We start from the raw sequence: 72,089 nt of genomic DNA, 5'->3' as shown, positions 1-72,089 counted from the left end.
AGTGTAAGCATTCTCACACACTTTAAGGCACCTTTATGCTGCCAGAGTGGTGAGTGAGAATCCGGTCTATTATATTTCACATCATATGTGGCTGCATTTTCAGGGATTCCCGTGCATGTTTGTGTAGTTTTGAAGCAGCTTGAAGTGTGCTCTGAGATCACACTGGGTGAAAAACATGATACAAAATGTCAGGTGAAACTTGCTTTTACAGGTTTGTTTTTGTTTTTGTTTTTTGTTGTTCTTTTACAGCGCAAGGCCCTTATATGCTTTCATCTGCTGTCAAACTCCGACTGATTTCATAAGTATTTGCATGCATGTATTGAGGGCAGTGTCTGGATCCTAAGTATTCAGTGGCTTCAAAATATTCCACTTCTTTAAAAAGGGAACTATTGTAAACCTTTCCAGTGTCCTCTTTTAGTTTTGAGTAACAGTTTTTAATCACATACTCAGGGATGGAAATGAAAATTGCAAAGAAATGTTTTGTTAATTATTCAAGATTCGCTATGTGCTACATTCATTGTGTCCAAGTTTGTCACATGCCTGTGATTCATGATGTGTGCCTGTACCCAGTATAAAATTAGTAGGTGTGTCTTATAAACAAAAATAATCACCATGTGAGTCACAGTAAAATTCCCCCCTTTCTGTGGAGGTGCTTATTAATCTGGAATTTTAAATAAGGGGAAGGGCTGAGTGTAGATGGGTTATACTCACTTGCTGAATCTTGAAGCAGTTAAGATTTTTGGCTTGTAATGGCTCTTCCAAAGCATGAAGTGTGAGTGTGTGGTCTAGTAAAACCATCAGTTTGCCTGAGCTTTGGCCTCGGATGGCCGTTAATGGCAGTTCAGTCTCCACGGCCCATTCAGCATTTGGCCTCTGTTGGGACTCCGAACAAGGTTGCCTACAAAATATTCCTTGTTTTGTTCCTTAAATGTTGGGGTTTTTTTTGTTTTTTTTAAAGTGACAGTTTATCTAACATCTGGACTGTGTTTCCTTTTGTTGTACTCCTTTATGTAACTTGTCCATTTTGTTTTGATTTGAAATGATTCTCTAAGGTATGTCTACACTGCAGCTTGCAGTGTGCTTCCCAGCACAGGTCAACAGACACATGCTAGCTCTGTTTGAGCTGGCACACTAAAAGTAGCAGTGTAGATGGGGTGGCACAGGGAGCAGCTGGGGCCAGCTGCCTGAGTACAAATCTGCCTGGATCCCTGGGTATGTACCCCCGGCTACCCTGCTATTTTTAGACTCCTAAACTTTCAGGCCAGAAGGAACCATCATGATCATCTAGTCTGACCTCCTGCACACTGCAGGCCACAGAACCTCACCCACCCACTCCTGTAATAGACCCCTAACCTCTGGCTGAGTTACTTAAGGGGGCAAATCTTGATTTAAAGACTTCGAGTTACAGAGAATCCACCATTTACTCTAGTTCAAACAAGCAATTAACCTGTGCCCCATGCTGCAGAAGAAGGTGAAAACCCCCAGGGTCTCTGCCAATCTGACCTGGGGGAAAATTCCTTCCCAACCCCAAGTATGGCAGTTAGTTGGACCCTGAGCATGTGGGCAAGACCCACCAGCCAGGCACCCGAGAAAAGAATTCTCTATAGTAACTCAGAGCCCTCCCCCTCTAGTGTCCCATAACCAGTCATTGGGGATATTTGCTGCTAGCAGTGGCAAATGGGCCACATGCCATTGGAGACCATCTCAGCTAGGGTTACCATATTTCAGCAAGCAAAAAAGAGGATGGGAGGAGCCCCGCCCCTGTCCTGCCCTAGCTCCGCCCCTCCCCCTCCCACTCCCCCCTCAGAACCACCAACCCTCCCCCGCTCCTTGTCCCCTGACTGCCCCCTCCTGGGACCCCTGCCCCTAACTGCCCCCCAGGACTCCACCCCCTACCTAAGCCTCCCTGCCTCTTGTCCCCTGACTGCCCTCCCTGAGACCCTCCCCCCATCCTAACTGGCCCCCTAGGACTCTACCCCCTACCTGTATCCTGACTGCCCCAACCCTTATCTACACCACCACCCCCAGACAGACGCCTGGGACTCCCACGCCCCATCCAACCACTCTCTGCCCCCCCCCAAGAACTCCCGACCCATCTAAACCCCTCTGCTCCCTGTCCCCTGACTGCTCTGATCCCTCTCCCCACGCCTGCCACCTGACAGCCCCCCCCAGAACTCCCAAACCCCCCCCCCCCAGCTCCTTGTCCCCTGACCACCCCTCCTGGGACCCCTGCTCTTAACTGCCCTCCAGAACCCCACCCTCTACCTAAGCCTCCCTGTTCCTTGTCCCCTGACTGCCCTCTCCTGGGACCCCTGCTCCTAACTGCCCCCCCAGAACACCACCCCCTACCTAAGCCTCCCTGTTCCTTGTCCCCTGACTGCCCCCTCCTGGGACCCCTGCTCCTAACTGCCCCCCAGAACCCCACCCCCTACCTGTACCCTGACTGCCCAAAACCTTATCCACACCCCCACCCCCAGAAAGCCCCCCCCGAACTCCCGACCCCCCCCCCCCCCGTTTCTTGACTGCCCCATCCAAAACCTCCCTGTCCCTTCTCCGACCCCCTGGCTCCCTTGTTGTTGGCCTTCGCCTAATGTCTCTGTGAGCTTGCTCAGGAACGGCGGAGCTGTTGGTCCCGGCACGCTGGGCAGCGGGGGAGGAGCTCCAGACTGCCAGAGGCGATCTGCGAATGCAGGGAGGGAGGGAGTGCTCTCAGCTGCAGGGCGGAGGACGGGCTCTCTCTGGCTGTCGGAGCCCCATGTAAGTGGCAGCATCCGGCCGGCTGCCCTGTTAGCCGCGTGCGCTCTGCATGCGGGGGGGGGAAGTCCGGACATTTACAAATTCCCCCCGGACGCTATTTTTAGCTCAAAAAGCCGGACATGTCTGGGGGAATCCAGACGAATGGTAACCCTAATCTCAGCATACCATCCCCCTCCATAAGTGTGCACTCTTAAGCAGAGCTAGTGCATATCTGTCTATCTGGGAAGCATGTCCCAGTTGCAGTGTCTTCATGCTCCACACATCCAGACTTTAATGTGTTAAGCACATTTACCAAAAGATGTAAATATTGGAGATGGGTCCAAATCAAATGCCCAGATTCAAACATCTCTCAAATTTGGGGATGGTCAGACCTAATCCAAAATTTGCAGCTGGACAAACCATTTAGTAGTGATTGTATACAAATTTGACCTTTACAGCTCTGTTTTATCTTTAGTAATGGTCTAAGAGGATCAAATAAATACCTATAATAGACAAATAGATCTTTTACTCCAAATAAGAGACATCACATTATGTACCATGTACACTTTTTTTCTGGAGGACCAATAAAACTAAAAACAATTTTTCCATTATACGTATAAGACGTTTGAGAGGCATCATTTACATTAAAAAGTATCCTGCAAATTCAAAACTCCATTTATATAAATAAATTACGAGTCTCTCATTCTAGTCAGATAAATGTGGTTTTACTTTATTGCTCAACATGTTTATGACATTTAATGAATACTGGCCTTTATTTATAAAATATTATGTATTGGAATGACATCCAAAGATTTAATAGCCATTTTAATTGCTGTTGTTGACTTCATAAAGAGCAATCTTGAAGAAACACTGGATTTTTACAGGGCAATGATCCAATGTGCTGAGTATACTGCACCAAAGTATTCCTATTGTTTATTTCACGATTTTTGCTTCTCTCTACTCTTGCTTATGCAAAGACTCCAGGGAAAATATTCCTAAATTATTCTCGAGTGAGCATGGGCTTTTGTGAAAGGGCACTGTATAAGAAACACACACTTTTAGTTCAAACCTCATTAAGAAATGCGCAGCACAGATATTGTCAATTTTGGAACAGGGAGTTGTAAAAGAAAGGAAACATTTCTATTTTTCCCATTACCAGAATGAAATCCAGCGGGTCCAGATATGAAAAGATTCAAAGCCCTTCACACTAAAGATTTGGCAGAAACTTACTGTTTAACGTTATCTTAAAAGGTAGTAAATGCAGTTTCTAGCATTTCTAACCTATCCTGGTAGCAGTTGTATTATGAGGGTAGGGATAGGGTCCAGAGGGACCTAGACAAATTAGAAGATTGGGCCAAAAGAAATCTGATGAGGTTCAATAAGGACAAGTGTAGAGTCCTGAATTTAGGACGGAAAAATCCCATGTATTGCTACAGGCTGGGGACTGACGGGCTAAGCAGCAGTTCAGCGGAAAAGGACCTGGGGATTACAGTGGATGAGAAGCTGGATATGAGTCAGCAGTGTGCCCCTATTGCCAAGAAGGCTAATGACATACTGGGCTGTATAAGTAGGGGCATTGCCAGCAGATCGAGGGAAGTGATTATTCCCCTCTATTCGGCACCGGTGAGGCCACATCTGGAGTATTGCATCCAGTTTTGGGCCCCCACTACAGAAAGGATGTGGACAAATTGGAGAGTCCAGCGGAGGGCAACGAAAATGATTAGGGGGCTGGGGCACATGACTTATGAGGCAAGGCCGAGGGAACTGGGCTTATTTAGTCTGCAGAAGAGAAGAGTGAGGGGGAACTTGATAGCAGCCTTCAACTACCTGAAGGGGGGGTCCAAAGGGGATGGAGCCAGGCTGTTCTCAGTGGTGGCAGATGACAGAACAAGGAGTAATGGTCTCAAGTTGCAGTGGGGGAGGTCTAGGTTGGATATTAGGAAAGACTATTTCACTAGGAGGGTGGTGAAGCACTGGACTGGGTTACCTAGGGAGGTGGTGGAATCTCCTTGCTTAGAGGTTTTTAAGGCCCAGCTCAACAAAGCCCTAGCTGGGATGATTTAGTTGGGGTTGGTCCTGCTTTGAGCAGGGGATTGGACTAGATGACCGCCTGAGGTCTCTTCCAACCCTAGTCTTCTATGATTCTACCTGTGATAAACTGGCAGTCGTCCTGTACTAATAGTTGTTTCTGGGAAAATCTGCAGCAGTTAAAACAGAATCACATAATGTAAAAGGAAAGACATTTGAGAAAAGCTGCAGGAGAAAATTGCAATAGTAAAGAAGTTCGAGATGACAGTGCCCACATATTTGAACCCCAGCACTGATCTTCCTCAAAGAAGTCCCACACTCTGACCCCTGTACCTACTTATACTCCTATTCACCCTGCCCCAGCACTGGGAGCCCCAGGGTGTAACTGCTTTTTGTGCTAGGGTGGGGAGAAATGTGGCACCGCTCCTCTTCACTGCACGCTGACATTGGGGAGCTAGAGTGCAGCCTCTGACAGACTGACTGCACCAGAACCACACCAGCAAGCAGTGGTGCTTTCTAATATATTTACAGTTGTCTCCTAGCCTGACTCTTCCGGCTTTGGATATACTCTGAGTATCCCAGGAGCTCGAGAGAGTAGAGGCCCCAAGTTCACAGCCCCCCCGACACGGAGCAGGAGAGCTCATGTTGAGAAGGAAAGCTAACAAAGAGGGGCCCCACAAAGGGAAGGCCCTGTGCAGCTAGACCAGGGGTTCCCAAAGGGGGGGTCGTGACCCCTAAGGGGGTCGCAAGGTTATTACATGGGGGGGTCACGAGCTGTCAGCCTCCACCCCAAACCCGCTTCACCTCCAGCATTTATTATAGTGTTAAATATAAAAAAAAGTTTTTAATTTAAAAGGGGGGTCGCACTCAGAGGCTTACTGTGTGAATTGGGTCACCAGGACAAAGGTTTGAGAGCCACTGAGCCTGGCGCTTGGCACATTCATAGGGCTGTCTGTGTCAGAGATGGTATGTTGTTGTACTTGATGTCTGGCTTGCACCTGTCTGTTTAATTAATCATGAGACCAAGTTGTGCCAGGAGGGAAGGTGCTTTTAAAGATTAAACTGTAATTGTCCAACACACGAGACAGCCATAATAAAGCTACCAGTGCTCTCCAATGGTTAGGGATGCTGAAAGTATCCAGTGCTCCAGAGCGGGCTTGCCTGGCTGGGTGGCATTGCCATGGTCCCTGCCACGCTCTCATGTGCAAAGATCACCAAGCTTGTGAGAGATCAAGCTGTACTTTGGGGGGGGGGGGCTATAGAAAGGGCAACCCGCAGTCGTGCTCCCTGCAGCACATTTGCAGGCATTAAACCCATACCTGGCCTTTGTAGCCATAATGTCTCCAGTCGCCACTGCTTTTGGGGGATAGTCCTTCCCGCTCTCCAAAGGCTTGGCTGGCAGAGCTACCAGTGAGTGCTGGGCTGACTGGGCTGTTGTGGTGCTCACTGCCGTCTGTCAGCGTTTGTTTGTACTTACACCTCAGCTGGTGTAAGTCCTCATAGCTCCTTTGACTTCAGTGGCTTCACTGACCTCCATGGAGCTGTGCCAGTTGACACCCACTGCAGATTTGCTCCATTGCACTGCCTGCACCCGTCGACTTTGATGGTGTTATGTTGCTGTCAGGCTGAAATGGAGTAGAGAGAATCAGGCCTGTTCTGGTTAAGGAAATCCAAATGGGCGATCTGTGATTCTTCAATTTGCAACCCGTCAGTCATGTTAACTTACCCATACCTTGATATTCTGGATCTGATGAAACTCTGGTGTGGGATTCATCAAGTAATGAAATGTGGCCATGTGTTAGTGACAGACACCAATCCTGACACGCACCACTGGTATGGAAAGCAGGTGCGGAAGGGGGCCAGGTAGCGCTGGGATCTCTGGGGGAGGGATAGGGCTGCAGGGTGGAAGTTGCTGTATGGCGCGGAGGGATGGGTCAAAGAAGTCTGGTACTAACGATGGGGTGGAGGGAGACAGCCAGTCAGCAGGTTGGATCAGTGGAAGGACTCTGAGGTGGGAGAAATAGGTGGAGAACCAATGCTGGGGTTGAAGAGAGGAGGCAGCTGGCCGAGACAGCAGTAAGGAATGTGAAAGGAGCTAGATGATGCTAAGAGTGCTGATGCCATATGGCAGTGGACACTTCATGCATTTGATCTATCTGAGTGGATGGATATCCAAACTCACCAAATTGAATCTGAGCTACAGACTCATTCTCTCCCTACATTGTCCAAGGTCAGAAATAAATGTTTTTAGATTCCTGTGAGACTGCTTTTTTCATTTGGTTTGCTACTGGTGTGCATGGATATTGCATAGCAATACCAAATTGCAGAGACCATTAAGGGCCACGTTTCTGAAAACAAAGGCTCACTTGTGTGCAGAAAAAGTGCACAACTGTACACTTGCTTACAACTGTGCACACAGTTCCTGCAAGATACGTGCTGCTTAGGTAACCTGCATGCAAATATCTACCCAGTGGTGGATTAATAATTTTGCCGCCCCAGGCCAGGAAATAATTGCCGCCCTGGCCCCGCCCCAACTCTGCCCTTTCCCGCCCCCATTCCAACCCCCTCCCCAAAGTCCCCACCCCAACTCCGCCCCCCCTTCCCCTAGTGGATCCCTTCCCCAAATCCCCACCCCCAGCCCCGCCTCTTCCCCCAGCACGCGGCGTTCCCCCTCCTCCCCCTCCGTCCCTGCCCCACAAAACAGCTGTTTCGCGGTGCAAGCGCTGGGAGGGGAGAGAAACAGGACGCGGCGGCGCACTTGCAGAGGAGGCGGAGGTGAGCTGGAGCAGGGGGGCGGGGCGCAGAGGGGAGCTTCCGCCCCTGCAAATTTGACGGCCTAGGCCTCGTCGGCCTAGGCAATAATACAGTGCTGTATCTACCTACACTGTTAACTTTGCATGTGCAAGTAAGCACAGATAGAAGGCCAGATCCTGGAGTGCAGGTAAACTACACAGAGTACAAACTAGGTTGTGTGTTTCTAAAGCGCCTCTTTCCACTCCCCTGGTCCTGTTACTGCTCTATGCGTGCCAGTCCTCTTGCCCTGTGTAAGGAGCAGTGTGAGGGCTGCTCTAACTTATGCCTGGTTGCGACGGCCACAGGGATCCAAACTTATAGCTGAGGATCAGCATAGCTCAGGGCATCCTGGCCTGGTCCATTTTCTTCTGGCTATGTTCCCTTTCCACTGCCATGCTTGTGGCGGAGAGATTGAGGGGTGTAAGAGCCTCTTTGTCCGGTCTATGCCACTCACTAACGGATTCCCCTTGCACTGTGGTGATCCACCTTGGGCAGGTTAAGATGGCTTTTGGCCGGAATATGTCCGGGATGTCACACAATGGATGTATGGCACCAGAGGATCTGCCCTTCATGGTTTTTACATGGTAAAAAACATTCTTATGGGCACTTAATGGGCCAGATTCTGCTCTGGCTTTGAAGCTGTGTAGGCCCCTAGGCATCAGTGGGAGGCTGCACGGATTTAAGTGGGGAAAAAATTGCCCTGATTACCAAAGTGTTGATGACAGGCCTTCTTTTATTACAAAAGGGTTTATCGTGATCTATCCAGTCTCTTCGTCTATCTATTGTGCAGAATGCCATTCACCACAGTATCTAGGCAACAGCTACATGCTGGAAGTGAGTGACCTGGTCCCAATTCCAAGTGGTGGTTAAATCTTTATTACAGCGTAATTCTCCTGTTGTAGACTGCCAGTGACAATGCTCAGCTATTATAACTGCTGTGTAGGTGACGTCTGTTTTTGCATTCAGCAGTGGCCCGTCTCAACCCCACCCTCCTCTTAACCCATTTATGGACAAAACTTCCTGCTTGGAAGTGATCCAGTCCTACTAAACTCCTAAAGTGAGGTGACAGATATTGGATAAACTAGATTGTTTGGGAACCATTCCCAGTGAATAGAATTATGTGTGATTCCAGAGGACACCTCCTGTGAACTGCTTGCCTGAGATTTAACGATTTGCTAACTAGAAATTAAAAAAGTGAAGGAAAATCTAGTCCTGATGGGACACTAGATGGGGAGGGCTCTGAGTTCCTACAGGTGTCTGGCTGGTGGATCTTGCCCACATGCTCTGGGTCTAACTGATTGCCATATTTGGGAAGGAATTTTTTCCCAGGTCAGATTGACAGAGACACTGGGATTTTTGTTTTTTGCCTTCCTCTGCAACATGGGGCACAGGTCAATTGCTTGTTTGAACTAGAGTAACTGGTGGATTCTCTGTAACTTAATGTCTTTTAAATCAAGATTTGTCCTCTTTAGTAACTAAGCCAGAGGTTATGGGTCTATTATAGGAGTGGGTAGGTGAGGTTCTGTGGCCTGCAATGTGCAGGTGGTCAGACTAGATGATCATGATGGTCCCTTCTGGCCTTAAAGTCTGAGTCTATGATTTTAGCTGCAAACATTATTGTAACCTGTTGTGACCCTATAAACATTGTATTGTACTGCTAGTCCAAGAGCACTGTCAGGAATGGAGAATAAATGGCAGGAGTGAGCAGCCTTTGCATTCAATGCGTGGTTAATACCGAGAGGAGGAGCCTAGAACATGGACTCTTCTGCATGAGGGAACAGTGATAGGGTGACTTCAAAGCACAAAGGTTGTCACATCGCAAAGCTCAAGTCTGTGGAACTCCAGCCTGTAATCTCCTGATTTAGCTCAGCATGGTCAAGACAGGCCTCGTTCAGAGAAAAATACAATCCCACCTGAACTTTTCCTCAGCTGCAATTCAATCCTCCAATCATGTAAGCTTCGTTCAGTCATTAAATTTACTCAGAAGGTCCAAGAAAACCAAAGAACTGCCACGTCACCAGAGTTCATAACAAATAAGCCTGCCCCACTCACAATAGGTCTGCTGCAACTTTATCTGCAATTCATAATGTGACTGCATGAGTGTGGTTGAGTTGGAATCAAGAGTTGCGGGTCAGCAAGAGTGATGGAGGAAGAAAAGAGAAGCCAAAAAAGCAAAGAGCACTTTTTTAAGGTGCCCCCCCCAACACCCCACTCTGGAGTCTTCAGTGGAAGATAAAAGAGAAGGGTGAAATGGAATGAATCCCACAGAGAATTTTTAATAGCTTTTTGATCTTGTGTATTTTACATTTAATTATGGTACTTGTGACCAATTAGACAGAAGTAGTAGTCACCCAAAGAAGATGTTAGGTTACAGGACAATGTGATCACACATTTAAGGCATTTTTCCTGACTAGCTAGTCTGTTATAATATGACACTAGTGAAGGGGAGAAAAATACAGTATGATCTGGGAATGATGACCACACAGCTATTTTGTGTCACATTTTATTGAAATTGATAATAAGGGAAGTAGTAAACTTATGTCCAAATGAAAGGATGGGATGGGCTGTCTCTAGAAGATGGGCAAATATGTGATAAGCCTTTCTGAGCTTATTTTTTTATTGTTATTTTTTAAGAGTTATGATCCTCTACTGAACATGTATATGCATTCCCTAGCTATCTGTGTGCACATACATTTTTTTCACTACCAAGTTAAATCTGTCTGTCCATTTATCTATGTACCCATCCTCACCTTGAGGGTCCTATACAGATTAACCGTTGCCTGTCTCCTTGTCTCCGTCACTATGTTCAAGCTGTACACTCATCCTAAAGGCTTCATAGATACACTGACCAGGAAGGCTGACAGTTGAATTATGTTGTACCCTACTTAAAAAGCCGAAGAGCATTAGCCTCTGAGTTGTCTTTGTGGGTGGAAAGTCTGAAGCCATCACAAATCCATCCACTCCCCCAAGTTCAGTAGAGGGAGCGGAGGGGGAACTCTCCTCCTGCTATTAGCTGGGAGAGTGAACTGTGCTTACACATGCTCCTCACACAGACCCCTGCGCAGCACCCCTAGCTCGGTGGTGTGATGCCCAGGGACAGGGCTCTGGGATGTCGCTGATTCAGCACCTCTAGCTTCGTTGGGTGTTATCCAAACACAGGCCACTGTGAGTGCTCTGGCTCTGCACCTTTAGTTTCCTGAGCTGATGCCACGGCACAGGGGTTGTGAGCTCACTCACTGAACGCCTCTAGCATTCTGGGCTGACAGGAAAACACAGATCTGCTGAGGTGACTGCTCAGCCATTGGCAATGTTGCAGAGGAGGAGTGCAGAGGCCTGGGTGCTTCCTCTTTATCTGGGTCAGTAGTTGCCCGGATATTGTGGCAGGTCAGCTGAACTGCTTGTCTCTGTGGCCTGAGTCTCCACTCACTGACATCAGTTTTATACCAGACTTCAGTGGATGTACTCCTGATTTATACCAGTCTACATTAGAGGTGAATCAGGCCCGCAGATCTGACTCTGTGAGAGGGAGGGATTCCTTACTGCAAGCTTTCATGGGGGTAGGGTAGCAACATTAGTGTATGACAGATCTGTAGTGCATGCTAGGGTTGCCCACTTTCTAATTGCACAAAACTGAACACTCTGCCCTGCCCCCTACCCTGCCCCTTCCCTGAGGTCCTGCCCCTGCCCCACCCCTTCTCTGAGGCCCCTCCGCACACTCACTCCAGCCCCCCTCCCTCTGTCACTTGCTCGCCCCTACCCTCGCTCACTTTCCCTGGGCTGGGGCAGGGGGTTAGGGTGCAGGAGGGGGGTGAGGGCTCTGGGGTGTGGCTGGGGATGAGGGGCTTGGGGTGGACGAGGGGGCTCTGGGCTGGGGCCAAGGAGTTTGGGGTGAGGGAGCAGGCTCAGGGCTGGGGCAGGGGGTTGAAGTGCGGGAGGGGATTCAGGTTCCGGCTGGGGATGTGGGGTCTGGGGTGGGGCCGGGGATGAGGGGGTTTGGGATGCTGGAGGAGGCTCAGGGCTGGGGCAGGGTGTTGGGGTGCAGGTTCTGGGAGGGAGTTTGGGTGCAGGAGGGGGTTCCCACCAGGGCAGGGGGTGGGGTGCAGGTGGGGGTTTGCACTCCAGCTTGGCAGCGCTTACCTCAGCGATTCCCGGTCGAAGGCACAGCAGGGCTAAGGCAGGCTCTCTGCGTGCCCTGGCTCCGTGCTGCTCCCAGAAGTAGCCAGCATGTCCGGCCCCTGGGTGCAGGGGTGGCCAAGTGGCTCTGCATGGTGTGTGCCAGGGGCGGCTCCAGGCACCAGCGCAGCAAGTGCGTGCCTGAGGCGGCAAGCAGCGGGGTGGCCTGCCAGTTGCTGTGAGGGCGGCAGTCAGGCTGCCCTTGGCGGGTGGCATGCCTGCGGGAGGTCTGCTGGTGCCGCGGTTTCGGTGGTAATTTGGCGGCGGGGACGCTGAAAGCGCGGCACCAGCAGACCTCCCACAGGCATGCCACCGAATCTGCGTGACCAGTGGACCACGCCGCCGAAAGCCGCCTGACTGCTGTGCTTGGGGCGGCAAAAAGCATAGAGCCACCCCTGGTGTGTGTGCTGCCTGCGCCCACAGGCACCGCCCCCATAGCCCCCATTGGCTGTGGTTCCTGGCCAATGGGAGCTGTGGAGCCAGTGCTAGAGGTGGGGGCAGCACATGGAGCTTCCCTGATTGCCCCTGCACATAAGGGCTGGACATGCCAGCTGCTTCCAGGGAGCTGTGCATAGCCAGAGCGGGCAGGGAGTGAGCCTGAGCCCTGCTGTGCTGCCGACTGGACTTTTGACGGCCCAGTCAACAATGTTGACCAGAGCCACGAGGGTCCCTTTTCGACCAGGTGTTCCAGTTGAAAACTGGATGTCTGGCAACCCTAGGGTGTGCATGCTCACCCAGCATGGTATCAGTTTTGCCAGCTCTGCTGGCCTCTGGCTCTTTCAGATGGCCAGTCAGGTGAGATTGGCAAAAGCCAAACTAAACTCTTTCCTTGGTAAGACCAACAGGGGACAGGCCCTGAAAACAGGACCATTCCAGTTTTCAGAGACACATCGTCATCCTATTTAATTATCAAATCTGAAATTGTGTGGATCATTCACATGAACCAGTTACTTTATCTTTGGAATGGAAGTGGGCAGAGAGGAAAAGAGGGTCACCAGGAGTCAGTAATTTATTTTGAATTTGTATGGAGGGAAACTAGTAGCAAATATTTTGCAGGCCTGGCCTGTTTGTAATATACATAACAATTATTACTGCACCTGATACAGAACAGGGAACCTTTCCATGTAGGTGCATAGTTTTGTATTCTTGTTTTTTTTTTTCTCTCTCTCTCTCTCTCTCTCTCCATTAATTGTTTCTAGCTTGTCTAACTTTTGGTGAGCATTTGACTTTTTTCCAAGAAAAGCAAGTTGTGGCAGCAGGGCAAGTGGGATTTCCCAAGTCCTTTCAACTTTTATCCTGAGGGCTGGGGTGAAAGACTGCCACCCAAAGAGACTCCATCCTTGATGTAAGGAAGATGATGTCATTGTTTCCAAGGACACCCTGAATAGTGGACAAAGTGATATTTTATGTTCAAACTTCTCTAGGCAGCTTTTCTTAAAACTACCTAGGTGTTCAGGCACAAATTCCATTGCTCATACCCCTTTAGGGGGTATAATTAACCTTTGACCTCTTCCTTCTGTGTACAGGGTTCTTTTAGTTGTCTGTTTCCAGCTAGTAGCCACTCCTTAGTAAAATAAACAAGGCTAGAATGGTCACCTTGTTGCCCTCACCTGTAGTGAAATCCTGCTTACAGACTGATGAAAAAAGACCATTGACACATGATTATGGCCAATAAACTCTGACTATGAAGCCACTTCTTATCATTTTTCCCACATTCACCTCAGTTTGTCATCTGTTGTCTTGCCCAAACTCTGTTCTTACTCATCAAGGGTTAACGGAATTCATAGAGAAATGAAAGATCACCCCCTCCATGCCACAGCAGGTAAGGGTGACATATTTTATTTGAAAGACTTTCAGTAACACAATGAACAATTTCCCTGCTTCAGATTGCTGTCTTAGCTCTTTGTCAATGGAGACCACAGAGTCCACGAATGAGAAACTTTAGGATATGGCTAATTGTACTAATAAATGGCAAGCTTAAATATGTAGAGGCATTACTGCTAGTTGGCATTGTTCATCTTCTTAACTGCCTGTTTTTCTTACTCCTTCTAGGATTAAGTTATCTTTAATTCACAGACTTCCATGATTTTGGGAATGTTTGTGTCTGTGTTCGGTTCGGTTGAGGCTGGCCTGCAAATCTGGGCTTCTATGTCTGTTTTCTCATAGCTGGTCCTGTACTGGCTATACAACAAATGTAAGGCAATTTATCTTGTACAGCTTGATACAAATGCATTTAATAATCAGTCTTGCCTTAAGTGATGATAATTTTCTTGAACATGGCAGTGTGTTGAGAATGAATAATGTGTTTCAGCCTTATCTACCTTCGTCCACAGCAAAGTCACACAGAATAAATATTGTCTCACTGCCTTTTTAATATAGATGGAAAATAAAAAGGAATGGTGTCTAATACTCGGATTTCCTATTAGAGCCTGAGTGTGTTCCATGGCAAATCCACACACAGATGAAGTACATCAATGACCTTTTCTTTTGTGTAACTGTTGGTTACTGACACTCATGCAGGAGCCCTTTCAATGAAACTTGTGCTGCTTACCTTGTAAATTGACTGGCAAATAGTGGGTACAAATGAGTGCCATGGGTTGTAATGAAGCTCACAGCTAGCTTAACTACCAGCTTTTGCCTTTTAGAAGCAAGAAAGGGAGTATTCTAGAGCCACTAGGCTTTGACCTGTTTTCTCCTATGACTTAATGTCATGTGATGCATTTCCAGCTAGTAGTCTCAGTTGCCTAGCAGCTGTGGCTTAATTGTTCAAGATGATGTTTTCTCACTCGTTTACCAGACAGATGTTGGGTAAGGATGGTTCCCTTGTAAAACATCTGCTCTATTGTGTGTCAGTCATGAAATCTGCCTAACTTATGCAAGGATGTGGTAAGCCCTTGTGGCAGACTTGCTACATATAGATTATTGCCAAGCGTTTCAGCAAGAAAGGGAACACTGTGCTTTGACAAACTGTTCTGTATTGCTCCTACATATGATTACAAAACTACCTGTATGGAGTGTTTTTCCTTCTTGAACAGATCCAGTAAGGATACCTCTGTACTAATTGTCTCTGGCTCTGTACATTATCACAAAAAGTTTTCTTTTTTAAATGATCTGGATGCTCTTCATTCACCAATATATTCTGAAGCGATGACAATCTTTTTAGAATAATGTTAATCCTTAACAGGAAACTGCAAGCTGTTTTCTCTAGTTTTATTTAGCTACAATTTGTTGTACAGCACAGTAGCAATGAGAAGAAATATTATTATAAAAAATGTGTTTATTGGTAAACCCAGTGACCTGCATTGGCTAAGCACCAGCTTCCAAATTCCACCCTGTTACTCAGCAGTAGGTGAAACCAGCTAGTGACGTAGGTATTGCAGCCTGAGGCTTTTTAAAAAAAAAAACCAACACACAATAATTTGCAGATGTTGGCAATTAGCAGTGGTGCCTGAGCCGAAGCTCTCAATGGGAGCCAAACCACAAAGATACATCATTTTTATAGTCTGCGATTGCTGGAACTGAAAGATGGTTAAAACAATCAATATGTAACTACAAATATGCAGAATTCCCTTCTGGGAAGCTTGTCCATCAGCATTGCCGCTGCTGCTACGATAAGCTTGTTTGATTCAGAGTCTTCTCCTTGTGTAGTAAGTGGTTCTCTCTCCTACTAGAGCCCCTATTTCTTTATTTGTCCATATTGTACTATTCAGACCTAGAGGTGCCACGTGGCTTATATAATTCAACCAAGAGTTGGATGCTAGCTAAATAGCAGTATTTTCACAGGTTTATAAATCGTCAATGCAAATTGTTCTGGGCTGAAACTAGGAATGTGATTGGTGTCAAACTTTTCTTTTTTTAAGTGTGAATTTTGTGCTTGAAAGTGCCATAGTTAATAGCACTGAGAACTGAAAGCCTCTATTAATCCAACGAGCAGTCAGTGACCGGGCAGGCTTTCCTATACTATCCCACCAACTTATTTTATCCTGGATTTGGGGGGACCATCTAGGAGCGAGAGGGTAACTCGTTCTCCAGGTACCTTCGGCAACTGGCATCTCTGCTGAAGCTGAACGTGAGCTAGAGCCAATTGTGGTGGTGGGTTTTGGTGATACTCATTTGTCTACCGAGAACTGAACAGATGCCACCAGTTCATTACACATAGGCCACCAAACAGCTATCTGACAGGAACCACTTTTGGTCACTCCCTGCCTAGATTAAAATGCTGGCTGTGAGCCTAATAAGTTCACTAGCAACACAGTAGGTCAGTAGTGACCTCGTAGACCATTACTTGCCTACATTAATCATCATCATCATTTATTATTTTTTATTATGTATTTGTATTACCATAGTGCCTAGAAGCCCTAGTTGTGGCACCAGGATGCCATTGAACTAGGCACTGTACAAACACAGAGCAAGACTGTTCCTGCCCTAGAGAGCTTGCAATCTAAGTATAAGACAAGAGACAACAGGTAGACAGACAAATGTGGGAGCACGAGCAACAATGAGACAATGTTGGTCAGCATGATGGACACTGATATCCGCATGCCATTGCCTAACCCTTTCCGAGATATTTGTAGGCTTTCTGGAAAGGGAGAGTGTTGAAGAAGGAGGATAGTGAGGTAGCTTTGCTGATGTTTACAGGGGAGCATAACACGCAGGTTCTTGTTTGAAAATTTGACCAATGCAGGCTGGGATCATTGGACAAACAGAGGCAGAAGTCAACATCTTGACAGTGAAGGGCCTTGAAAGTGAAGACATCAGCTTATATTTGATATGGTAGAGGAGGGGAAACCAATAGAGGGATCCAAAGAGAGGGAGTACATGGTCAAAATGATGGGTAAGGAAAATGTATGCCTTAGCATTCTGCATGGGTATGAATGGGGCAATATGGCACTTATCAAGCCAGAGAAAATGATATTGCAGCAATTGAGGTGTGAGAAGATGATGGCCTGGACAAGCTGTATGGACGGATAAGGAAGGCTACATCTCCAAAATGTTATGAGGAAAGAATGTGCAAGATTTAGAGAGACCCTGGCTATGAGGATGCAGTGAGAGATCTGAATTGAAGATGATGCCCAGGTTACAGGCAGGATGTTGGTGTTGTCCACAGTGATCAAGAAAGGAGGTAGCACAAAGGGTTTGCGGGGCAGATTAAGAGCACCATTTTAGCTATGTTGAGCTGATGGCCAGACATCCATGTGGATGTGTCAGAGGGACAAGTCAAGATTTTAGTATGGACAGAAGGAGACAGTTTGAAATAGAGAGGTAGATCTGAGAGTCATCAGCACCAAGAAGGTAGTTGCATTTGTCTTTGCAGATGGTTGTAGAGGGAGAAGAGAGGGGGACCAAGGACAGGGCCTTGGGAAATCCCCACAGAAAGTTGGAGGGAGGGTGAGGAGGAGTCTCTGAAGGACACATTGAAGGAGCAATTAGAGAGAGAGGAGGAAAATCAGGAGAGGACAGAGCCATGGAAGCCAAGAGAGGATAAATTTTCAAGTAGAAGAGCATGGCTGACTGTGTTGAAGATGACCGGTAGGTGACGATGGACTACCGGTTCTGAACTTTGGTTAGAAAGATGTCATTAGTGACATTAGTGAGAGCAGTTTCAGTGGAGTGCAAGGGGCAGAAGCAGGATTGGAGAGGGTCTAGGATGGACTAGGGGGAGAGGAACTCCAGACCGCTAATGTAGACAATATGTTCAGAGATGAAAAGGAGCATTGAAGGTCCTTTATCCAATGAACAAGCCCTGGCAGTGCAGGCTTCCCTATACTATCTCACTAACCTATTTTATCCTTGACTTAGAGGGACCACCTAGGTATGAAAGGGCAGGTAGAGAGTTGGAGTGGGCAAGTGGGTTCAAGGGTGAGCTTTTCAATATGGGAGAAACTGAAGCATGCTTGTATTGTGAGGAGAAAAAGCCAGAGGACAGTGAATAATCGGTTACAGAGAAGAGTAAGGGAAGGGATGAGAGTGGGTGTAAGGGAGATCAGGAGTCAGGGTGGGATGGGACCACAGGGGCAACTAGAGGAGTTAGAGGAGGAAAGCAGACAAAAACACCTATATCTTTGATGGGGAGGGGGTTAGAGGAGAGAATTGTAGGAGGGGGAGGGAAGGCTGTGTTGCACATTGTCAATTTTCTCTTGGAAGAAATTAGCACGATCTTCTGCAGAGAGAGGAGTGGAGACAGGTGGAGGACTGACTCAAAGGTGGTGAAAAAGCAGCTGGGATTGTGGGCATGAGATTCAATTAAGTTGGAGAAGTAGAATTTTTTAGGCAGGAAGATGTCCGAACTGAAGGAGGAGAGAACAAACTTGTAGTGGAGGAAGTCAGCATGGCCATGGGATTTCCTCTAGAAATGCTCTGTAGCACAAAGGAGTGTAGGAAGTGGATGTTGGGGATGAGCCAGGGCTGACCTTGTGATGGGAGAGAGGGGTAAAAGACTCAAGTTTGGAGGAGGAGACAGAACAGAGAGAGAACCAACAACTATATCAACAGAAGAAAAGGAAGAGTGGGCAGGGAGGAGAGGGGCTGAGAGCAGATGAGAAGTCATCATTGCTGCTGGGCTGGAAGTCATGGAAAGGCCAGAGGCTGATGGGTGTTCCTGAAAGAGACCAAGTGATGGTTGGAGAGGGAGAACTCAGCGACAGAAAAATCAGAGCAAGAGCAGTGCTTGGTGAAGACTAGGTCAAGTAAAAGGCCATATTGGTGAGTGGGAGAGTTGAATTAGGACAGCGGGTTGAATGAAGAGGTGAGGTTGAGGAAACCTGCAGCAAAGGGATTGGATGAGTCCTGAACATGGAAGTTGAGGTCATTGAGGATCAGAGTGGGAGACTGTGAAGAAAGGAAGAGAGAGTGAGCAAGCCAATAGTCGAAAACAGAGATGAAGGCTGATGGAGTGGAGTTGGGTAGACAGTAGATAGCAGCAGCAGCAGCAGCAGCAGCAGCAGCAGCAGCAGCATGGAAGGTGAGAGGAGATAAGACTCAGCTGTGGTGCTGCTCAAAAGAATAGAGAGAGAGTGGGAAGGGAGAGAAGAGAGAGGTGAGAAGTGGGAGAAAAGAAGCCCAACACCCTAACCGTGGTCTGATCCAGGGCAGGGAATGAGAGAAGGAGAGGCCTCCCTAAGAGAGGGCAGTTGCAGAGGCAGTAGCAGATGAAGAGATCCAGGTCTCTGAGAGAGGCAGGAGCTGGAGGCTGTGAGAGAGGAAGAGGTTGTGCATGGCTGTGATCTTTGTAGAGAGGGAGTGGGCGTTCACAAGAAGGGGAGGTGGTGAGCATGAGGTTGGGAATGAGAAGGGTGGAGTTTTAGGGGGAGATGGGTTTGTGGGAGGTGGAGAGGGTGGGCATGGAGGGAGGAACAGGGTTGCAGCAAATGTTACCAGAGGTGAGTTGGAGAATGTGGATGTGCCACCTAGATTTGTCCTGGTGGGAGGAAGAGGAAGGAGACCAGTGTGGAGAGGGGAAGAGGAGTAGGTAGAGCTGGTGGGAACTGTAGAGGGGTGAGGGTAACCATGAAGGGGAAATGGAGAAGACAATGGGGAAGGAACGAGGAGGAGGACAGCTCCTAAATGTGGAAGAGAGGGATGGTGAGAGCCATGGATGAGTGGCAGATGGACAAGATAATTTAAAAAAAAAAAGGGAGGGAGGGGATTGTCTGAGGGGATGCTCTTATGCTCTCTGATGGCTGGAAAGCACTTCCTAGAGCCCCGCAATCACAGTTCCAATTGGTGCATCTTCATTCCCAGCCTCCTGAGCTATCCAGCCCCCAAATTCTTCTCCTTTTCATTTTATACACAGTTCATTTTGGATGTTTTACTTTCTGAGTGCAGTATGCACTCTCCCCTCTGGCCAGTGGTACAGATGTTTTTGCCTGCCAATGAGGCTTTAAAAAGACTTTGTTTTTTAAATTGAAACGGCCAGTATTGGGGGCCCCAAGGTGGATCAGAGGACTTTGGTATTTTGGAAAAAATAATTAAAACCAGCTACTTAAATTATGTGCACACCTGGAGAGACTTATAATCCTCTCCGTATAATGTGAGCTCAAATAGTACATGTGTTTGAGCAAGAGGCCATAAAGACTGTCTGGGTGAATACTACATAATTTATGATAACCTTCAATGAAGGCTGTGTTCGACCTCAGTGGTGGGTGAAGAGATCCCTTATATGCACCAGATTCATTGCCTGGAATCTGCTGGCAGAAATCCACCTGAAGCGGGGATACAGTACTGCAATCTGCCCTAAGTCTGCTGCTTTTAGGGGTTGGGAGCCAAAGGCTGTGGCCCCCAAAGTGGTCACGGATGGCAAGGACTCCCAGGCCGTGCACGGATTCTGCACATGCTTTGAACAACCTGTGCCAGAGAGGCTATCATGGATCCTGGAGGAGAATGTAAAGCAATTGTCTGCCGGTGGAACCTCCATGGAAGGGTGGGATACAACCATCCATCTCATTTCCAGATGTGAGCTCCCCCACATTTCCCCCCCCCCCACACACACACACATGCTCCTGAAAGGAGAGCTGGCCCCACTGAGACAGTGAAATACTCTGAGCCCAAAGGGTGAATCAAGTCCTCATTCTGTAAAGGGATCCTTTAGGAGGAAAGGGAGTGAAACAGGGAGTCACATCAGGGATGAGTTTGGCTCCTCATTTTCAGCACTTAAATGACTAAGGCCTGGTCTACACTAGGCGTTTATGTCGAAGTTAGCGCCGTTACATCGAATTAACCCTGCACCCGTCCACACTGCGATGCTATTTAGTTCGACATAGAGGTCTCTTTAATTCGACTTCTGTACTCCTCCCCGACGAGGGGAGTAGCGCTAAATTCGACATGGCCATGTCGAATTAGGCTAGGTGTGGATGGAAATCGACGCTAATAGCTCCGGGAGCTATCCCACAGTGCACCACTCTGTTGACGCTCTGGACAGCAGTGCGAGCTCGGATGCTCGGACCAGCCACACAGGAAAAGCCCCGGGAAAATTTGAATTGGAATTCCTTTTCCTGTCTGGCCAGTTTGAATCTCATTTCCTGTCTGGACATCGTGGCGAGCACAGCAGCACTGGCAACGATGCAGAGCTCTCCAGCAGTGATGGCCGTGCAGTCTGTGAATAGAAAGAGGGCCCCAGCATGGACTGATCGGGAAGTCTTGGATCTCATCGCTGTGTGGGGCGATGAGTCCGTGCTTTCCGAGCTGCGATCCAAAAGAAGGAATGCAAAGATCTACGAGAAGATCTCTAAAGCCATGGCAGAGAGAGGATACAGCCGGGATGCAACGCAGTGCCGCGTGAAAATCAAGGAGCGGAGACAAGGCTACCAGAAGACCAAAGAGGCAAACGGACGCTCCGGATCCCATCCCCAGACATCCCGTTTCTACGAGGCACTGCATTCCATCCTCGGTGCGGCCGCCACCACTACCCCACCAGTGACCGTGGACTCTGAGGATGGGATAGTGTCCATGGCCGGTTCCTCGGACATGTTAGGGGACGGGGAAGATGAGGAAGGAGATGAGGAGGGCGAGGCAGTCGGCAGCGCTCACAACGCTGATTTCCCCGACAGCCAGGATCTCTTCATCACCCTTACAGAGATCCCCTACGAAGCGTCCCCAGCCGTTACCCCGGACACAGAATCTGGGGAAGGATCAGCCAGTAAGTGTTGTAAACATCTAAACATTTATTTTTAACAAAACAGGAATATTAACAATTAAAAGAATGGGTTGTTCATGATTAGTGTGCCCTAGGCGCTTAACGGTTTAGTCATGGGCAGTGCAAGTTTGAAAAAAAATCTAGCAATGTCCGGTTTTCAGTGATTGTCCTGCACAAGCCACTCTACTGTTTATTCCCTGCTACTGCAGCTACAGTAAAATGCGGTCTATATGTCCGGGGATAGAGCAGTAATCCTCCTGGGACATCTCGATGAAGCTCTCCTGGAGGTAATTGGAAAGCCGTTGCATGAGGTTCCTGGGGAGAGCGGCCTTATTGGGTCCTCCGAAGTACGACACGTTGCCGCGCCACGAGACTATCAAGTACTTGGGAATCATTGCTCTGCACAGCAGGGCGGCATACGGCCCTGGTCTTTGGAGGCTTTCCCGGAGCATTCTCTCTCTGTCGCTCTCAGAGATCCTCATCAGGGTGATGTCGCCCATGGTGACCTGCTTTGAATTAGGTAGGGGAATGTTAGTGTTGGGACTGCTTTCCCGTTCCTTTACAGAACTGTAACCGCTGGTTTGTAGCCACGCGGTGGAGGCGGGAGAGGGGCAGCCGAAAGGGATCGTTCCCGGGGACAGCCGCGAGGGGGTGGGACAGGGGCAGAGTTCCCGCTTGCCGGATTGCTGGCAGCAGGGACTGACATAGCTTTAAATGTGAAATGAGGCCAGTGGTAATATAAAAGTTTTAAACTGCCACAAGTGTACGGCTTACCATGTCTGCCTGCAACAGAAATTCCGTTGTCCTGCCCCGCTTCTCAAATGTGCTGTGCAAGACCCCAGGCACTGAATGCGAAGGCCGAGAATTCGACCTTGTGCTGAGTGCGCATGTGATAGGTGCTGTGCATGGTCTTGTTCACAGAGAAAGACTATGTTCTTTGTTCACAACTACATTTATCTTTCTGAGGAATTCACTCCCTTTTTCCCATTTCCACAGCCCCATCTGCGACTGTCTCACAACCTAGCCTGGAATCACACTCCCAGAGGCTAGCGCGGATTAGGCGTAGGAAGAAGAGGACACGGGAGGACATGTTCTCTGAGCTTATGGCCTGTTCCCAAGCCCAGGCAGCACAGCAGACCCAGTGGCGGGAGAACTTGACCCGAATGCACCAAGCCAACATGGATCGGGAGGAGAGGTGGCGGCAGGAAGACCAGCAGGCGACTCAAACGCTGCTTGGACTACTGAGGGAGCAAACGGACACGCTCCGGTGCCTTGTGGATGTTCTGCAGGAACGGAGGCAGGAGGACAGAGCCCCGCTGCAGTCCATCTCTAACCGCCCTCCCCCGCCACCAAGTCCCATACCCACCTCACCCAGAGTGCAAAGAAGGAGAGGCGGCAGAGTCCCTGCTAAGTCTCACTCCACCCCTGCAGAGAGCTCTAGTAGCAGAAGGCTCTCATTTCCCAAAATTTGAAAAGTTCTTTCCTTCCCGCCTGACACAAGCCCCCGTCCAAGTTTCACCTCCCAATGCCATGTGTAGTTGATAATAAAAATACGTTTCTGTTAACTACTGTTTCAATCATCTTCTTTTGGAGGAGGAGGGGAAAGGGGGTTGGTAATTGGACAGGACAGTCACCTTTGGCAGGGTACATAGTCGGGGGCAGGCACAGCAGCAGGGCACATACACAGTGCAGTGATGCAGTGACTAGTTACCCTGGTTAGTCTGGGAGGTTGTTTTCATTTTATGTTGGGGGGGGTGGGTTGCTCTGTGACTTTGTGGCGGGGGAGGGCAGTTACAGATCTTAAGCGCCGGTCCTTAGGCAGGATCACAGAGCCACACAGCAGGGGATCTGTAACCGTCCTCCCCCTGCCACAAAGTCACATAGCCGCCCCATACACACAGTCCCGATCAGGAGGGGTGACAGGCTCCGTTGAAACAACCATCCCACCGCAGCGGAGCCTGTCAATCCTTGAGTTTAGAAGCTGCATTCGCGTCACTACACTACACCCGCTCCGCACCACAGTCTGCGTCCCACTTTTAAAAAATTCCCGCGAAAACAGTATTAAAGAAAACGGTGTGCTTTAACAAAGTTGAACTATTTTTATTTCGAAACGTGTGTTGGAAGGGGGGTGAAGGGGGTATGTAACTGAATAGGATAGTCAACATTAACTGGGTAAAGAAACGGGGGCAGGTTTAGCTTCTCAGTACACAAACTTTAAAGTCACAGGTTACCCTGCTCACTCAGGAACTTTGCTTTCAAAGCCTCCTGGATGCACAGCGCTTCCCGCTGGTCTCTTCTAATCGCCCGGCTGTCTGGCTGTGAGTAATCAGCAGCCAGGCTATTTTCCTCAACCTCCCACCCCGCCATAAAGGTCTCCCCCTTGCTCTCTCAGAGATTGTGGAGCACACAGCAAGCTGCTATAACAATGGGGATATTGGTTTCGCTGAGATCACAGCGAGTCAGTAAGCTTCTCCATCTCCCCTTGAGACGGCCAAAAGCACACTCCACCACCATTCTGCACTTGCTCAGCCGGTAGTTGAAGAGTTCTTTTTCAGTGTCCAGGGCGCCAGTATAGGGCTTCATGAGCCAGGGCATTAGCGGGTAGGCTGGGTCCCCGAGGATGACTATAGGCATCTCCACATCCCCAACAGTTATTTTGTGGTCCGGGAAGTAAATACCTTGTTGCAGCCGTCTAAACAGACCAGAGTTCCTGAAAACACGAGCGTCATGAACCTTGCCCGGCCATCCAACGTAGATGTTGGTAAAACGTCCCCTGTGGTCCACCAGTGCTTGCAGCACCATGGAAAAGTATCCCTTTCGGTTAATGTACTGGGTGGCCTGGTGGTCTGGTGCCAGGATAGGGATGTGAGTTCCATCTATGGCCCCACCGCAGTTTGGGAATCCCATCGCTGCAAAGCCATGTATGATCGCCTCCACGTTTCCCAGGGTCACTACCTTTGGCAGCAGTACATCAACGATTGCCTTCGCTACTTGCATCACAACAACCCCCACGGTAGATTTGCCCACCCCAAACTGGTTCGCGACTGACCAGTAGCTGTCTGGCGTTGCAAGCTTCCAGAGGGCTATGGCCACTCGCTTCTGTACACTCAGTGCAGCTCGCAAGCGGGTGTCACTGCGCTTCAGGGCAGGGGACAGCAACTCACAAAGTTCCAGGAAAGTTCCCTTCCGCATGCGAAAGTTTCGCAGCCACTGGGATTCATCCCAGACCTGCAGCACTATGCGGTCCCACCACTCAGTGCTTGTTTCCCATGCCCAGAATCGCCGTTCCACAGCATCAACATGACCCATTGCCACCGTGATGTCCTTGGCGCTGGGTCCCCTGCTTTCTGAGAGGTCTGTGCTACTCTCAGACTTCAGGACATCACCGCGGTGCCGTAGCCTCCTCGCCTGACTTTTCTGCATCTGTCTCAGGGAAACCTTTATGATAAGCTGCGAGGCGTTGAGAGCGGCCACAACTGCAGCGATGGTCGCAGCGTGCTCCATGCTCGCAGTGCTGTGGCGTCCGCGCTGTCAATGACTGGAAAAGTGCGCGAACTGATTTCCTGCCGGCGCTTTCAGGGAGGGAGGGCGGGAGTGATGGATGGATGACGACAGTTACCCAAAAGCACCCTCGACTCATTTTGTTACCCAGAAGGCATTGCCGGCTACACCCAGAATTCCAATGGGCAGAGGGGACTGCAGGAACTGTGGGATAGCTGACCACAGCGCACCGCTTTGAATGTCGATGCTTTCACCGTTAGTGTGGACGCACAAAGTCGAATTACTGTCCTTAGTGTGGACACACACGTTCGACTTTGCAATATCGATTCCAAAAATTCGATGCAAGTAAAATCGAACTACTCTCGTAGTGTAGACAAGGCCTAAGAGATCATAGTTCTCCAGAGTTGAATCAATGTAAGTTCGTTTTTAGCAAGGTCTTCAGAGAAGCCTCTCCAATCTGCTTTCTTGAAATTGAAGCATCTATACATTGGTACCAAATTTGGAGTTATGGCTGCTATGGCATTGATTGTGATTGGGTAACAAAATGGCAAATGAACATTAATGTGGATAAATGTAAAGTAATGCACATTGGAAAAAATAACCCCAACTATACATACAATATGATGGGGGCTAATTTAGCGACAACAAATCAGGAAAAAGATCTTGGAGTCATCATGGATAGTTCTCTGAAGATGTCCATGCAGTGCGCAGAGGCGGTCAAAAAAGAAAACGGGATGTTAGGAATCATTAAAAAGGGGATAGAGAATAAGACAGAGAATATATTATTGCCCTTATATAAATCGATGGTACGCCCACATCTTGAATACTGCATACAGATGTGGTCTCCTCATCTCAAAAAAGATATACTGGCACTAGAAAAGGTTCAAAGAAGGGCAACTAAAATGATTAGGGGTTTGGAGAGGGTCCCATATGAGGAGAGATTAAAGAGGCTAGGACTTTTCAATTTGGAAAAGAGGAGACTAAGGGGGGATATGATAGAGGTATACAAAATCATGAGTGATGTGGAGAAAGTAGATAAGGAAAAGTTATTTACTTATTCCCATAATACAAGAACTAGGGGTCACCAAATGAAATTAATAGGCAGACGGTTTAAAACAAATAAAAGGAAGTTCTTCTTCACACAGCGCACAGTCAACTTGTGGAATTCCTTACCCAAAGAGTTGTGAAGGCTAGGACTATAACAGCGTTTAAAAGAGATCTGGATAAATTCATGGAGGTTAAGGAATGGTGTCCCCAGACTCTGTTTGTCAGAGGATGGAGATGGATGGCAGGAGAGAGATCACTTGATCATTAACTGTTAGATTCACTCCCTCTGGGGCACCTGGCATTGACCACTGTCGGTAGACAGGATATTGGGCTAGATGGACCTTTGGTCTGACCCAGTACGGCCGTTCTTATGTTCTTACCTGTGTTGTGTGTGCGGGATGGGTTCCAATACAGGACCTTTGCACATAACTTCTATGCTGCTGTCAACAAAGGCGAGATCTGGATTATAGCTTCCCCTCTATCAGGAGTAGTTTTGAGTCATGGATCAGGCTTAGGTGGTGTGTGTTGGCCCACATCTTGATAAGTCTTCAGTCTCATAATTTTTGCAGTAACCCCATGTGATGCCATGGCTATTAAAGTCACCAATGATCACACTTGCTTTGTTGTGATCTAAATTTCCTGGGCTCATAAAAGCAAACTGTTCCTCTGGGGCTTATAAACAGATGTTATGGAGACGTTCATATCAATGGTCAAGACTTCGATATAACTTTGCTCCGTCATAGATTTTGTATTGATGATGAGCTCTGGTTTCATGAAAATAGTGCTGTGGTATTTCTTTTGCTGCCTTTCAATGGCTAATCTCATCCCAGGAATCCACGGCCTGTGGTTGTTTGGCTCTCTGTGTGTTTCCTGGAGACAGCACATGACAGTTGTAGTCAGTACACATCCTGGCAATAAGATGAGTGCCCTGATTTCTTAATAATCAATCCATTTTTTCACACAGATAAAACTGAAACATTTGGCCGTTTACAACATTCACTGAGGAACTTGGTCTTATAAAACTTGTGGCATGTAATCTCTTAACAATAATTTGCCATATTAAACCATGCTCTTTGTTTCTGGGAATAAAAGATCGTTCTTTACATAAATACATAATTGCATTTTTATAAATATTGCATCAGCTTGGTTTATGATGCATTTAGTTGCACGAGTAAGGTTGGTGACATTACACAACAGAACTCAGTTCCCACAGCCCACTGTGACTCAGCGTATTGTCATATGTAAGAGAGACACTATGTGAAATTCAGACACTGTTGAAGTCAATGTGGATTTTGCCATTGGCTTCAATGAGGGACAGGGATTCACCCAATAAATTGATTTTTAAGTTCTTATGGAAAACTAGCACCCTATAATTTTCATAAAAAATGACATGAGCTTTACAAGTCACGTTTTGTCTGCTGGTTGGTTGGCAACTAAGTGCGGGTTATTGAGCATGTCTGTATAAAATGCTAGAGCGGAGGGGGATGCATTTTGGTGGCTTTGTTGCTTTCTTGCTGACAGATTCCAGAGTGCAGTGTGGGGCAATTGTCCCTCTGCCTGGAGGTCTCTCTGGAGGGTACCACAACTCTGTAACCCCACTTATTCAATATGTATGTGGGCCAGTGAGGGGAATTGTATACAGATCTCTGGATTGAAAGGTTCACGGTATGTTGATGACACCCAGCTTTATATCTCTGTCAATTCCAGCCAGTGAATGAGGCTGTGCATTTTTTCAATGTCCGTGCCAGGTTAGGAAATAAATGAGAACAAATTGGCTGAGGCCCATTCCTGAGAAAATTGTGATTATGGAGTGTGGGCGAAACAACTAGAAGAGTTGGCGGTGGTTATGTGAACTTCTTTGACAGAGGATGTTTGGGAACTTTGACAGTAAACAATGGTCAATGTGGGGGTTTGGTTAGATTCCCAGATGCTTTCGGATGACACAATGACCAAGACAACATTTTGCCATTTGTACCTAGCCAGGAGGCTGCAACCTTTTCGTTGGGATGTGGACCTAGCTACCATAATCTATGCCTTTATCACCTCTAGACTAGATACTGCAGTGTGCTTTACCTGAAATCCATTCAGTGGGTGAAGATAGAGCAGAACACAGTAGCTTGCTTATGAAGCAGAGTATCTGTCTGAGCACCTGACACCAGTGTCCAGGATCTGCATTTGCCATTCATTTATTTCCAGGAAAAATGTAAGGTGCTGATTTTTAACTGTAAAGTCCTAACTGGCCTGGGACCTTCCTACCTGAGAGCACCTCTCTTCTGGCGCCTTACTGCTCTGAGTAGTGCAGAAGCATATGAGCGTTAGCCACTTCACTACATAAGTACAGGAGCTGCTGGTGGGGAATTCTGTGTGACAGCCCCTCATCTTTGCAATTCACTCTCCCCCCGCATCCAAAGCCTTGTGAGTCTGTTGATGATCTGGGCATGCTGCAAGTCCCACCTGTTTGAGTAGGCTTTGGTGGGAGTAGGGAGCTGAGGCAGTTGGTGGCATGGCTTTTAGGAACAGAGTGTGACAGGTAGGAGACTTTGATTGCTTTGAGGGAGAAATGTGTTGTTTTTGGTGGAGGAGGAAAAGGAGAAGAAAATATTTTAATTAATGGCAAGGGTGCCTACAGAAGGACAGGCTTTGTTTTATATTGTCCTAAAATCAAAATAAATATATAGAATCCTTACACAGTTCTTTAAGCAAATGCCTTCAGTATTGGAGGACTTACATAATTAAAACTGTGATCTGCCTAAAGTCACAGAGAGTCATTCTCAGAGATGGGATTAGAACCGATTGGTTCCTGTTTCCCAGCTCTGTGCTCAGACAAGCCTTTTAGACATTTGAAACCATACGTTGTTTTGTTACTATTTCTCCCCCTTTGCATTGTACATAGACACTGCTTTGTCATTATACGGTTACCCAAGAATTTTCGGCTGCTGGCATTGATTGATTTTTATTTTTTAAAGAACAAAGTGTAGGGACACATTTCATTAAATAAAATCCACTCTACATAATTACATGAAGACATACACACAGTTTTAACCAAATAAAAAAAATAATTCGAGTTAAGTCTAATTTTGTCCTCCACCTCAGATCTTCGGCATTGATTGACACTTATAGATACAGGTGTTTTTGTTTTGTTTTAAATCTGTCAGGCACTATTGTGTAAACTGTTTAAAAGTGTTTCATATCTTTCTTTTTAAAAGCAACTCTTATTATAAAGGTATTTGTTGTTCTAGGCACAATTACCATAGTTATATTACAATTTAGTCTAGCTGCTCTTTGTGCAGATGTTAGAGTGACTACACTCTCTGGAGATTCCTTAGTGTAATTATATAAAACATTATTACATTGGGGAAATAACCTGGTTTGTTGTTGTTGTTGCTTTGTAATAAGGATTGATTTATGGAAAAAGCTTCTGCCAGATGTTTTATAGCTCGCTGTTCTTTTATGGTATTAATGTTAAATAAAATCTACATTTTTAAAATCTATGTTGTGTTTCTAGCTCCTGTTTACTGTCTCCCATCTTAATGTTCTTTTGGTTGTTTGCTGTTCTTTCTTCCATCTGTTTTTCTCCAGGCTTCTGCATGCCTCGTGCAAAGGGCCTGCTTGATTCAAAGCCTAGTGAAGACAAGGGGAACTGTTCCACTGACTTCAGTGGTCAAGCCCTAAATTCCTGTAGAGTCTAGACTTCATTTTCTCTCTCTTCCAGACAATGTATTCATTCCATCCTTTATTCCTCTTTCTTGTGTTCTGTTCACTTTTTTTCTATTTACTTTCTTCTTGCTCTCTGGTTGTTTGATTTCTTCTTGTTTCATTACCCCACCCCCACCCTGCTTCTGTGCCTTCAGGGAAGACAGTTTAGTCTAGTGTTTAGCACAGTGAACAAGAAGTCAGGGCTCCTGGCTTGCCTTCCTGGCACTGCTGTCCATGAGCAACTCATTTAAATTTTCATTCCCCTTAAGTGAAAGATGCTGTATAGCTGTAAATACACCTATATTTCTGTAGCTTCTTATTTCCTCCACCTCTACTCTCCTTTTGTTCTTTTTTACTGCCAGGCACTATTTGAACTATGTAATTGAACAAGAAGTTAGTGCAATATTTGTTTGATACAATACAAGGACAACTCTACCTGTCGTATTTTCACTGATGGGCTTTGAAGAGTGGTCAGTCACAGAGCACCAAATGGCAGTGTTAAATAGACTGATAAGTTTTAAACACAGCATTTGCTAAGCTGTTGTCAAAGCAGAGGCTTCTGTGACTTTCCTGGCAGGGCTCCTGTCAAGATACAGGCTGCTGCGAGTCATTACATCAGCACCTCTAGGTTGCTGAGATACCAAGGCACAGGCCTTTGTGAGCTCTCATCACCTCTGGCTTTCAGACTATTATGAGGTCACTGGCTCATCATCTGTAGTTTGCTGGGCTGATACCCCACAGAGACCTGTAGTGTCTCCATTAACTCAGCTCCTCTAACTGGCTACACTGATGTCTTGGTAGAGGTCTCTGAATTTTTCCTACTCAGCACATCTAACTTCCTGGTCTAGTGTCAAGGCAGAGGCCACTCTGAGGTTAGTGGATTATCACGTGTAGCTTATTGACCTTGTGTGAAGGCCTAGACTTGTTGCCTCAGTCTGAGCACCTCTGTAGGTAAGTAATTACCTTCTACCTACTAACATTTCCCTTTACCTTTAACTGGATACAGCATTCTTCCTCACTTCTAATTTTAACCTCACTCCTAATTCTGTCTTCTGTTAAACAACTGCCATTTCCTACCTTATAAGTGCCTGCATTTCAGTAGCTCCTGTATATGTATTATGTATGTTTAAGTCCTGAGGTCCTTTGAGGGGAAAGGCACTCATTCTCTGTTCAGAGTATGTAAGTCACTTTACAATTATTTAGTAAACTGCTAGCACCGTTCTTTGTCTTGTGTTGACTTTTCAAAGTTTACTCACATCTTCATTCCCTCTCCTCTCATCCATTGGTTTTCCGATTGTTCCATGGAGTACTTCTAAGTAGTCTCAGCGAGCTGTTTCTTTCTCCAAGGTGAAGCATTTGTTGGTCATCAAGAAGTAATAGTTCCTGTTTCTTGCTGTGTAGGTCACTTTTATGTAGAGCTATGTGAATAAAGGGCAATTTTAGTTGACTGACCGTTCTGAAAAACTGGGGGGGAAATCACTTTGGGTCGACCTGAAAATTATTTTTTTTCAAATGTTTTGGTGAACTGAGAAATTGAAACAGAAGTAATTTGGGGTAAAAGAAATGTTCTGTTTGACTCCAAATAAAACATTTTGTTTTGATTGTCATTATTATTTTTAGTTATTTAAATTTTTTAAAATAAAATTGAAGCAAATTTCAGAACAGAGTTTTTAATAGAAAAATAAAAGCAATTCATTTTGAAAATGACTTAGCAAAATGTTTTAACCTTTTCTGATTTTTGTTCTGTTTTATTTCAACATAAACAATTTGGTGAAATGGATGTAAATTTGCAAAATGTTTGTATTTGCAAACCTGCATTTTTCACTGGGCAGGGGGAAGCATCAGGCACCAAATGTTATCCAACTCTCCTCTTAGTTTCCAGAAGGCTTTTTTGACCATCTAAACTGAGTAATAATAATAGGGAAGCCTTCTCTGTACCATGCGTTGCCTGTTTCGTGCCATTCTGTGAAAGGTGGGGCATACTCTTCAGTATCGATTCATTTTTGATCACATTTGACTAGAGTTACCATATTTAACAAATTAAAAAAGAGGACCCTCCACGGGGCCCTGGCCCTGCCCATTTCCCACCCCCAGCCCCGCCCCTTCCCCGCCCCAACTCCGCCCTAACTCCGCCCCTCCTTCCTCCCACTCCCAGCCACGCGAAAAGGGCTGCCTGAGTGCTACCGTCTTCACGGTTTGCCGGGCAGCCCCCAGACCCTGCGCCCCCAGCCAGCGCTTCCCCAGCACACCTGGAGCCCGGGGGGGGGAAAGCGCCCAGCCGGGGGCGCAGGGTCTGGAGGCTGCCCGGCAAACCGTGACGCCGGTAGCGCTTGGGCTTCGGGCAGCCCCTATGCCTCCGGACCCTGCGCCCCCGGCCAGGCACTTCCCCTCCCGGGCTCCGGCGGCGCAGGGTCCGGAGGCATGGGGGCTGCCCAAAGCCCGTAGCGCTCGGCTCTTAAACAGAGCTGAAGAGTCAGGGGAGGAGCAGAGCCGCCGCGGCCGGAGGCTCTGCTCCTCCCCTGACTCTTCGGCTCTGTTTAAGAGCCGAGCTGCCCCAGCACTACCAGCTTCGGGCAGCCCCCATGCCTCCGGACCCTGCGCCGCCGGATCCCGGGAGGGGAAGTGCCCGACCGGCGGCTGGGGTCCGGAGGCATGGGGGCTGCCTGAAGCCCATAGCGCTCGGGCAGCTCGGCTCTTAAACAAAGCCGAAGAGTCAGGGGAGGAGCAGAGCCGCCGCGGGAGGAGAAGTGCCCGGCCGGCATTTTCCCGGACATGTTTCACGTCCGGGGGGAATTGCCAAAAAGCCGAACATGTCCGGGAAAAAACGGACGTATGGTAACCCTACATTTGACATCAACATTAGATGGCTAGTTCACACGGATGAAGAGAGAACCAACCTGCCAGGTGACCTGAAGGGGTTAAAACCAGTGCTGTCTACAAGCAGTGAGAGGTGGCAATGTTTATTATTACCTAGACTTTGAATTTGAAGTCACCTGTAAAATCCATTGCTCTAATCATAAAGGGAAGGGATTAAAATTTTGTGTCTTGGATTGATCTAAATCAGTGGAATCCAAGTTCATTCTTTGGGTGGAGGGAAGGTGCTTTTGGGGGGAAAATATCCATGTATGAGGGTGAGACTGGTGAAGGAAATGATATTGTAAGGTTAGTGAGAGGGACCCTTCTGAGTGTGTTGGGGTTCCCCTCTGAGCATGAGGCCTGAAATGGCCAGTCTCCCTGGAAATGCCTATTTCCATTATCAATAATGCTTCTAAACAGAATAAAATTAATATTTGGTGCTTTTGGGGGGGGGTGTAACAGGGTGTACTGCCCCTTTAGGACAGACTTCTGGTCCAATGCGTCCCTATTCCTGGCAAGCCCCAATGATGACTGTGCAAACCTTTCTGGGCCAAGATGGAAGCAACAAAACTGAGAAACGTATTCTGAGAAGAGCTGAAAAAGTGGCGTGGGCAAGGGAGCAGAGAGAGCGTGAGGCTAAGACCGGGTGCTTACTTTGTTTTCAGAGTCCCAGGCCTAAGCTCCCAATAGAGGTGGGGAGGAGCTTCCTTCCATCACCATAGCAATCAGGTACTGACCTACTGCTGGGTGTCTTGTTTGGAAATCATTTAAAATTCATCCCCCTTCCCCCCCCCCCCCCCCCGGAACAAACTCACGCCTTCAGAATGGGCTTGGACTCCTATAGCTAAAATGTCAGTAGCCCCTGAGTTAAACTGCAGCACTTTCGCATTATGCTCCCAATGATACCACTGAGGGAGTACTTATTCATAGAAAACTTAATAAAATGTATTGTATGGGGTAAGAACATCCAAAAATGTAACTGGGGAGACTCCAAGCTCATACAGTCATAGGACGGGGCTAGGATTAACAAATTTGGAGCTTAATTGTACCGTGCATAGTCTGGCTCAAATGCTGTCATCCATATAAATAAGAGGAACTAATTCTTCAGTATGGCTACATCTTAATCTTGCTGAGCTGGTGCCCCTTTCTATCCAGAGAAGTCTGACCTTCTCTCTGAAACAGCTGGAACACTCTACAATGAAAGGGATGGTGTGATTAAAAACCATAACTTGAGAAAAAACGTAATATACCTGTCTAGGAAGGCTACAGTCAGCTCTCACTGAAGTCAACAGCAAAACTCCCATTGACTTCAATGGTGCCCTCAATCTCCTGTCTGGTGTAATTAAAATGAAGAGAAGGTTGTTATATGTCAAGAGGTAGTAGACGCAAGCATGGGAGCCACATTAAAACCCTAACAAAGCAGACTTCAGAAGTTACAACAAAGTTAAATCCCTCCCTCCCCCATTAAGGGAACCATAGTGACAGGGATATATAATGGAAAAGTGCTGTCTTACTATTTTATTTAAGACATGCCTTAATCCTTATAAGTAGCACAGCTCCTGTAGAGAGGGGGTGGTTATGTGGTTATGGCACTGGACTGGGACTCAGGAGATTTGGGGTCAATTCCTGGCTTTACTACAGACTTTCTATGTGACCTTGGGCAGTCTCTCTAAGGATGTGTCTAGACTGTCATCACTGGGTGTGACTGGAGCTCAAGAGGACAAGCTATCTTTAATCTAGCATGGTTCCATTGGGTAGTGTAGTTGGAAACTCAGCCATGTCACAGAACAGAGCTAAAACCAGCCTGATTAGCACTATCCCTCACACAAGAAAACATAAAATACCTTGGATCCCACTTACTTGACAAGTGCAAACATATGTGTCCCCCAATGTGTTGAAAGAAACAGTGCAATTGATATTGTAGGTGGGATCTTAACTATGTCTCCAAATAGTATTGGGTCTTTTTTTTTTTTTTAAATGTGTTCTGGGAGGTATTTGTTGGTACGGTAAGTCTATTTTCTGAGGACTGTGTTTGGCTTTACTCTCTTTATATGGTGGACTTGTCTAGATGAACACTTAGTTTGTGGCAAGCTGTCATGTGAATCTATCCTACACTAGCCCACTGCACAGTAAGTGTCCATGGACATTAGGACCATGCACTAAAAATCCCCTAGTGTATTTTAATCTACTTCTGTTTCAAAATGGGGTAGCTCAAAGTGTGCTACAGGGTTCCTCCTCCTCTGGAAGTCCATGCAAGAAAGGGCTTAGGTAGCTAGCTCCAGGAGAGGGTTCAGGGCTGTGAATCCTGAGTGGAGATCGATGTTGTCCCTTCAGCCCAGACTTAGGTCCCTAACGACCTCTGTGGGGTGGTGCTTATGGCACTCCCCTCTCCTTGGAATTTCCTACTGGCTAGCTCAGGTGGCTCCCCAGCTTGCTGGCTTCTCTGGATCCTATTCTTAGCTGCCTAGCTCTCCCCAGTATTGTGGATTCCACTGGGTGACAAGGCACTTAGAAGTGAGGCGTTGCAGTGCCTAAATCTCTGTGTGGATCTAGCCCCAGGTCAATATATCTCTGCTTAGGGTTTTACTGATCACAAAGCAGAATGAAAAAGCATGATTGTCCTCTCACAATGAGAATGCTGAGCAAAACACCTGAAAGCCCAAATACTAACTTACCAACTTATGTACACTTTGCAAAATTTCAGATTTTTTTTAACTAAATCCCATCACTGACCTCAATTTTCAGATGTGACAGTTGAAATCTGAATGAGCAGCTGGCTAAATGGTCCACATCACACCTCAGTCTGACTCCTGCCATTTGGGAAACCTGTGCTGATTTGTTAGACCTTTCCAATTTCATCATCCCTCATGCCAGCCCTACTCATGAGGGACTCACCCTGTAAGAGCTGGAACCAGTCCAGCCCTTCTAATGCGTTAACCATCAGGCTCTGCCTACACAAAGCTGACCAGTAATAAATTAATAGGATGGGCTTACTTTGGACACACTTCTACCAGGAAATGGGCAGTGAGCCAAATTTTTTAGAGGTGAAAGAACTGTCCCACATTAAAATTTAGTTAATTATCCCTGTTGCTCTTTACAGCTTGTAATTTGGAGAGAAGGGTGGAAGCTTTTAAGTGTTCTGATGTCTTATCTGTCATGTTTTTCTTTTAAAAACCACAATAAAGGTGAGTCCACTGCTGCTCTTTTCTTCACCTCCCTCCCCCACCTAACCCCCACGCCGCTGGGGTTCCATGTTCTTACATGGGCCTTCCACCACAGGGCACATTTAGCCTGGTTTCCAGTGGCTCCTAAAGACACTTCCCTGCCAACCAAACAGTTTTCATGGAAGGTTCTGAAGCTTGTAAGATGAATCTAAACCGATTCAGTATATAGTTGGGCTGTTAAAATACGTATTACATACTTAGGAGACCAGTACAGCAGGATTTTTCTTTTAATGCTCTTTAAAAATGTCTTTGAAATCTTTATCCAAGACGCTGGAGTGATTCAGAATTAAGTGCCAATCTAGGGCTAAATTTTCAGAAGTGACCCCTTTTTTACTGGTTCAGTTTTTGGGTGCCCAACTCGAAACATATAAGGCCTGTTTTTCCCAAAGGGGCTGAGCACCAGCAGCTTCCATTGAGTGGAGGGCATTCAGCAGCTATGCTAATCAGGACCAACATGTCTGAAGCTGGGCATCCAAAAGCGGAGACACCCGAAGTCAGTGCCCATTTAAAAAACTCTGGTATCCCTGCTGAATTCTTTTGTTTGTTTAGTTGTCAATAACAGTTGGAGATTAAAACCTCAGCATGGCAGCCTTTTAACAAAGAAAAGTTCGTTTTATTCAGTATCATTCAAGTTTGCCTTCTGATTGTTTTTAAATACTGTCAAAAAGTGTGTATTTTATTTTATTTTATTTTTAATAAAAAGGGAGAAAATGTGTTTCCCTAGCTGAAGACTTTGTATGTCTCACTTCAGCCCTGGCAAAGCATTGTTTGATTTATAAGCCCTGATAAACAGATATTATACTGGAAATGTGGAGAGACCCTAATTTGTAGCTCCATACAGCCCTGCTTATAAGACATTCTTGTTTTCAAATATTTTAAAATGTACAGAAGTACATAATGGAGAGAGAGAAAGTCCTGAGTCATAAGCGAAGTGTGGTTGGGCCTTGTTGGTGGGAAGGAGACCCCCAAGAAACAGCTAGATGCTGCAGGAGTGCTGGTGATCGTCTTCTCTCTGCTACACCACAGAATCAACCTGTCGCTAAGGGGCATTGTACTAGTGGAGGTATCTTCTGTTGGATGAGAACAGAAGTCAGAATCCTCCCTTACAGGCCCCAATCCTGCAATCAGACCCAGGCAGGCAGACCTTTGCACCCACAGAGAGCCTCACTAGAGTCAACAGAGCAAGTGTCTGTTTTCACAGATCCAATTGCAGGATCTAGGTCATGGCCATTATGAACCATGGTTTAGTGGGGGGAATAAAGTATTAGAGGTCAGCACACAAGCTCTGTGTGTGTGTGTGTGTGTGTGTGTGTGTGTGTGTGTGTGTGTGTGTGTGCAATATATAAAAATTGGAATTTGGGCATACAAACGAGCATTTAGATATGTAAATGACTCCTATTATAAACATGTGGGCTTAGCTATCATGACACTTTTGGCAGGGGTAAGGGTGTTAGCCTGCTTGACCTAGCAAAATTACAACCTTTTACTCACCCAAGTAGTCCCTGCAATTATAATTTGAGATGTTTTTCTTGACTTCCTCTCTTAACACAGCAATAAGCCACTCCAGGGTGTGCATTATTAGGCGATTGGTGCATGCCTCAGGTGCATTATAAGACACAAATAAGAAGGTTGATAAGTGAATCAGTAGCCTACTAATGCACACCCTGAAGTGGCTTATTGCTATTAGAGTATGACTCATTCATTGTGCATTTTCTGATTGTTTTGTGGGGGTTTATGGAACTATAAAAACTTGTTCAGAGGAAAAATATTGAAGTATATTTACAGGCTAGAAAAAAATAACAAACAATAGCTTGGTTGATTTATGTTTTTTTGGTTTTGTTTGTTTTTGTGTGTGTGTTTGTGAGAAAACAACTTATTTGGAATGTGGCAAGGACCATGGTCTGCCTTGTCTCTCGTGAGAGTGCGTTCTCTAACCTCAGTCTGGCTTCTGTGGAAATTCCATCTCCTGCACTCATGAGCTTATCTGCCTGGCAGACGGGATGGATCCAATGGAACACTTCTATCACAGAAGTCATGGTCACAGCCGGGGAGGGAATATTTTAGGTTACTAGGGCCAATCCCATGGACAGAGAGACCTTTAACCAGAGTCTACATTCAGACTGGAAAAAAGACAAATTTTTAACAGTGAATGTAACCATTGGAACAATTTACCAAGGGCACTGGTGGATTCTCCATCACTGACCATTTTAAAATCAAGATTCAATGTTTTTCTAAAAGATCTGCTCTAGGAGTTACTTGGAGAAATTCGATAGCCTTGTTATACGGGAGATTACACTAGTCCCCTCTGGCCTTGGAATCTAGGAATCTGGGGTGCCAGGACAGAAAGCAGACCCAGCAGAATTATGTTTTCCTGGTGAACAGCAGTGGGAAGCAGATGGACTTCTGTGTATCCACTGGAACTTTTTCAGGGCACGTGGCTAGATTCCTAGATGTTAGTTGCAATAATCAAATTTGGAGGTCACAAATGGATGGATCACTGTAGCCAGATCTGTGCCCCATAGGAAAGGGTGCAATCTTTTAGCCAGCTGCAGATTGAAGTAGGTGTCTCTTGCTGGCAGGACTATTTCAGCATCCAATAGTGTTGAGGAGCTCAAAAGGACCCTGGGGCTGTAGGAATATCATAGAAACAATGAAACTCACATTTGTAAACGTGAGTTTTCACATTGAAAACCTCATTATGGCCCCAATTCAGGAACAGGATTAAGACCATTCCTATTAAGGAAAGCACTCGAGCATATCCTTAACTTTAAGCATAATTAATTTCCATGGGCCTTGAACATGTGCTTAAGGGTAAGCACATGCTTAAGTGCTGTTCTGAAAGGGGGTGCTTTCCTGAATTAGGGGCTTACAGGGTATGTCTACACTGCACAGTAAATCCAGGATCTGACTCAGGTTTTAGCCCAAGCTGCACTTCCATCCACACATAAATCAATCTGACTTGGGTCAGCAAGCACTCAGGACCCAGGTCTTAGGACCCTGCTGAGTCCCACTGTGACTTGAGTCCAAGCCCTGTCATTCTGCAGTATGGATGCAGTTCAAGCCACAGACCAGAGTGGAAGGTCTGTATAGTGCACTATGGATACATTAGCACAAGTTGTAAACCCAAATTTACAAGGCAGTGTTGAAGCTCAAGAGTGAGCTTGGGAACGCTGAGTCCCACAGACCCGGGTTTACAATGCAGTGAAGACCTACTCTAAGAATTGTACTCTTCCAGTCAGTGAACAGAACAAAACCATGTCCCCTGTTTGTCCACTCAAAGCTAACCAACACAAATTTCAAATATTCACCAACTGCTCATGAACGGTTTACAAACTAAGACTTATTTTCTGAAATTACTTGCCAAATAATTCAAGAAAATAGCACTCTGTGGAAATTCTTGAACAGGCAAGAAGGCAGAATTCTTTGAACAAATTATTTGCTACAAATTATTCACTTAGCTCTTTTTAACATGTGGTGCATTTGATCTCTTAATATACAGCACTTTGAAATAAATCCATTCCTCTATAGAAAATGGCTCTTTTTAATGAAGCAAAATGTGCTAGCATGTGTTTGTAAGGTCTCACTTTAAAGCCATTGAGGTTAAAGCTTTCAAGTCCTACAGGTAGAGTGCAGGGCTGCTTTGCCTCTGTACCACATAAAGAACTTTAGCTGGGTTGGAGCTCAGCAAGTTAATGCTCTAGAGGCCTTTCTTCTCAGATCGTCTTTTGTTACTAAAGTCCTACCCCTGGTGTCGAGAGATGAATGTCTGGAAATGAACTGTGTGACGATTTAGCCCAGGAGGGGAGATGAAAAGAATTCAGAATGTTTCTTTTTGTCATGAAATATGGAAACATTTACTTGAATTATGAGCAACATATTAGACTTACTCTCAATAGTGGCAGCTAGGAAGAGAGTTTATAATTGATGAGGGGAGTATAACTGTAGCTTTGGAAATAAGTCATGGAGATTTGAAGTTTATGAAACTGTGCAGGTAATTAAAAAGAGGTGGGTGAGGTAAAATCTTTTATTTGACCAACTTCTGTTGGTGAGAGAGACGAGCTTTTGAGCTACACAGAGCTGCTTCATTAGCACAATTCAGCTGAGAAGTAAAGACAAATGTTTAAGGCCATTATTAAATAGGAGCTATTGGAATTAAGTAGCCTAATTTATGGTCAAACGGGACTGTGAACTGCTCAGACAGATAAATATTTGGCTAAATGTCAAGGTTCCGTTAACTGTGACACTCTGAGTATCTTTCCCAGACCAGAGGAAGAGCTCTGTGTAAGCTCGAAAGCTTGTCTCTTTCACCAACAGAAGCTGGTCCAATAAAAGAGATTACCTCACTCACCTGGGTCTCTCTAAGCTTCCATAAGGCAATGTGTGCTGGTCAGGCAGCAGCAGACAGCTGTTGGGATTTTTCAGTGTTGCCTTTCAATGGGAGTTCAGTATCTAACTCCTTTAGGCTCCTTTGAAAATTGCACCCAACATCTGCAACTCCTCCTGCATAGTGTCAAAATGGAGGCTTTGGGGAAGAGGGGAGGAGTCTAAGATATCCACAGGAAGTACATTTGTTCCCTTACACAGCCAACATAGGTTAGGTGAGAAACATCACCTCATTAAGTGGGTAGTGTTCTAGGCAACCACATATCTGCCTCAACCCAATAGCTGTGAAAAAATCAGCATGAGTATGGCATCCATACTCACGGTGAGGTCTAACACAATAAGCTCTATTCTGATCCAGGGATGTGCAACAACACAAAGTGACTGACTTTTAGCTCCTTTGTAAGTTTTCCTACAAAAGTGGGACGTAGGGCGCCTAATTTTGTCTTCCAACTTACATAAAATGAGGATCTAGACCAATTGTTTACCAGAATCTATTAGGAGTATTTCTATAGCACCAGCACGGTGCATACTAAGGGCCTGGTCCACAGCCCATTGAAATCAGTGGGATTTTTTCCCATTGATTTCATTGAATTTTGGATTAGGCCCTAATTTCTTCCTACAGGAGGCTCAGGATGTCATTTCCTCGATGCTAGCAGTCTCTTGTAACCCAAGAGTCTTACAATCACTTCCATAGCTGGGTCTTTGGTGTAGAATCATAGAAATGTAGGGCTGGAGGGGACTCATGAGGTCATCAGGCCCAGCCCCCTCACTGAGGCAGTTCTAAGTGTACCTAGAACATCCCTGACAGGTGTTAGCCTGTTTAAAAAAAATCTCCAGTGATGGGTATTCCACAACCTCTCTTGGGAGCCTTCTTCTAGCCCTTAATTATCTTTACTCATTAGGAAAAATTTCTAACTATAATCTGTTGCATCATTACTAGGGCTGGTCGGAAAACAAGAATTCCATTTTGTCAAACATTTTTGAAGTTTTAACATCGGTTTTCATTCTGCATCAAAAACTTTTGAAAATTTTTCATAGATATGAGAGAGACCTATCCCTCCTAAAATAGCCAGTATTCCAGTGGTTAGGGCACTCAGCTGGGATGTGGGAGATCCAGGTTCACAAATTGTTCTCTGCCTGCCTGATTCAGGTCAGCACCTTGACTCTAAGGATATGTCTACACTGCAGTTAGACACCCATGGCTGGCCTGTGCCAGCTGACTCTGATGAGGGGGCCAGGCTGGAGGGCTGTTTAATTGCAGTGTAGACATTCGGGCTTGGGCTGCAGACTGAGCTCTGGGGCCCTCCCACCTCCTATGGTCCTAGAGCCTGGGCTCCAGCCCAAGCCCGAATGTCTACACTGCATTTAATCAGCCCCTTAGCCCGAGCCCTGTGAGCCTGAGTCAGCTGGCAGGGGCCAGCTGCAGGTTTTTAATTGCAGTGGAGATGTACCCTGAGTCTCCCACGTGCCAGGTTAGCGTCTAACCACCCTGCTATAATGTCAGTCTCACACTGGCCCAATGAATATTTTATTATTTATTATAAAGTGGAACAGCTCCAACAGGAGAGACTGAGAAAGAAAGAGACCTACTTTATAACCTGGTGGTTAGGGAGCTTGTCCAATTCAAGGCCCTGTACTGCCTGACCACTGGGCTATTGGCTGTTCTGGGGTGGGGCTGTCTTTCTCTTGACCTGAAAAAGTTTAGTCATAACTGATGTTTCCACAAAAAAATGTTGTTTCAACAAATTGGCATTTTGTCAAAATTTCCAGACTAGTTTTAATTATTGGCCAAATTATCAGAGTAGGTCTCTCTTTTTAGATGGGGATTGAATGTAATTTGGGTTATAAGGGAAAATGAATTTAGTCATTTCATCTTAGTCCCTAGTGGTTCTCTATTTACAGCATTAAGTCACCATGCTATTAGAATTGACAGTGCCTGCACTACAACAGGTCACATGTGAGGTGCAATGGCTGAACAGTAAGGAATCTGGCAAAATACTTGGTTCTAGCCAAAACTATCAGTGCCTCACTTTCCTGTTCATTAAATTCCCTGGAATTTAACCTTCCTTCTCACAAACTGTGAAAATATTTTTTTATTGTAAGATTATCATCAGGTGTATATAGAGCAGAAATGGATTGAAGAATTTAGAAACTTAATCATCGCCTTCTAGAAAACCAAAGGCTAAAGATCAAATCTTTCCAAACATTTCTGAGACAATTTAAGGTATTTTCAAGAAACAGTTCTAATTAGCAAACAGCAAAATTTATTAAAATTTGGGAATATGTATGGCTGAGTAGATGATTACAAAGTGTGCTGAACATTCAGGACCCTGCTGTCACTGTTATTAATCAGGCAGGATACATTATTCAGAATAATACAATTCTGTATATAGAGATTAAATAACTCCATACTTCCCTGACCTGTGAGTTGAAAGCTACATACACGAAACTAAATTAGATGATTGGAACAAGGCTGCCAGAGTACAGAGACAGGTAATTTTCGTGCTGTCCAATTCCCAGTACCTGAAGGTCTTTATGTGGAAGTCAATTGAGAAAAAGTGTCAGGAATCCTGATGGTTTCAAAGCCGGCCACCCCCTCTGTGGAGGACCTCTGTAAAGATGAAAAAGCAAAAAATCTACACATCACTGCTTTGATTAATCCAGACCATTAACTGGAAACTCTGAGAGATGCAGTCTGTATCTACAAAGAATATAGCAGGTAAAGTTAATTGACTGGAGCATGAACAAAAGTCTAAACAATAATGAAACAAAGGGCCAGATCCTCATTTGTGTCAACTGGTGCAGCTCCATTGACTTTAGTCTACTAATGCCAGCTGAGTTGCTGCCCCAAAGAGAGTGGTAAAATGTAACAGTCCAGATTCTTAGCTCATGTAAATGGGTGTAACTCCATTTGCAGTCAGTGGAGCTTGCCAATTCACCCCAGTTGAGGATCTGGCCTCATATATTTTGCCAAGGTTCAGGATAGTGCCAGTTAACTAAATCCATTGAACAAAGTGAATACTCTGCTTGAGTTATTTTTTGTGATATTTTGGCATGTCTCATCAAAGTAATCCAATCTGTAATATGGACATGTGATTGGACAAGTTATTTCCAGTAAACTTGGCCGAGTAATTGTGGTCACCCACAGAACCATTAAACAGTGTAGTTAATGTTCTTGCTTCTCATTATGGTTTTTCTTGTTTTGCTTACCATAATTTAGTGGTTGTTGTCTATAGCACTTTAAGTCTTGTTGAAATGATTGGTGTTCCAATGGTCTGACTAAATGTGACAACTTCTAGGTCGTCATGATGTGCCACAACAGGGTGGTTCCCAAAGGGACTCTGACCACGATCAGATTGATTCTTGATAATATACTGATGTCATTACTAAACCTCTGTAATCTCTGGACTGTACTATTGATGTCTGTCTCTGTAATTATTATTTATTATTTGCATTACGTTAGTGCCTAGAAGTTCCAACCAAAATGGGGGGCTCATTGTGCCAGGCCCTATACGTACACAGAATGAGGGAGTCCCTGTCATGCAACGTTTACAGTCTACACAGTCAAGACAAACAAAGGGTAGAATACTTCCCTTGTCCCCGTTTTACAGATGGGGAATTGAGGCACAGCGAGATTAAGCGACTTGCCCAAGGGAGTCCATGGCAAAGCTGGGAACTGAAACTAGGTCTCCTGATCCCAGATCAGATCATCCTTTTTCTCTAGCCTATGTGAGCATATAGTTAAATTATTCATTGTCACAGCCATCAGTTACAGATTCCTGACTGATCTGGAGCTTCAATACTATTTGCAATGAACTCAGTGACAAAACTCCCATGGATAACAATGGGAGTAGGATCAGGCTTGTAGGCATCACATTGAACTACCGGTTATTACATAGTTATCACATCTTTATAGAAATACACAATTTATTCTTCTGCATGTCTAGCACCTCTCATGCTGAAGGATCCCCAAATGCTTTACAGTCTTTAAAAAGGGCCTGATTCTGTTCTGGTTGAAGTCATCAGGAGTTTTGCAATTATTTAACAGTGCACAGCAACATTACACAGTGTTTTAAGACAGCAGGTGAAAACATACGCTATTGAAGATGCAAAGGGGATTTAGCTAGACAGAATGTAGCTATATAAGTTAGAATTTGGCCAGGAGATCAGATTTAGCACCTCTCTTATGAAAAGTAACAGCGGGTCTTTTCATGGTGCTAAATTATCAGAACCTTGATGTTACATCTCACCAGTAGAGTGACCCTTAATGTAATGCTGGGGCATTGGTTCATTATAAACTCCGAGGAAAGTGCTACCTACTAGATCACCAAAACCACTTCCTGTAGCACCTAGAAGTTCCCATTCAAGTACAGACTCAATTTAACCCAGCTTAGTTAGAGACCCAACAGATCACAGGTAACATAGCAACAGCTATAAAGATTACTGATAAAATTGAGCAGATGTTAAGGTCCAAATATAGTCTTTAGACATGTGTACACAGCTCCTTTGAACTTGACATTGCGGGCAGAACTGGATGCAATTCACTGATATTTCTGCTTGTTGGAGGAGACCTTTCTTATTCTGGAAGCTGAGAAAATGCCATTTTACCTTCATTACTTGGATGTTTTCCATTAGCATTTAATGCTGGACACTGTCATTGTTTATATATGAAGTGCCTTGAGAATAATCTGACATAAAAGTGAAATCCTTTTTCCATCTTCTAAATGTGTCTGGAAGAAAGGCTATTTTGGAACATAGTAATATGTAGTGTACAAATATTATTTTTTATTTTGCAGCTTGGATCAAGGAACAGCTTTACTACATAAGACTGGGTAGTTAAGCCACTGTAAACAGAATGTGTGATGAATAGCTGGGGGGATATTGTTTGCATGTTTGTTTGGTACATGTGGAAGAAAAAAAATGTTATTTTAATCCTACATCAAAACACACTTTCCCCTGTGTAAACAGAGGAATAATTAGCTAATCCACCTGTTGCCAGTATTGACTTTGCTACCCATCCAAACACTATAAGCATTGTGGATACTTTTTTTTGCAATAACAACCAAAAAATGATCTACTCAAGTCTCATGAGATGGACTGTAACGGTTAGTGCTGCATGCAAACTTTGGAATATGTGCATTAGAAAACTGAACTGCACTGAATACAGTCCTTTGAATTCTTTGTTTCATCAAAAACAAACAAACAACCCCCAAACAGCTGTGTTTGCACTAAGGAACTCTCTTTACCCATCTGCTCAGAGAGGGGCATTGTACTGTCCATCTGTAAATCATCTTAACTTTCCCCTTGTTTCTTCCTCCTTGGTAATGATAGAAGTTTTATTACTGGGAAGAATAGACAGGCATGCATTGTCTTTACTCAGAATTACTGCCCTTAATATAGGAAGTTTCCATGGACTATAATTCAGATACCGCATACTTCAAGTTTTAAAAAGTCATAGGAACCTATCTCAGTGAAACAGAAAATAATTTTTAAATAAAGAAAAGCTGGAGGAGGGAAAACACACACTACCTGTGCTACAAAATGCTTTAAACTTTATTACTAAAATGACTAACTTGTATGTAGAGAGATAATGTTGCACAGTAATTTCAGGTGTTATATTTCTAAATCATTGTATACAATTAGATGCATTGTTACATAGTTAGCCTATTTACTAAACCTAAACTAGTGTCCTAGAGTATGTATGATCATAAAAACTGAGATGTAATAATAATAATCAGCATTTATATGGTGCTTTCTATCTTCATAGCAAAGTACAGACATCTGTTTGACCAAGATGGGAGAGTACATACTTCAGTTATACATAATATTTGTGATGGTTCAGTATAACTATTTCTAATAGATGTGTTACCATTGATCAAAGTTTAGAATTAGTACAGTGGTTCTGCAACTTTTTAATTGTCATTACCAGCACTCAAATCCTTTCACTGCCTGTTCTCAGAAGACCTTAGATTGCAGCCACCAGAACAGATTGCGTTGACTGGGAGTGGTACATGTGCCATAGTCTGACAACCAGTGAGATACTTTTTATGAAGATTTGAAACCTTACGAATTTATCTGGCTCATTGAAATCAGAACAGGATGGGAAGGATGCAGATCTGACAACAGATTGGTATACAGACTCTTATAACAGTTATATTGATACCATAAGATCTATTGCCAAAATGTGACTTTAAATTTCAAGTAGGAGCTATTTAGAGCTCTTCATGTGATTTTAATTTAATCTCACTAACCAAGCACAAAAACAAATCTGAGATTTCTCCTCCACAGTACTGCTAAGGTGTCCCATTTTTGTGGGAGTCAACCCACATAACTTAAGTCTATTGCCTCTGTTGTTTTTTTTCTCTGAGTTAATGTTTCTGGATACACTTTAAAGGAGATTCTACAGATGTGTATGGATAGTACTCATCAGTAATGTACTGTAAACTAGGCATGCACTTCAAATTGCACAATACATCACTGCTATTACTAAACCATGATAAAATGACTACTTCTGTGATAAATGTGTTCTAGTCCTTTCATACGTTACTTGAGTAAATGATAAAAGCTGCAGTTAAATTTTAATAGGGTATGTTTACAAAGGCATTTTCCATGAATGCCAAAATATACAATCTGTAGTCTGTATTTTTATATATCCCAAGGTGGAATCTAGGTTATTTTTTATGGTAAACATATGGAAACTTGTTTTACTTGCTAGTTTTTTTCCAAATAAAGTTTTTCATTAAGCCTTTTTTTGGTTGATCTATTCATGCTGTTGCAAGAATTGGAAATGATGGATGTATTGGGACTAAATTTCTCCACTCTTTATAAAGGATAAAGGACTGGAATGTGTTCATGGCTTTACTTTGGTAAAAACAACCACTATGCACCCCAAAAAAATAAAAATACCCCACCCCCCCACAAATCTGGACATGTGGCTAACGATCTGAATAGGATATTGGATTCTTGATGGAAAACTATTAACACCTGTTGGGAATCTGAGTCTTTATTCCCAAAGCCAAATCTTTATAATTTCTAAGATCATCATAACCAGGAGACGTTACCTGTGGTGTGGCTATTAGTGTGTTCATTTTAAATTTGCCGTACTGTTAGCAATTGTTGAATATTGTTCTGCAACGTTAGGGCTTGATCTTGCAAACCCTTACCCATGTGAGGCCTTATTCACGTGAGTAGTCCCATTGAAGTCAATCAGTGAGGATCTGCAGGATTGTGTCCTCAAATAGTAAATGAAAACATTTAATGAATAGCAACAGACTCTTTTTTGAAACCTCTGCTGGATCAGAATCCAAAAGCTGGATCATAACTTTTAACTTCAACAAAAATTTCTGAAATAAAAACAAAACACAGCCCCTAATCTATGTAATAAAATATGCTCAGGTATTATTTACAAAGATTGTCATTCAAACTAACATTCTGGAATGTTAGTATATTTGTGGATTTTTTTTTAACGTAGTTAATAATGCACCAAATTCTGCTCACTTTCACTGGTGTAAATCTGGACTAACTCTACTGACTTTAGAATTTGGCCCAAGGTGTTTAAAAATGTTATCAAATGTGGCCGGTCCTATTCTACAGTGATGGAACAAGAGATTTGCAGCTATTACTCTTGTTAATGTGAATTGCTTTTGAGTCAGTTTCTGCCGCTTCCATTATGAGGTACCTTAGGATCCAAAACCCACTGGAGTCAATGGAAAGATTCGTACTGCCTTCAATAGGCTTTGGCTGAAACTGTAAATCCACGAACAGGCCCTTACGCCCAGATTCACAAAGGTATTTGAGTTTCAAATAGGAAATCAATGGGCGTTAGGTAACTAAGTACCTCTGTAATCTGGGTCTCAATGTAGGGATGGGAAAACTTGTTTTGCTAAATTTAGGCTACATCTGCACTACAAGCTAGGGGTGTGATCCCCTGCTCATGCACACAGACACACTAGTGTTCATCTAGCTAACACGAGTACGAATAGCCATGGTAGCACGAGTAACGGCAACGCATGGCTGAGCCATGCTGAGCACAAACCCTCCTGCAACCAGTGGGTACATACTTGGCACAGCTCAGCCATGCCTCTGCTGCCGCTACCAGAGCTACGCTGCTGTTTGTTCTTGCGCAAGCGTGATGAGCCTTACAAACTGCTCTGCAGGGTCTAGATTTCAAACAGAACTTGAAACAGAACTTTGGGTTTCAGCTGCCTTTGCCTCTGTCAACAATACTCTATGTATGTATTTTATTTTAATTCCTCCATAGGTGAGGAAGCTGGGGGGAGGGGAATTATTTCAAACACAAAGCACGTATTTTGGCGTCGCTTGAAAATATGTTTTAATTAAATTTCCCTTGGGGAAAAATAGTAACGAGGGTAAAATGTTTTATGAAATTATAAAATGTTCTGCAAAATCCCAAACTTTTTAAAAACAGGCCAGCTGGTCAAAGCAGCTTTGAAGCTACTTTTATTTACATCTGGGACCAGACTTGCCCCCAAATGGCCCCAGGATGAGGGGAGCATAAAGAAGTTTTATAGCCCTCTCTCCCCAGGCTGAACAAAGCTCAGATGCACCAGAGTATTGGAGTGTTTTAAACTAAAAGTGAAAATTCAAGAGAACGTAGGTTTGGGTGATGGACTGATGAAGATGGGGAAATCAGGGCAAGAATGTGAAAGAAGCTGCGTGTTCAGGCAAAAGATATTAGATTATTCATAGTATTTATATAGTGTGTGTTTATATTTGTATTTTTTTTCAAGAGTATCAAGGGGACTTTCAAAGCGACTGCAATTAAATTTGTGAATAATCCTTCTTGGTAAACATGTGAATAATCCAACTTGGATGACATCATCGTAACTCTGAGCTGCCACTCTTAGTGAAGATGACACCACCTTTGAATGGGATTATTCATTCATATAGTGCAACTCCCACTGATTATCCCTTCATTAGGAAATGTATACACCTGAAAAAGACAGGGTAAGTTATCAATAGCAGGATGTGGCCTTTAACGTTAGTAGGCTGAGTAAGTTATGTAGACAGTCCAGTATATTGGATATTTTGCAGACATGGTTTCTAGAACATAGCACCATGTGCTGTACATCCTTTATACAGAAGTTCAAAGGTAATATTGAATGGCTCTGTTCAAAAGTGAGTATGGGAATGTAAACTATGTGATGATGCCACAATTCACCTCAGTGTATGAAAAATGAATAACATTGTGACCTTCATTTTGCTGGGCACTACTTAATTGTAGACACACAGCTGTACATTGTAGGGTTATAGCTATGTCCATGAGGAGAATGATCTTGGAAAGATGCCGTGCTCAGCACAGAAATAAAGCTGCACCGTGTAAAAAAGTGGCCAGGGATGGGGGCCATATTTATATTGCAGGAGCATGTGAGAGCCCCAGTCAGAAGACAGGTACTGTGCAAACACAGAACAAAAAGTCAAACCTTGCCCCACAGAGCATACAGTTTAAGTTCTGTCATATCATATGAAAAATGTTCACTCCTAGCGGCTATTCCACCTCTGCAGTATAGGAATACAGGAAACCAGTGCTAACTCTGTTAAATAATTCTATATTTCAGTTTCTGAGTTTACAGAAGGGTCTCTTGAAATTTTTAAGGTTGCTGCAGTGGAGATAAAATTATGAAAGCCATCACAGTGTGTATATATATTGTAGCTTTAAAATAAAATTAACATCAGGTTCTACTAGCCTCTAATAAAAGCCCTACAAGAGAAACGCCTTTAAACAGCTTGGGCCAGGTCCTCTGCTGGTGTAAATCAGCGCAGCTCTGTTGAAGTCTTAATCTCTGTGCACTGATGATTACATTTTCAAACACCCAAAGGCACCAGCTGGCTGCTCCCCAATTCCTTACATTTACGATCTGATTATATTGTTGTAGAGGGCCAGGAAGGAGGTCCGTGCTAGAAGCCTCATCTATTGACGTCAATAAGAGTCTTTCCATTGACTTCATTGAGCTTTGGCTCAGGCCCTTAGTAATTCCCAAAAGCCAGAGAGAGAGAGAGAGACTGTATTTCATTGTTACCAGTTTAACCCACTGACAAGTGTATGTTACATCTCCCCCACTATGCCTGATCCACAGAGGATGTGTCTTTTACAGCCCCAGTTAAAGAGCTTTAGCTCAAATTGTAGCTGCTTATGCTTTTCGTTCTGGAGGTCCTTAGAATGGCAGCCATCACATAAACTCTCATGATTTTATTGCAAGTCTCTCAGTATTTGGCACTTTTCCATAAATCCTCAGCTCCTGGAGTCCGCTGATTACATGAGAATCTCAGCTTTCTTTTTTCTTTCTAAAGTAAATTTCTAGCCTTTGTGGTTGTAGGGGGAAAACTTGAAAATGCAAATCTCAAAGGCTCAAAAACCAGAAGGCAATCAAAGAGAACCCAACATTTATTATTTTTAAAACCTCATAATTTTAAAGTCAGTCTTGTGATTCTGGGGAGCACAAGTCATGGTTTGAATGCTTGCAGTTGGCGGCATTCGTATTGCCTACACTAAGAGTAAGGTTGACTGCTGTAGTAGATCCTTTCCAGTTGTTTTTCCCCTATGTGAAATGAAGAACAGTTCTTAGTAAAAATACAGTGATTAAGTGTTGAATCATAGCTGATTCGTGTAGGTTTCCAAACCAGAGCGATTTAACGATTGTAATATTGTTGGCAGTGTGCTCTTCCTGTTTTCAGTGACTGAAACCAGATCTGGGCTTGCCTTAATCACCCTTGTAGTTTAAGTAGCTTCATTGGGATTGCTCTTGGGAGTAAAAGCTTCAGGTCAGGCCCCAGGAGGTTAGAAATGGGGGACTTGTCAGTCTTTTCAGTGAGACCGTGTAGGTGAATGTTCTCCCATTTGGCAGTCCATTTCTTTCATAAATCAAAAATACTTAATCTAGATATGGGACAACCCAGTGCTGGATTTTTGTGTTTCAAAACCTTATTGGTGTAATAGTGCTTTTTGCACTTTAAACCAGAACTTGGTTTTGTATTCATACCTATAGACATATGGAGTATTACAGCCTTTCCGTGTTTTCCCTGTTTGCTTACAACTCTCAGACTGGAATCAACAATCCCCTTCTCCCCTGTCTTCACTCACCCTTAAATACCTGTCCAGCTTTGAGCACTGCAGAGGGGAAAAAATCTTGCCAATTCCCACCATCAATATTGCAAAATATGGTAGCCTGGATTGTGCCTATTAGGCCCTTGCCTGCAGTGGGGGAGGTGCAGAGAGATGCTGGGCTCTGGGAGGGGAGGAGCAGGGAGCTCTCGAAGGAACTGTGTCTCACAGAGATACAATGTCTCAGGGAGTGCAACGCTTGCTCCCCTCTTAAGGCATGGGGGGGCTCTATCGTGGGGACTGCTCCTGTGCTCTGGAGAGCGCAGGGAGTTGATGAGTGTGGGGGTGGGCAAAGGTTCCTTGTTCTTTCCTTCTCCTTTAATATCCACTCACGTGCCCAGTGTAATCTGGCCCTGGACATATCCGATCGCATTGGAGCAGCTGTCATAACATTACGCTCACTGTACCTGCATCTGTGCAACTATTGCTGTGGTTTTTTTCAGTCTGTGTGAAATGTCCATGTGCTGCTGTGTTGTCCATGCCAATGCACAGTTAGGTATAGGGATCAGTGTTACAGGCTGGGCACCTGGTAGATTAGTCATGCTACTCATATGAGCAGTAATGAGACATGCACGGCACATGGCATTGAGAGGGTACTTATGGCACCTTAATAAGACTTTTCTAGGATAATGACTGGTTTGAGTCAGAGTTTTACTGTCTTCTGATACTCAGTGGCTTCACCCCAGCTGTCTGCCAGGGTGTATTGATTAATTTCTAATGACAACTTAGTACCTCTACTCAATCTATTAAGTCATTTTTGTGTCAATTATTATCCACCCAGGCTGGTCATCAGAGAGCTAGAGTGACTGGCATTGATACTAATGGCACTGCACGGTAGAGATGTGTTTAACTGGCAGGTGTTCTTCCTGGCATGATGCTTTTTATCAGTACGATTGCAGCTGGACTTGACAAGGGCATGAAGGTGGAGAGGGATGGCAGATACATTGCAACTTTCTGGCTCAGAGAGCAGTCTGGTTGTAGCACTTTAGGTCCCCTGCACTGTGGCAAATAGGGGCTTAGGGAGATAGTAAAAGAAGGGAAACGCAATAGTCCAGCTGTGAAGTGATTAAGACAGGAGTAAAGATTTCCAGAAGTGAGAACATAAAAATGAGGCTGAATAAGGGTACCAACCTTGTACTAGTGATAGGCAGATTGCAGAATTATGGGTGGGGGGGGGGGAGTACAGGATTTGGGGATGATGCTAAGATTTCTGTCCTTGGAAAGAGAGTTAGGGACTGAGTAAAAGCTGATCTGCAAAGAAGAAAATGGAAATTCAGTTTTCTGAAGAAACAACAGTTGAATATCCCCCACAAGCCTGATCAAGAGGGACCTTCAGAATGAAAAGGCCTGATCCAGTCAATGGCTAGACTCCCATTGACTTCAGTATGCTTTGGATCATATCCCTAAGCTACAAAAATAAACTTGGAAAACAGTGGTCACAATGAAAGCTAACATTTTACCAGCTATTACCACCCCTACGGTATCCGAGAGACAATTATTTCCTGTTCTAAAAAGTAGTGCTATGCTGTAGTAACTCCAATACCATGATGTGGTGACTGTAGATAAATACTTATTTTTAATGGTGACCACTGCTTTAGATTGGTTATCATGGGGATTCAGCACCTACTTCTGAAAAAAAATTGAATTTCCAATTTGTTATTTGCAGATCATTTTTGAGGATAGCATTAGGGAAGTCAGAGATATGGCACAAAAAGGATTTTTTCACTCAGAAACAGGACATCAGTCTTTGTTCTATTTCAGCAGCAGGAAACGATTGTGTAGTCAGGGGACTCTAGTAGGTTCAGAGAGCAAATCAAGTGAGATAGAACTGACATCAAATTTAAAGTTAGCAGTGAGACATCCCTGAATGAAAAGATCCCTCCGCTCTTTCCTATGGGTAAGGACAGTATATTCCATAATAGAGGGGGAATGAGTGGACAATGCTAAATCCTCTATCAGAACTGATTAAAAGGAGCAATTGGAACAGTAGCAATTAAACATTCACATCCCTTTGACTGTATTGGTGCTGAACTCTGCTGTTTGTTTACATAAAGTTCATGAACCTGCACGTAAGACACATTGTTTGATCAGCACCTATGGAAGTTGTTCAAGACCTCAAACACTGTTTAAGTGCTTGTAGCTATTATGACACTGAACAGAGACAATGCAAATACTCTGTAAGTAACCAAACTGGGTCTCACATATAAACATATACTTGGTTATCAGAACCTGCTTGAGTGAGTGATGTAAGCTTGTCTTTTGTTTCTTGTAATCCTTTATGGTATTTGGATAAAATTAATGATGCTTTAAGAAAAGGAGTGAGAGCAGGAAACCAGACTGAAATTGGTCAGTGAGGTAGCACTGAAGCTGGTGGAAATTTCTTTCTCCAGAATGTGAGTCTAGAGAAAGGGTAGACCTGGGATGGTGATTAGGGAGTGAAGCAAACTCTCCAGACTGGTGAAAATATAGTAGAAACTACAGCCAGTTGAACAATCTCTATTGAAGCATTTTATTGACCTAAAATGGCTTTTTAATCAAATGGAAAAATCCATTGTGTGTTTTTTAAAAATAAAAAAAAAAAAACCTGAAAACAGAGTTTGCCAAAAACCAGAACCCCTCAGTTTTCAATGGCTGAAAATGGAGATAGCTTTAGTTGTTTGGTTTTATTAAAAGCTGGGGGGAAAAAATCTGAAGAAAAATAAATAATTTCCTGATCAGCTGTAGTGGAAAGTCATAGATTCTAAGGCCAGAAGGGACCATTGTGATCATCTTGTCTGACCTCCTGTGTAACACAGGCCATAGAACTTCCTTCAAATAATTCGTAGAGCATCCATCCTTGATTTAAAAATGCAAGTAATAGAGAATCTACCACATCCTTTGGCAAATTGTTCCAGTGGTTAATTACCCTCATCCAATGAAGAGGCTGGTAACGGATCCAGTGACAAGGTGCTTCACTTCTTGGACTACATGAGGGAAATGATGGTTTCAGTGAAGGCAGGTGAGAAAGAAGGAGGTGTCAGACTGTGGGGGCGGTGATAGAGCAAGGTGCAAACAATTCAGAATAAGCATGGTAGATGACCACTAAGTTCGATAGTGACTAATGAGATCTCTGTGCTCAGGCACACATGAAACCATGTGGTTAGAGAAGAAGGATGCATATCTTTGAGGGGTGTTGCACACTTTATTTCCATGTATTACAGTGAAAAGTTTACTCATGAGCATCAGACATGAATGAGTAAAGCACTCATTATGAGTGAAAAGCAAACATGCACCCAACCTTTTAAAAAGGCATGTGTTTCTTTTTATTACACAGGGGAGGAGTGTAACTGGAAAAGTAGTTTCCATTTTAGTAATGCTTAGAGATATACAAACCAGGAAGGAGTTGTCGGCTTTGGCATGAAAGGAAAGTGTAATAGGCTGACGATATAGATTTACGTTCCTTATTCCTTTAATGATGTAGATTAGTATACTGTGTTCCAGGAATGGGGAGAAAGAATATTCTATGGTAGGTAATTGCATTGGACAATGATCTATGGGGCATTGTTAACATCGAAACTAGGAATGGGCTGTAGGATGATTCTATAAAAGGGCCAAATAACTCCCATCCCCAATCAGAAACAACCCTATACCTTAGGGTGTTTGTAATCTGTGACATGAGCCCATCCAATCACATTTTTATACTAAAAAATATTCCTCCATCCCCCAAACAAAAGTAGCAACTTTGGTCACCATCCCCATACCATTTCTAAAATGGTATCAAACCTCATTGGTTAGGCTGGGACCACATGTGACTATTCATTAGTGCAATCACATCGCTCCCTGTTACCTTGTCATCCCACCATCTTCCTCCCACTCCATTTGTCTGTTCAGCTCCCATAGACTTCAGTGGGCCCTGTTGCATATTGTCTAAATCCTAGATTGTTAGCTCAGTGCAGGTGGGATTTTCTGTGTGTTACTTGTTGGTAGAGTACCTAGTACAATGTGGCTCCGATCTCTGTTTAGGGTCCTCAAAAGCTACTGCTTTAGCAAAGCTTGATAACAACAACAGACTTATATTCATGATGGTCTGATTTTGGTGGAAGTGTTACTGGCAGCCCTAGACATCCAAAATCATGAGTTGGACCCCAGAAAAATCATGAGATTTTTTTTAAAATAAATCATTTTTAAGCCAAAGAATAAATGCCAAGTTTTCTTTATTTTTCAATTTCAGAGCCTTTTGGATGCATTCAGGTCACATTATCAAGCTTTTCTCTGCAACCATGAGGGCTAGAAACTTACCTTTTAAAAATGAAAGCTGGGATTCTCCAGTAATCAATTCCTCAACCTGGAGCCTTAAGAAAAATGCTAAATACCACACTAAAATCATGAGAGCTGGCAACACTGATTGGAAGAAAAAAAACATGCAGTAAAGGCAGCATGAGACAGTCCCGCACTCTGGACCCTGAAGGGTCCTTTTAAAATGTTTTCTTTTTAAATATAGTCTCCATTGTTCTCCTTAGAAATTTGAAAACATTTTTCAAACACTGTTTACTATCCCCCAGTGTTTTGAATGGAGTCAAAATTAATAGTGTGTGCTCATAAATAAAAATGTTACCTCACCACATGTTTTGGTGCACCAGGATCATCTGCCTTGCCCAGCCTTAGAAATAATGTGAACAAGGCCTGTAAGGTTTCTGAAAGATGCAGTAGTGAATGTGGAGCTCAGTGTTGTAGCAGACTCCATTCCCGGCTGGCCTATCAGTGCCAAGGCTGTTGACTTGGCCTTGTTGGTCCTAAGTCAGTTTCTCAGATTTGCCTATCTTATAAATAGCTAAAGAGGCGTTTAAAATCTTCTGAGCTGAGAGTTTATGCAGTTGGCTAAATTTCTACCCACAGAAAACCATTATAATTGAAATATGGAATCTTCTAAAGATAAAGGCCCTGCTTACCTCAGGGAGATCTACACACAGAGGGAGCTCTCTGCCAGTGGCTCTCCCCTGCCTTGTGTAAGTAGAGGAGGGGAGCAAGATCTAGGGAAGAGGCAGCTCCTCCCCATCCCTCTCTCATTCCCGGGATCTCCTGGTAGGCTCTCTACAGGGTAGAGATCTACAAGTATGGGAGTGGGCAGGCCAGGGATGGGCAGAAGGCCAGCCAAGGTTAGGAGAAGGCAGGGGATGGTGGGAGGTCTATGGGGCTGGTGGGAGAACAATGGAGACCACCTGCAAAAAGTAAGTCTCCCTTTGTATGACCTTTTCCATGGTGTCCCCTTGTCAAAGGGCCTGAGTGGCTGAGTTGTCATGCAAATAACAACACAGGTGCTCCAGACAGACCGGGAAAGAATAAGGTTAACTTATTTCTGCCTACTCCCTCCTCACCCCAAAATCTGAGGGGAAAGGACCAAAACAAAGATGAGCAAAGAGCAAAATACATCACTCAGTTTATCAACAATACCAGTCTCTGCTACAAGAGAGTCTGAGAACAGAGGTCCCCTGCATCTCCACTAAAGTATCTGTCCTCTTTATACAGTTTCCTGCTAACACTAGTAATGTCACACACACACACACTTCACAATGAGTACCTCATCAGGAGAGGAAGGATAGTCCAGTGGTTAAGGTAGTAACCTAGGACTTTTATGACCTAGGTTTAATTCCCTGCTCTGCCTCAAATTTCCTGTGGCAAGTCAAATTTACAAATGGGGAACATAATCAATTGGCCACTCTGTGTTTCTAATACCTCACAGGGGTGTTGTGGATAAATACAGTCAAGATTGTGAAATGCTTTGAGATCTACTGATGAAAATTGCTATATAAGAGCTAAGTATGTACTCTCTTCTCTCAGACTGACTCCCTTCAGGGGTGCATCCCTGGGAAGGGAAATCTCAGGGAAAGTTGTTGGGTTTTTTTTAAATGGAAAAAACATCTGGTTCGGTTTAATGTCACCCAAAACTCAATCCATGTTTGCCAGCCTTTCAGTAAATATGGGCTGAACTCTGCTTTTGGGTGGAATCAATGCAAAGCTTGTCTAAGAAGTGACAAGTTTCACTTTTAGTTTTGCCTTGATTAAATCTTGAGATTCAAAACAAAACTTTGGCAGGAGGGCTAGTGAGCCCCTCACAAACTGAGAATGAAAATAAAATAAAAAAAATAAAAATACAGCGAGTCCTGACTAACGCTGACATGGCCTTAACGATAGCATTACTATTAGGTATGAAGACTTATGTATAGGCTGAGCAGGTACTACAACTCAAGGGCCTGGGCCATAAAAACATTTACACTGGCATGGTTATTCATCAAGAGGTCATTCTTGAACAGCTGTTCCCCAGCACTACAGTTCAATCCACCATTTCCCCTTCCTTCCAAAAATGAGTCCCTATTTCTGCTCAGTCATACCTTTGGATCTCACTGGAGCCCCAGAATCCTTTGAACTGACTGCTATAGTACTCCTTGTAAAGCACAACTGCTGCTGGCACAATAGATTCAGTGGTCTGTTTGGAAGCTAAAGCTTCCAGTTGAATACAAGTGAGCAGAGGGGGAAAAAAAAATCCCTTTTTGGATGAGTAAATGGCAGAACAAATACCCTGGAACAGTGAGTTGAAGAGAACGCCCATATTTTATCAAAGATTATAACTGTGTGATCTCCTTATCACCCCTTCTGCATTCAGAATACCCAGTGCTCTGGGGAATTCTTATTTGTGACTAGAGTTATCCAGTGCAGTTCACAAAAGAAGAGGGAACCGTAGGTGGCTGTTGAGGTGGTTAGCATTTCTCTGTGATTCAGTATAATCGGACCCCCTCCTTTTTCTGTGGTTTCATGGTGCAAATTTGAAACTGGCCTTAGTATTTACTGCTGTTTACACATGATCTTGTGCAAAAAAAAAAAAAAAAAAAGTACATGCTGCTGCAGATCAAGCTAGGGCTGCTTTACAGGAAGTTGAATAATTCCAAAAATAGCAGTATTTGAGTAAATTTCTGTAGGATTTGCTTACAATTTTCATGGGTATTTTTAATGTCATATTTAGGAATCATTTTAACTTCAGATGTGGACTTGCACCATTCAGGAGAAGAAATACCATAAGACCTGGTATCTCATTATTTTGGACCTATACATTGCTCTAAGAAAAGTCTGAAAAATGTAAACAAAAGTGAAAAATGTTAGACTATGGTACACTGGTATTTTGAAGCATTTTTCTGCTCATCCTTCTCCCTCTCTTTAGGCCTTCTGACTGGTCTTTTCCATTTCTACATAATGTGATATCATGATTGAGTTAGCTAAGTTCATAAATCCATTTTGCTCTCCCCTTCCCACACCCCCATCTAAGGGACACTTCCTCCTCCCACCTTCAGATAACTAATAATGGTTTGACTGATTTTGGTCAAAACTTTCAAAGAAATTTTCGCTTGGGGGCTGAGATTAATCCTAGGAAATTTCAACCAAAGAACACTTTTGAGAAGATTGGGAATGTCGATAGGGGTTTAGGAAAGAATGGCTCTTTGAACAGTGTTTGTTGCTTGTGATGTTACTCGCAGAAGAAACTGGCTCAGATTCTGCCGCATCAGAGAAAGTGAATGTTTCAGATTCTTTCAAAACACACAAAACTACATATTTAATATCAGCTAAAGATGTTTTCATGCTATTGGAATCTTACAAAGAAAAACTGTTTTCCAACCAGCCCTTTGAAAGTCACTTTTAAACAGCAGTAAGGAATCCTAACAGGTTATAGATTCATTGTTCTGCGTTAGGGACAGGTTCGGATTTTAGCTGCTGTTTTGTTGGTGATGTAGTAAAATGCTACAGTGCAGTGGTCTGAGGCTAATACCACTGTAAGTATACAGTTTAACAGGGTGTTTGTTGGGCAACAGATTTTAAATAGACATGTGGCCCGGGCGCGAAGGAGAGGAAGGTTGCTTGATTAATGAAGGGATTGTGTTTGATTTAGGAAGCACCAGTCTGAGCTTCGCATGCAGAAGTAAAAACACTTCTGACATTTTTGCTTAAGTAATACAGATACATTACATCCCAAGCTACATTTAAAACAAAGTTAGTTGTAAAGTCAAGCACCCAGCTGTTGGGAAATATCAGGGTCAAGGTTGCTGTACAATCTCATTTCAGCCTCCTTGTGCATATGCTTTATGATACAGTGTTTAATTACATGATCAAATACTATTTTTTCCCCCCAGGACTGTCCCATTCAGTGCAGAGGATGGATGGTACTCTACGAATGAGTCATTGGTATGTAATAGAGGGCATTTTCTTTAGGAGCTCTGTTTCAAGGAGTTGGGAGGTGTGTGGTGAAAGAGGCAGGGAATGGCAGAAAGAGAGAAGATAGCATTGCTACGGTAGAGATTGGGTGAAATCTAACTGAAGCTACTGGGCATGACAGCTGCCCTTCATTCAGAATAAGTGTAAGAAGCAACTAAGCTCCTTTTTGGAGTAAAATGCTGAAACAATAGAAACCACCACCCAAAACACAGACCACATGCAAGGCTGATCAGAAGCTGAGCTATGTGGGAGTAGTGGTTTTGCAGGGGTCTGGATGCAAATACAGCTGCTGGGTATTATATGGTAGAAAGGTGCTGACTGGAAAGAGGTTTGACCCTGTGAGCAAAGAAACTGTTTTCTCTTGTTTGATTTCTGCTGTGTTCACAGAAACAGGACTTAACAGAGAGTCCTGTGGCACCTTTAAGACTAGCAGATGTATTGGAGTATAAGCTTTCATGGGTGAATACCCACTTCCACGAAAGCTTGTGCTCCAATACATCTGTTAGTCTTAAAGGTGCCACAGGACTCTGTTGCTTTTTACAGATCCAGACTAACACAGCTACCCCTCTTACTTGAGACCTCTGTAAATAAACAGGATTGCATCAAAGAAATACCTGCTCATCATAGATTTCTCTTCATAATGGAAAATAATCACTCAGGCTAAAAAGGGGTAACAGTATTGTGGTTAAGAATGTTGGAATGCTGACCTGGCGAACTGGATTCTATCCCTGCCACAAAGGGCATGTGATATGGAAACAGTCACTTACAGCATACTTTTCACAGGTGGTCACGATTTGTGTGTTCCTTATTTTCTGACTACCCAGCTTGAGATACTGGAGGTCTGATTTGCAGAAGTGCTGGGAACTCATAGCTCCAACTGAGATCAGCAGGAGCTCTGCTCTGAATAGAAAGTGCTGCAAAATGGTGGGTATTCAGAGAAAAAAAAAATCAGTCCATGGTTTCTAACATAGGGCATCCAAAACTAGCTAACATTTTGCCAATTTTGCCTTTGTCTCTCTCCCTGAGTTCCTTATGTGGAACATTAGGATAATAATACAACCTCACCTCCCAGGGGCATTATGAAGATTAGTTCTTTATGAACATTAATTAAAGTCCAAATCCTCAGAAGTATTTAGCCTCCTAACTTCTATCTATTTCACTTGAAGTTGGGAGCTTAAATACCTTTGAGGTTCTCTGTCTAAAATACCGCAATGAGAGCATCTCAGGAAATCAGTAATTGTGTAATCAGTGCAAGCTTTGGATGGTGAGCAGGAAATAAGGCTTGGGAACGCACACTGAGGGGAGAGAATAAAAATACTGGCTAGCTGCTCATTCACTGAGCATGGTCCATCCTGTACCCTGAACAAGGCAGGCAGGGGTCCTGTGGGGAAAAATGATATCTGGTCGTGTAGTTAAAGACTATCATAATGCATATGCATAAGGAGCTGAATTAAGTTTGCATGGGCAACATTTATCCTGACATTTTCTAACTTTAGAGTCCTTGACTTTGCAACCATAACCTTAGAGCTGTTCACAGGACAGAAATAATATTTCGCAAAGGTTTGAGATTTTGAAATTTGGCTTTGTTCTGAATCAAACCAAAAACTCAGATTTCAAAAATCTCTGAAGGAAAACTCTGAAATTTTCATTTTTAATTGATCAACATGTTTTTTTTACCTTTTATATTGTATTATTATAAACAGAATTTAAAAATGACAAGTCTTTTCAAAATAAAAAAAATCAAAATGTTTTGTTCTGAAAGTATTGAAACAGGATATTTAGATATTATTGGAGCTATTTTCCCCCAGGGTTTTTCCTCCAAAAAGAATTTGACAAAATCAATAGGATTTCAAGGAAGCATTTTGATGGATGAGCATTGTCCAATGGAAAGAGGTTCCATCTAAGTTTTTCTGACCAGGTCTACTTAACATTCTTTTACTATACATTTAGTTGATGTAATTATATTTTTTGTACGGTCAACAATTGTGTTTAACTTTAATTAAAAAAAGACTTGTAACCAAGTTCTTGTTCCTACAGACACTTGAGTTAAGAATCTAGGCTAGCATTTTTATCTTCTGTTATAATGAAGGTGTTCTCCTGTAATCCACCATTCAGTGTGCGTTATCTGCACTGGAGCTGCAGAGGGCATAATCCACCGCTGGACTTAAGGGACTTAGTCCCCAGTTCTGCAAGGAGTTTTGCAGAGATCAATCCTTGCACCTATGTGGGACATAACTGACTTCAGTGTTCCTTTGCAGTGATGGCCTTTAGCTCACGATGTAGAACCTCATGCTTCTATATTCAGTTCCCACTGACAAAGAGCATGATGGTATTTACAATAAGTTTTTTCCTCAATAATTAAGAAAAAAAATCTAAAAATACTACAGTCTATGTTTAATGAGAAAGAAAATGGAATGAATGGCTTTTCTATAATGGTAATTGGAGAAGAGCCCAAAGTGACACACTGATTTGACCCCTTTTCCCCTGAAATTTGGGGAAGTTCAGATCCAGACTTGGCTTTGAACTTCACAACACAGAACAATTGCTAAATTGGGTGAAACAGCAACAACTGCCTTCACCCTCCAAACTTTGGGGAAGAACTGATACAGCACTGAACTTAGACTCAAGACTAACTGTAGGATTAATATTACAGCCCGTGCAATTGCTGAACTACCAACTGCTCATTTTAATGTGTAGGTTCAGATGAAAGCACATGCCAATTTATACAGCACTGTACTAGGATTCTTTTTTTAAACTGGTTCTCCCCAGTTCATCCAGTACTTCAGACATGATCACGTCAAGGAGGGGTTGTAACTCCTCAGTGCCAAAGCTGCTAGTTGTGCTGGCTTGAAACAACCATTAAACTCCTTAGGACTGAAGCCAATTTCATTATGAATCATGGATATTGTGGATTACCACGTACTAGCCTTAAAGGACAAATAACTTTGCTACTGCAGGAATAACAGTCTCGGGAGATCAAAAACAAGGAGGGGAAAAATGCCTCCAGCCATGAAGAGTGCTCAAAATGAATAGCGGGACAGGGATTTTATATTACCTACTGTGACAGTGTGCGACTCACTGCTGCTGCACCTCCTGCTGGTCATCTCAGGGAATTAGCATTTCCAGCCTCCGGACCACCCTCTGTTGACCAGTGTCCTGCTGCCGCTGGCCCCCATGTCCCTTCTGGACCCCTGGACCCTTTACGCTGGGGCTGCCCTCTGGCAGTATTCCCACCAGTCTATGGATCTCCCCATCTCAGGGGAACCCCCAACCCTCTATCCCCACCTTGCCTCAGTCATGGCCTACTGCCAGTCACCATCTAGCCCCCACTCACTGGGGCAGGCTGCAGTGTAAAAGCCACTCAGCATAGGCAAGAGAGTTTTGGACCTGCTGCCTCTGCCTACCTGTGGGCTGCCCCCTGCAACCACAATACCTAATTGGCCTTACTCTAGGCCTGCAGCCGGGGGGGTTTCCAGGCCAGAGCTCCCCAGCTCCTCTGGCCTTCCCCCAGTCCTGCTCCAGTCTAGGTACCCTGGTCAACTTCCCAGGCAGCCAGGTCCTTCTCTCTCCATGTAGCTAGGGAGAGTATGTCATAGCTGCTGGCCCCAGCTCTCTTATAAGGGCCAGCTGGGCCCCCATTAAGCCAGTCACAGCTGTGGCTGCTTTCCAATCAGCCCAGCTTTCCCCTGCCACAGCCGTCTTCCAGGGCTGTTTTAAGCCCTTCAGGGCAGGAGCGGGGTAACCACTCTGCTACACCGATGCACATACAGCAAAGCAAAACCATCCTGTTAAACGTTGTTGCTCGTGTGATAAACGAAGGACATGGGTAAGCTCCTTCATACAGTGGCCCAAAATTTTCAAAAATGGGTGCCTAAAGTTAGGCTCCCAGGACCACATTTAGACACCTAAAAATGGCCTTATTTTCATTAACTCTTATGGGTGCTTCTGAGCACTTCTTAAATCAGGGCCAAAATTAATCATTGGGAACCTAAAGTCAGGCTCCTAAATCCTTATTTTAGGGGCTTAAAGAAGTGGCTTGATTTTGCCAAAATGTCCAACACCCAGCAGCTTCCATTGGCTTCAATGGCAGCTGCTGGGTTCTCAACACTCCTGAAAATCAAATGCTGAAAAGTGGTGCCTAACTTTAGGCACCCATGTTTTAAAATCTTGGCCATGGACTCTCTTCACTGACATGAGAGAAGAAAGAGGAGGGAAGAACTAGCCAAAAGAAATAGTGATAGACCATGAATGAATACACAACTGCTGCATTCATAGAGAACCAACCTCCTTATTATTAACAGCTTCTATTGCACAATATTCTGTAATGCTACAATATTTAAACTTTGGAATAACTCTTGTGAGCTGCTCCTCAGATTCCAAATACAATTAGCCCCAAACAGAAACTATTTTTCCTTTAAGGTTTTATTAGAAAAAGTTTCCAAATAAATTAAAGGAGTGAAATAACAAGCATGCCTTGTTAGCCACAAGTCCAAAAGTTCCCAAGCCCTAGGCTACTTCAAAGCATCCCTCAAAAATAACAGGCTTCCTGCCAGCCTAGGGATTCACTCTATGCTGGAGTTTATAGACCCACAGATGCTGCAGTTACAACCACACTACTGTTGTTTTGTAGAGACACAGTCAGCATAACAAGTTACACAACTTTGTTTGTGGTCACACAACTTCTCTATTGTCACAACCATGGTTTTGCACCTAGCACTCTTACTATGTTTTCATGAGTGCATTCTGAGCAGCTATGTTATATAGTACCTACCAGCAGTGGCTTGGGCTAAAGACTATGGGTATTCACACCCCCCCCCGCCCCCCCCCCCCCACACACCCCACGTGGGATTATGGGTAGGAGATACACCTCCCAAGTATTTAAAAGCAGAAGTAACAATAGCTTCTCTCTTTTGCCCTTCCAGCCTTTAGAAGAAATAGCTTGATTAGTTTATAGGGTTTTTTTTAAGTTTGTTTATGTGCATGGATATGTTTGTGTGAGGGGATATGTGAAGAAATTCAAGGAAAATTAAGTGAAACAATGAATTTTGCCTTTAGTTCTGAAAGTGGTGAGGTCCATGGCACTTTTGATCACGTATGGTGGCAAATTCCATAGTCTATGTCCAGCTCTCTGGAAAGTTCTGCCTCCTGCCACATTCATAAACCTCTCCATGTCAGTCATCAGTTTTTGCTCCAATGAAGTCTAGCTGTCATAGAAAGTGATGCTGTGGAGGGAGAGGAGTTATATCAGAGAGCCTGGAAGGCGTCGGATATCAGGATAGTAATCTTAAATTGTACTCTGCGTGAAATGGGGAGCCAGGACAGCGAGCGGAGCACAGAGGGGCCATGTTCATTGATGAGTAGATGGGCTGCTGTGCTTTGAACCAATTGGAGCTTTATCACTATGGCTTCTCTCTCAGGTAGGAGGCTGGGCATCACAAATGCATATCCAGCAAAAGAAAGTGCTGGGAGTTTTAAACCACCCTTCATCTATCTTCTGGATGATGTATCTAGAAAGGCCCTGTGGGATTGTTTACATACAGGGCAGAGATGTCCCCAGAGCCAGGCACATAATGTTGGGACCCTTATCTTGTGGGAAAGTGCATTGTGGCATATCTAAACTCTCAGAGCTATGGGAAGAAGGATGACTGGCTTTTCCAGATAAAGTGGGAAGGTTGGGGTGCCCAGTGACATAGCAAAATATTTCTGTGCCTGACTAGGGATCAAGCCATGTAGCATGGATCCAGCTAGCAGCTATGGTATTGAGAACTATACCTTTAAGGGCTATAGCTTCCCAGACAGGAAGGCTGTGGGAGGGGTGCTGCAGAAGCCCGTGATCTGTCATTCAGAGACAATTTGGAACTGGGTCACTCAGTGAATAAAGATCTTTTTCAAGTATCTTGGGCCTAGAGTGACTACTAAATAACACAGCAGGAACACCCAAGGAGAAGTAAGATTCACCAGTTAACCAATTATTAACAGTGTTCTGTGTGGCTACAAACCATATTTTTAGCCAACAGAGCCTGTAAAGTGGTGAGGGGAATGGTAAAACCTTACTGTAAAGGTGAAGCCTAAATCAACTTCTATTAGATCTGAGCTCCACCATTTTCCAATGCCTTCCAAATTGTGAGGACTATTGTAAAAGTTAACTTAATTTTGTGGCTGCAAATACCTGGGCTCAAATTTTGCCTGTGCCACTTGCACCCTCAAAACACAGGGAGGCCAGGTCTCAGTTCAGCTGAAAATAGGGTTACCATATTTTGTGCCTCCAAATGGAGGACACTCCACGGGGCCCCACCCCAGCCCCGCCCACGCCCCCCCCCGCCCCAACTCCGCCCCTTCCCCAAAGTCTCCGCCCCCTCCCCTGCTTCCCGCGAACATTTGATTCGCGGGAAGCCTGAAGCAGGTAAGGGGTGTGTGGGGGGAGGAGGCGCGGCCCAGGCTGGCCCCCCCGGCGGCTCCAGCCTGGGTCGGCTCGGGCCCTGGGGTGCCGGCCCCGGGCCCAAGCACCCCCGGCCCGCCCAGCACTGCCGGCCCCCGGCGGCCCGGCGCACCCCCCGGCGGCCCAGCACCGCCGGCCCCCAGCGGCCCGGCGCACCGCCCGGCACTGCCGGTCCCCGGCGGCCCGGCGCACCCCCCGGCGGCCCGGCACCGCCGGCCCCCAGCGGCCCGGTGCACCCCCCGGCCGCCCGGCACCGCCGGTCCCCGGCGGCCAGGCGCACCCCCCGGCCGCCCGGCACCGGCGGCCCAGCGCACCCCCCGGCTGCCCGGCACCGGCGGCCCGGTGCACCCCCCGGCCGCCCAGCACCGCCGGCCCCGGCCGGGCCAGCCCCCGGCCCAGCGGCGCCGGATTTTCCCGGACATGTTCGGCTTTTGGGGATTTCCCCCCGGACGGGGATTTAAGTCCCAAAAAGCCGGACATGTCCGGGAAAATCCGGACGTATGGTAACCCTAGCTGAAAATATACTGCACTGTGGAAAGCACTTTCCATTGCAAACATGTAAAGAGAAGCGAGATCCTGCCTAGGCCTTTCTAGTAATGAATCATGGTGGATAACTGAATGAAATGACTCAGTCCCTATGAGCTTGTAAAATCCAGACAGGTAAACAGAAGTTACAGTGGGCAGAGCTCCACCTTCTTCCTCTCCATAAATGGTGCACGTTGTGTACTTCCTACTTACCTCTGCTTGATCTGAAGGAGTGTGGCTCAGTTTTCTTCCCGACAGCTGTGGTAGTGCATATCTTCCTTAGATATGCCTCGAATGGTGACGCCGTAGCATGATGCAATGTGATGGTGGAATGTCACATTATTATTTTTATTGCCTAGTTATACAGTCCCATAGATGTACAAAGTGGTGTAAAATGTGATGAACAAACATCCAAGTCCTGGTTCCAAAGAACTTGTAATCTACAGCTGCTACAACAGTGAATGGCATAGAGCAGAACAAACACAGGGAGGGGCATGGCCGGGTCCCACTACTTTTACAGCGTGATTGTCTGCCAGAATGCTAATGATCAAAACTCCTCTAAGCTGTTCCAAATGACAGTCTGCAGTGAGCTCACCCTTTTCCCTTTGGCCTACTTTAACCTGTCTGTAAGTGTCACATAACTCTGTCTTGTACAGGGGTACATTCATGTTCTCAACATTTGCATCTCTGGCAGTGAACAGGTCTGAATAAAATAAACTTCACCTGCTATCAAGACAAAGCCTTTCTGTTTTGTTTTATAAGGGCTCACAGAGAACATTTATGTTTGTCCCAGTGAAGCAAATCATTTGTAGGCTTAAAGGACAAAGTTCCCTATGTAGGTGATATGGCTCATCTGGCAGCCCTGAACTTTAGTTCTGAGAATAACACCTACGCTGCTGGGCGACCTGCCAAGAGCTGCACCCACATGGGAGTCAGCCCAGCCAAGATGAAAGAAATTAGCACTAAACCAGCATGACTCTTCTTTCTCTCTCTCTCTCTCTTTTTAAGAAAGCAGTTTAATTTTGGCGCCAACCCTTATCTGTATCTTTTTGATCTTTTCCTGAAACTTTTCTGAGTTCTTCCTAAGGATTCTGAAAACATTCTACAGCCCCTAAATAAACACTTGAGAAGGCCAGCGCTGTTATGATTACTGCTAATGTTTGGGTATAAAATGAGTATTAAGCAGCAAATGTCCATACCCTCCGACAGCAATAATACTCCAATCTCATCAGCATCCCTTTCCCCTCCAGCAGACTTTGTACCACTTCCCTTGCTGCTCTCTACACCTTCCTGAACTATTGCTGCTGTTGCTATTCATTATTTGTATTATGGTAGTGCTAAGTGTGGCCTCAGTCAGAGATCCCATTGTGCTGGGCACTGTACATGTGTACGTACACACACACACACACACACACACACACACACACACACACACACACACACACAGAGAGAGAAAAGACAACTTCATGTCCCAAAGAGCTCACTGTCTAAGACCATTATTAGTGTAATAAGCAAAGGTCGCAGCACACCAGGCCACAAAAACCTCCCCTCCTTTAAATCAAGAAATGTGTGATCGGGCCGGGAATAGATCTTGGGTTTCCTAACTTGGTCTGGGGCTTTAAGCACAAAGCTGTCCTTTCTCCTGAATTTAGTCTTGGTTCAAGACCTTATCTTCTAAATTTCAGCCTGGGGATGATTTTTAAGCAAATAGTGAGTTTGTATTGTAAAAGCTGACACACCTTAACCGTACTATATGCATCTGCTAGCAGCCGCTGCTATAATTGTTGCTACCTTATCAAATGTTTTGGCTCCTGATGCTATCTTGTATGTTCTTTGCTTACATCATTGCACCTTTGAGCAGCGCTGCTAACGTGTACTCCCCTTATTGCTTGCTACATTATTTTCTATTAGGGGCGTTTCCAGCAATAGCTGCATATGGAAGACTCCGTCATTAATATATATATATAATAGACAGACATCCATGTTAATATATCACTCACACTCTGTGTAGGGCAACAAAGGAGGAGTCCAGACAGGGTGAGATTAACTGTCTGAATAGACTTAGCGAGGCTGTAGCATGAGGCTGTACTAAAGAAGAGGGTTACGAGAGTCCTCCAACAAAGTCAACAAAAGGCAGCAGATCCTCTGATGGAGAGATTGTACAGTAATGTGCTTTTAAAATAAAAACAGAATTAGCCAATTCGTTTAGCTTAGTTTGAAACTAAAAGCGGGGTTGTGAAAAAGCAGTTCAATCCTAGTAAAAGACCATGCTGCCCGAAGCCTCTGAGCGAGCCAGAAAGCAGGATAGCCCAGTGAGCGTTTTGATTTCAGTAGCATTCAAATTCTCTCACAAAGTCTGTCAGCTGTAATACAGAGATGAAGCAAAGGCCAAAGCTCGTGTCAGTTGTGCTTATTGTTAAAGACTATTAATTGCGAGCTATGTATTTTCCATATTAGCATCTTCACCTAGTGGTCATGATATTGGGAGCATTAATGACTGAGACGATCACACTATGGAAATTCTGGGCCAGGGGTCTGGCCCTGCTCAGTTCCCTTTGATAGCACAAAAGGGACTTAAAACTGTCCTATCTTGGCAGCTGAGGATTTCCCCCAGGATGGGGGAATCCCTGGGTGGTGGGAAGTTGATGTAGCCAATTCTGTGCCATCCCCTTCTGGGCCTTGCCCCTGATGCAGGGGGCATTCCAGGGACTGGAGGGAGGCATAACGGCAATCCAGCAATCACGGCCACCATAACCACCCTTAAGGAACCATTACAATCCAGCACAATTTACAGCTAGAGACTAAATAAGCTATCCTCAGGATTGAAGTACAGGGAGGTGGGTGGAAAGTCTTCTCCAGTGCACCTGGGGAGTCAGCCCTGTGAGTGCTAGTCAAGCTGTACTGGAGAAGGTTGGGGTTATGTGTAGCTTCACTGCAGGGCTTTTCCACCCCCCTCTTGCAGACTTAAAAGAACTTTTGGATGGTATAAACAGCTTGGAACAAGTTTGGTCAGGTTTTAACAATTTAGTGGCGCTTAGCTGAACCACTGTTCTGGCAATGATGAAGTGCTTCTCCTTATTCACACACTGTTTATTGCAGCTCTTGTGCAGTTGTTTTTAATCTCCAGGGAACTTTGACTAGGATTGTTGCTATTTTCATTCTTGGAGGGGAAGAAACATGCCGTATATACTCCAAAACAGGTTCAGCTTGCAAAGGCTTGTTCCGGCACCCCTGTGTTCTTTGCAGTTTTAAGCAAGTTAAGGACAGGGCAAACTATCAAAGGCAATTGAATGCTCATACTGGATTGGGTTTGCTTTTGCCACAGTGATCCCACTAGCTCAAAAACAGCTGTTGGTTGAAAAGCTCTGCAAACAATAAAAGGTTATTGGTGGCTGTTAAAACTATTTATCTACTGGGCTGTATGGTCTAGAACCATGATGATAACATTGTTGAGCACAAGTACCAAGAATGAAGCATTGATTCACCAAGTTACCAGCAGTGATGGGGCTTCTGTTGCCTCCTCCATCCCCTGCCTGTGGCATGACTACAGTGGAGTGTCACAACACCCCATCTCATCTTAAAAGGAGGAAAATCCAGTCCTTCCCTTTCTCTCCAGTCTGACACTGAAATGGCTACGTTAGCTTCAGGTGGATTGCCCCTACACCTCTGTTGCACAGCTAGCCTGCTCTGCACCATGCCATGAGCTCACCCTTCACCTTTTCAGGACCTGCTTCTGTCTTCCCAGCCCCTGCTCCCCACTGAAACCACGTAACCCTAGTCTTCTAGCATTGGGGTAAGGGGACGCACTAGACTATCCTTCTCACAGAGCTCCAATTTGGAAGCCTAATACACCAGAAGTGTGAGGAAACAAGTTTAGCTTGTTATTAAACACTTGTTGTTTCTTCTCCAATGGTAGCTTGCCCTACTACCATTTTGAAAGAGTAACGTATCTGGTTTCTCTTGGAAAAAGCTTTATGCTCCCATAGGCCACCTAGTATTTTATTTCTTCTTTTTCCTGTGGTAATGTTGCTCTCAGGCCAAAGAGGCATCCAATTGAACCACAAATCTGGCTGCAGCATCTGTGCTAGAGCTGGTGGGAAACATTCTGGTGAAACCTTGTTTCATAGGAATTGTCAATCTGGCAAAAGCAAAATGTTTAGTGAAGATGGTTCTATTTTAAGTTTGGATGGAACCCAAGCAGGTTTCTGATAGAATCCTCTCTGGTTTTCCGCCAGCTCCAAGCTTGGCTCCTTGGTAGCCTGCCTGCCAGGCTGCTGGGGACCCCAAGATTTCCGAGGTCTGTGGTTCTGGAACAGCACTGGGATCCATTCACTTTTGTGAAGAACTTTTTGAACTATTTCTTTTTTGTTCCTCACCAGAATGAAACCACATTTCAAAATAGCAAATTTCTTCACAAATGGGAAGTTCCTTTCTCTGTCCAGCGCTACTGTGGTCGTTGACGTACTGGGGGTTCACATCTTTGCCTTTTTAGTGGCAGGGAGAGCCAGTCATACTCCTTCATTCAGCCCTCTTTCTTTAGTTTGATCTGTTCTATTAATTCAGCCAAGAATGCTGCTGATCAAAACTGTAGAACTAACCTATATTGCTCAATTTACACAACAAAATATCTTATGCATTTCTTGGTTCATGGTGGCAGACTTTCTAGGCTATTTTGTACTTTTTCCACTAAAGTTTCACGAGGCCTCTTCCTAGCAAATATTCCAGGTATTTAACCTCTTCCGGTCCTATACACATGTTGCTGGGTGTACTCTTAATCCTGCTATCTGTAGATCTTAAGGTACCTTCTCCAGTTGTTCAAGATGCTTGAGGTACTACTGTGAATGACAATGTCATCCAAATAGACTGCTGCATAGGACTCATGTCCTGTAAAAGGCAAAGATAGCGTGCCAGTAACCCTAGCTTAGATTCAGGGTTGAGTTATACTTAGCTTTTCCTGTTCGCTCGATCAGTTCATCAATGAGAAGCACGGTATATGAGTCAGCTTTGACAGCATAGTAAGATTTAGAATATCTGGAGCTTTGTATCTTGCCTTCTTTGGCATTGAAGCCGTTGAGCTTGAAGGATTGATCCCTCCTGTGATTGCCAGTTCTTCTTCTGGTAAGAATGCTAGGCATGAACTGGTTTTCTACACTTTTAACTCCTAAATAGCTGAACAAAAGTTCTCTAACATATAAAAGAAAGTAAAAACAAATTCCCCCTCAAGTTATCTTGAGACCTTGTATGCCAAATGTCAGCCCCAAATGAAGTGTCATGGCTAAATGTAGTTACTGATTAAAACAGTTTAGTTTTGGCAGTGTGCATGGTAGGCTGTGCCTTTCATACCAATGCATGGGGAGTGAGGAACACAACCCTGGTTACCATAAACAGTCATCTCACCCATTGTGTATTAAAAGAAGTTGCTTCACTTGTTTGAGATTACCATCAAATGGAGTGAAAGACTCAAGCTTCTCTGAAATCTAGTTGTCTAAAATAGTAACATAGTGCAGAACCTTGAGACCACCAGGCCAGCTAGATACGTCTTCAGCTGATGTGTCACACCTGGAGAATCTAAGCTAATTTCCCCAAATCATCTTTTGTTGCAGTCAGCATTCCTACAGTGCATTGCATAATTGTCTGCAGATTGGTGTTGTATGGATTTTTTCATAGGGACAACCTTGAAAATATCATCAAAGCACA

The 72,089-nt window shown here is 44.6% G+C and overlaps 1 protein-coding gene and 1 long non-coding RNA gene across 2 annotated transcripts; one reads left to right on the top strand and one right to left on the bottom strand.

Annotated features, from left to right (window-relative positions):
• Positions 1 to 20,381: 20,381 nt before the first annotated feature.
• Positions 20,382 to 23,159, top strand: LOC135977304 (uncharacterized). Its single transcript, XM_065577475.1, has 2 exons — positions 20,382 to 21,364; positions 22,358 to 23,159. The coding sequence occupies exons 1-2, from the start codon at positions 20,662 to 20,664 to the stop codon at positions 22,831 to 22,833; spliced, it is 1,179 nt and encodes a 392-aa protein (XP_065433547.1). The 5' UTR covers positions 20,382 to 20,661; the 3' UTR covers positions 22,834 to 23,159.
• Positions 23,160 to 28,847: 5,688 nt separating this feature from the next.
• On the bottom strand, positions 28,848 to 66,971 carry LOC135977302 (uncharacterized). The gene is made up of 3 exons (XR_010594742.1): positions 66,606 to 66,971; positions 42,592 to 42,679; positions 28,848 to 31,023 (listed from the first exon to the last, which is right to left on the bottom strand). It is a non-coding gene; the product is annotated as an uncharacterized LOC135977302 (long non-coding RNA).
• Positions 66,972 to 72,089: the final 5,118 nt, after the last annotated feature.

Source organism: Chrysemys picta, chromosome 1 (assembly GCF_011386835.1).
Source record: "Chrysemys picta bellii isolate R12L10 chromosome 1, ASM1138683v2, whole genome shotgun sequence".
Taxonomy (NCBI): Eukaryota; Metazoa; Chordata; order Testudines; family Emydidae; genus Chrysemys; species Chrysemys picta.
The sequence above is the reverse complement of the archived record's forward strand: the minus strand, read 5'-3'. Positions and strand labels throughout refer to the sequence as shown.

Excerpts from the sequence above, each read along its gene's own strand:
- LOC135977304 (XM_065577475.1), top strand. The coding sequence starts at position 20,662 with ATGCTCGGACCAGCCACACAGGAAAAGCCCCGGGAAAATTTGAATTGG. Across the intron at positions 21,365-22,357 it reads ATCTGGGGAAGGATCAGCCA|CCCCATCTGCGACTGTCTCA; the intron begins GTAAGTGTTGTA and ends CCATTTCCACAG.